The sequence below is a fragment of the Callorhinchus milii genome, unplaced genomic scaffold, assembly GCF_018977255.1.
Source record: "Callorhinchus milii isolate IMCB2004 unplaced genomic scaffold, IMCB_Cmil_1.0 Scaffold1, whole genome shotgun sequence".
NCBI lineage: Eukaryota > Metazoa > Chordata > Chondrichthyes > Chimaeriformes > Callorhinchidae > Callorhinchus > Callorhinchus milii.
The window spans coordinates 134268938-134341026 of record NW_024704742.1 but is presented as its reverse complement, the minus strand read 5'-3'; the positions used below and the strand labels follow the sequence as shown (position 1 = coordinate 134341026).

General features: G+C 45.5%; 1 protein-coding gene across 3 annotated transcripts; it reads left to right on the top strand.

Annotated features, from left to right (window-relative positions):
• The first annotated feature begins 38234 nt into the window (after positions 1-38234).
• LOC103184867 (mucosa-associated lymphoid tissue lymphoma translocation protein 1) lies at positions 38235-68114 on the top strand. Of its 3 annotated transcripts, none has more exons than XM_007903085.2 (18): positions 38235-38505; positions 39031-39242; positions 43741-43907; positions 44241-44365; positions 48194-48341; positions 52502-52677; positions 54827-54923; positions 56027-56068; positions 57888-57914; positions 58206-58253; positions 58724-58930; positions 62584-62761; positions 63111-63185; positions 63487-63614; positions 64132-64281; positions 64765-64922; positions 65677-65802; positions 67313-68114. In XM_007903085.2, the coding sequence occupies exons 2-18, from the start codon at positions 39100-39102 to the stop codon at positions 67799-67801; spliced, it is 2484 nt and encodes an 827-aa protein (XP_007901276.1). In that variant the 5' UTR covers positions 38235-38505; positions 39031-39099; the 3' UTR covers positions 67802-68114. The 3 variants fall into 3 exon arrangements, with proteins under 3 accessions (XP_007901276.1, XP_007901275.1, XP_007901277.1); XM_007903084.2 differs by having other exon boundaries at positions 58709-58930; XM_007903086.2 differs by lacking the exon at positions 56027-56068 and having other exon boundaries at positions 58709-58930.
• The last annotated feature ends 3975 nt before the right edge of the window (positions 68115-72089 follow it).

Below are 72089 nucleotides of genomic sequence, written 5' to 3'. Positions count from 1 at the left end.
TGTCCTTATCTCTTTCGTATTCCCATGAATCATTCTCCGGATTCAGTTGAGCAGGAAATTTGGGGATTTTGTTGCTGGGTGGCTTCAGTGACTGACAAACCATTTTCTTACATTCAATATCCTTACTTATTGCCTTCAAGTCCGGTGGAAAACAATACAAGCCAGCTGGAGCACTGGACTTGTTGAGATTCCCTTTTGGGAACCCCTTATCAATTTCCATCTGGATCTCTGGTTCTATAGTATCAGAGTTAGTGACTGAGTGTACAACTGAGTGGGCGACTGTGTCAGATTCTGGCCTCTTGAGAGCGTTGGGCAGGTCATGATTTTTACCTTCGTTGGTTTCTGCGTTTTCTCCGGTGACGGACACAGGTTTGGTTCCCCTGCAGCTCTTCCCTGGTTCTGTTTTTAGCTGTAATCGCCCAGCCTCTTGATCTGCATTCAATGCAGAATCGCCTCGGTTTTGCAGTATTTGGGAACTATTGTCCACACCTGAGGCAGCTGACCTCAACTTTAAGCTCTTGAGCCGTTCACTTACTGGTGGAGGGCCCAGTCTTAGACCAGCAGAGACATTCGTAGACTCCTCTGTCCCACCTTCACTTTGATCTGATGCGTGGCCATCTTCTGTGGAAAGGGAGACACTGGGCAGACATTCCGAGACCCTGGTGAGTTGTCCGACTTCTCCCTGAAACAAGGCAGACTGGTCTACACGTGGTGAAGACTCTTCCGAGCGTTGACTATTCACGGCTGCAGTAAGCTCACTAGCCCCAAGGATCTCTGTAGAGGAGACCGAGCCAACAATACTCCCCTGTCCATCTTGCACTGAGACTTTAGATACTTTTGGAGCACCTGGGAGCTCATTGCCATCCTTATCTCTTTCATGCTCCTGTGAGTCGTTCTTCATATTCAGCCGAGCAGGAAGCTTGGGGGTCTTGTTACTGGGCAGCTTCTGTGTCTGGCATACCATTTTCTTACATTCAGCTTCCTTGTTTTGCCTTGAAGTCCTCGCCTTGAAGCCCAGTGGAAAGCAGCGCAAAGCATCTGGAGCCCCAGACTTGTTAAGAACCCCTGTTGGGAACTCCTTGCCAAGTTCCATCTGCATCTCTGGTTCTATGGTATTGGCGTTTGTGACCATGTGCACAACCTGGTGGGCGACTGTGTCAGATTCTGGACTCTTAAGAGCGTTGAACAGGTCATGATTTTTGTCTTCATTGATTTTGTTGTTTTCTCTGGTGACGGATGCAGGTACATTTCCCCTGCAGGTCTTCTTTGGTTCTGTTTTTGGCCGTAATCGGCCAGCTACATAGCCTGCATTCATAGCAGAAGGTTCAACTGAGACTGTCTTGCAACCACCACGGCATCCTAATGTTTGGGAACTGTTGCCTACCCCCAAGGCAGCTAACCTCGACTTTAAGTTCTTGAGCCGTTCACTTCCTGGTGGAGTGCCTGGTCTTAGACTAGTGGAGACATTAACAGACTCCTCTGTCTCACCGAGGCTTTGATCCAATGTGTGGTTGTCTCCTGCGGAAATTACGCAACTGGGCGGACTTCCCAAGTCCTTGGTGAGTTGACTGGCTTCTCCCTGAAGCAAGGCAGACTTATCTACACGTGGTGAAGACTCTTCCGGGCATTTAGAATTCATAGTTGCAGTTAGCTCAGTAGCCCCCAGGATCTCTGTGATACATGGTACAAAGGCAACACTCCCCTTGGCTAAAGGCTTTGAAGGCATAGAGGAGACTGAGCCAACAACCCTCCTCTGCCTATCTTTCAATGAGAATTTAGATACTTTCTGAGCACATGGGAGCTCAACATGGTCCTTATCTCTTTCACACCCCGTAAGTCGTAAGGCATTCTCTGCATTCAGTTGAGCATAAAATTTTGGGGTCTTGTTGTCAGACTGCTTCAGTGTCTGGCAAACCGTTTTCTTGTGTTCAGTATCTGTGGTCGTCGTCTTGAAGGCCTGTGTAAAATAGGGCATTGAAGCCGGAGGACTGGACTTGTTGATATCCCTTTCTGGGATCTGCTTACCAAGTTCTATCTGTATCTCTGGTTCTATGGTATTGGTGTTTGTGACTGAGTGTACAACCGGGTGGGCGACTGGGTCAGATTCTAGGCTCTTGAGAGCATTGGGCAGGTCATAATTTTCATTGGTTTGGGTTTTTTCTCCGGTAACGGACACAGTTTTGTTTCCCCTGCAGCTCTTCCCTGGTTCTGTTTTTGGCCATAATCGCCCAGCCACTTGACCTGCATTCAATACAGAATGTTCTCCTGCCACCATCTTGCAAACGCCTCGGTGTCCCAACCTTTGGGAACTATTGTCCACCCCCAAGGCAGCTGACCTCACCATTAAGCTATGGAGCCGTTCGCTTATTGGTGGAACGTCCAATCTTAGACCAACGGAGACATTAGCAGACTCTTCTGTCTCACCTTGGCTTTGAACTGATGTGTGATCATCCTCTGCAGAAAGGGTGACACTGATTCCCGAGTCCTTGGTGAGTTGATCGGCTTCCCCCTGAAATAAGTCAGACTGGTATACAAGTGGTGACGACGCTTCCGCGTTCTTACAATTCACAGCTGTGGTAAGCTCAGTAGCCCTAAGGATCTCTGTGATACATGGTACAAAGGCAATGCTCCCCTTGGCAAAAGGCTTTGATAGCATAGAGGAGACTGAGCCATCAACCCCACTCTGCCCTTCTTGCACTGAGACTTTAGATACTTTCTGATTAGCCAGTAACTCAATGCTGTCCTTATTTCTTTGTGTGTCGTTCTCCACATTCAGCTGAGCAGAAAATTTGGGGGTCTTGTTGTTGGGTGGCTTTGGTGTCTTGCAAACCGTTTCCTTACGTTCAGCATCCGTGTTCGTCACCTTGCTGTCTGATGGAAGATAGTCCAAGATATCTGGTGCACTTGACTTGTTGAGATTCACTACTGGGAACCCTTTGCCAAGTTTCATATGGATCTCTGGTTCTATGGTATCAGTATTTGTCACTGAGTGTACAATCTGGTGGGTGAATGTATCAGATTTTGGGCTCTTTAGATCTGTGGACAGGTCATGATTTTTGCCTTTATTAGTTTCTGTGCTTTCTCTGGTGGTGGACGCAGGTTTGTTTCCCCTGCAGCTCTTCCCTGGTTTTGTTTTTGGCTGTAACTTCCCAGCTACTTGACCTGCATTCAACGCAGAATGTTCTCCTGCTACCGTCTTGCAATTGCTTCGGGTTTGCAGTGTTTGGGAACTGTTGTTCACACCTGAGACAGCTGACCTCACCATTAAGCTCTTGAGCCGTTCACTTACTGGTGGAGCACCCAGTCTTACATTAGCAGACTCCTCTGTCCCACCTTGGCTTTGATCTGATGTGTCTTCATCCTCTGCGGAAAGGGCGACAATGGTTCCCGAACCCTTAGTGAGTTGGCCGGCTTCTCCTTGAAATAAGGCAGATGCATGATCTACACATGGTGAAGATTTTTCCGAGCACTTAGAATTCATGGTTGCAGTAAGCTCAGTAGCCCCAAGGATCTCTGTGACACATGGTGCAAAGGCAATATGCCCCTTGGCTAAAGGCTTTGATGGTATAGAGGAGACCGTGCCAACAGCCTTTCTCTGCCCATCTTGCACTGAGATTTTCGACACTTTCTGAGCACACAGGAGCTCAGTGTAGTCCTTATTTCTTTGTGAGACATTCGCCACGTTCAGCTGAGCAGGAAATATGGAGGTCTTGTTGCTGGATGGATTCATTGTCTGGCAAACCATTTGCTTACGTTCAGCATCCGTGTTTTGCCTTGAAGTCCTGGCCTTGAATTCTGGTGGAAAACAGCTCAAGGCAGCTGGAGCACTGGACTTATTGAGATCCCCTCTTGGGAACCCTTTGCCAAGTTCCACCTGCATCTCTGGTTCTATGGTATCAGCCTTTGTGACTGAGTTTACAATCGGGTGGGGGATTGTGTCAGGTTCTGGGCTCCTGAGAATATTGGGCAGGTCATGATTTTTGCCTTCAGTGGTTTCTGTGTTTTCTCCAGTGACGGATATAGATTTGTTTCCACTGCAGCTCTTCCCTGGTTCTGTTTTTGCCCGTAATCGCCCAGCCACTTGACCCGCATTCAATGCAGAATGTTCTCCTGACCCTGTCCAAATGCCTCGGTATCCCAATGTTTGGGAACTGTTGTTCACATCCAAAGCAGCTGACCTCACAATTAAACTCTTGAGCCGTTCGCTTACTGGAGGAGCGCCCAGTCTTAGACTAGCGGAGACATTCGCAGACTCCTCTGTCCCACCTTGGCTTTGAACTGATGTGTTAGCACTCTCTGCAGATAGGGTAACAGTGGTTCCCAAGTCCTTCTTGAGTTGACTGGCTTCACCCCGAAACAAAGCAGACTGGTCTACACATGTTGAAGACTTTTCCGAGAACCTAGAATTCATGGTTGCAGTAAGCTCAGTAGCCCCAAGGTTCTCTGAGATACATGGTACAAATGCAAGGCTCTCCTTGGCTAAAGGCTTTGATGGCGTAGAGGAGACCGAGCCAACAATGCTCCTCTGTCTATCTTTCACTAAGACTTTAGATACTTTCTGAGCATGTGGGAGCTCGATGCCATCCTTATCTCTTTGACAGTCGTTGTCCTTATTCCTCCGGCCAGAAAGTTTGAGCTTGTTGGGCGGCTTTTGTGTATCGCAGATCGCTTCCTTACGTTCAGCGTTTGCCTTTGTCATCTTGCTGTCTGATGGAAAACAATGAAAGACAACTGGTGTACTTGACTTGTTCAGATCCCCTCCTGGGAACCCTTTGCCAAGTTCCATCTGGATCTCTGGTTCTATGGTATCAGAGTTTGTGACTGAGTGTACAATCAGATGGGCGACCGTTTCAGATTCTGGGCTCTTGAGAGCTGTGGGTAGGTCATGATTTTTGCCTTTATTGGTTTCTGTGTTTTCTCCAGTGATGGACGCAGGTTTGTTTCCACTGCAGCTTTTCCCTGGCTCTGTTTTTGGCTGTAACTGCCCAGCCACTTGGCCTGCATCCAACGCAGAATGTTCAACTGATCCTGACTTGCAATCACCTTGGCTTCCCAACGTTTGGAAACTGATGTTCACACTTGAGGCAGCTGATCTCACCATTAAGCTCTTGAGCTGTTCATTTAGTTGTGGAGCGCCCAGTCTTAGACCAGCGGAAACATTAGCAGACTCCTCTGTCCCACCTTGGCTTTGATTTGATGCGTCACCATCCTCTGCGGAAAGGGCAACACTGGTTTCAGAGCCCTTAGTGAGTTGGCCGGCTTCTCCTTGAAACAAGGCAGAAGCATGGTCTACACATGGTGACGACCCTTCCGAGCTCATAGAATTCATGGTTGCTGTAAGCTCAGTAGCCCCAAGGATTTTGTGATATATGGCACAAAGGCAACATTCCCCTTGGCTAAAGGCTTTGATGGTATAGAGGAGACAGTGCCAATAGCCTTTCTCTGCCCATCTTGCACTGAGATTTTCGATGCTTGCTGAGCGCACAGGAGTTCAGTGTGGTCCTTATTTCTTTGTGCGACATTTGTCACATCCAGCTGAGCCAGCAATATGGAGGTCTTGTTGCTGGGTGGCTCCAGTGTCTGGCAAACCGTTTCCTTACGTTCAGCATCCGCGTTTTGCCTTGAAGTCCTGGCATTGACGTCCGATGGAAAGCAGCTCAAGGCAGCTGGAGCACTGCATTTGTTAAGATCCCCTCTTGGGAACCCTTTGCCATGTTCCATCTGCATCTCTGGTTCAGCCTTTGTGACTGAGTTTACAACCGGGTGGGGGATTGTGTCAGGTTCTGGGCTCCTGAGAACGTTGGGCAGCTCATGACTTTTGCCATCATTGGTGTCTGTGTTTTCTCCAGTGATGGATACAGGTTTGTTTCCGCTGCAGCTCTTTCCTGGTTCTGTTTTTGTCCGTAACTGGCCAGCCACTTGACCTGCATTCAACGAAGAATGTTCTTCTGACCCTGTCCAATTGCCTCGGTGTCCCAATTTTTGGGAAATGTTGTTCACATCCAAAGCAACTGACCTCACAATTAAACTCTTGAGCCTTACTGGTGGAGTGCCCAGTTTTAGACTAGCGGAGACATTCCCAGACTCCTCTTTCCCACTTTGGCTCTGATCTGATGTGTGCTTATCTTCTGCCGATGGGGTGACACTGATTCCAGAATCCTTGGTGAATTGACCAGCTTCCCCCTGAAGCAATACAAACTGGTCTGTACGTGGTGAAGACTCTTCCGAACATTTACAATTCACAGCCGCGATAAGCTCAGTAGCCCCAAGGATCTCTGTGACGGGTATCACCGAGTGGACCTGATCTTGAAGCATGGGCTGAATTATATCCATCTTATCCCTGTTTGATACCTTGACGAACAAAGGTTCCAGAGACTCTGGATCGGTCGGCAGGATATCATGCTCAAACTGCACTCTCTCGTGATCTTCCACTAAAACAACCTTGGTAGCCTTCTCCACTGCACACTCATGTATCATTTGAGGATGAACAGATGTCTCTATTATGGCGAAGCATGCGGTAGAAGATTCTTGCTTATTTGCCACAATAAACTCCATGATGCTCATTGCATTGTCACTTGTATTGCTAACCAAGGCTGGTTGAAGTTGTGCTGTTGCTAATAGAGACCCATCACTTTTGTTCATTTTTGTTAAGGATGGCATGGGCGATCCTGAGGTGTCCACTTTAATGTCAGGTTCTCCCAGGTTTTGCAGTGTTTGGAAATTGTCTTCCAAATCCAGCACAGGTTCAGAATTCAGAACTTGGCCTGATATTGTCTGAATGTTGGGCTTAGCATTTATAAATGGTGGACATGTAACAGGAGACATGGACAACACAGTAGGATAAGTAGATTGCTCACCCAGTTGTTCGTTGATAGCACATGTGTGATGGTCACCGTTTATAACATCCTGCACTGTACAACGCCCCTGACATTCAGTGGTGGATGTGTCCTCTTGATTGACCCTTTCAGTCTCATTTTCTCCGGAGTTACAATTTGTCATTTTGGAGAGAGACACCTTCTCTCTTGCCATCACCTCACAATCTACAATCAGTATTGAGTCCACCGGCTGTGCATCAGCTACTGCTGCTTCTATCACAGGAGTGAACGTTCTGTTTCCCATCACACCCAAAGCCAGATCCAATTCATCCCTTTCACCACTGACAGAAAGCAGCACCGGTTCAGCCAACTTGTGCTCAGCTACTGACTGTTGTTTATCCAAATGCAAAACTGGAGGAACCAAAGTTGTTGGGAAACTTAATGCTTTGCTACTGTTTGGAAAAGTCACGTTAGCTGTGCCAGTCTGTGACCCCATGGATTGCACTGAAGCCTGAGTGTCCTTGTGTTCTTCACAAACATTCTCTTGTAGACCCTCCAAAGGCTGAACAGTTTGGTCATGCTCTTCTGCAGTGGTGTTGAGAAGAATATTTTCAGTGATGTTTTGTAATCCATAAGCAGATTTTTCCAGTTCACTGGTTATTACTTTGTGCACAGCACTGATCTGAGGCACTGGCATTGGAGTAAAGCCTTCTACAAGACCAACACTGGAGTGAGAAAGTGGCACAATGGGTACAATTTTGCGTCCACATGCAACTATTGGGCTGGACTCAACTTGAGAACTTTTCGTAACCGGCAAATTGGCTTTGTTATTTTTGAGCCCAGCTGCATTATCATTATAAACATCCAAAGAGGATTTCAGTTCTTCATCCAAACATTGACTATCGGTCAAACCGATGGTGGAACAAGTGTCTGCGACATTTGAAATGTGTACGGACATGGCCACAGATGTCTGACTATCTCGGAGTATATCCACTCTTCCATATTGGTCTTCTGCCTTTGATACGTTGGACTCAGACCCTTTGTGATGAACGGATGATGGATCCGTGTTTTGAAGGTGCAATTCTACCCATGGTCTAAAGGGTTCCATGTCTATATCACGAATGGAAAGATTATCGCAAGGAATCTCCATTTCTAGGTCACAATCTGCTGTTATTAGAGGCATAAGAAGGTCAGCCATATGTCCGCTTTCCATCCCGCAATCAGCTTCACTTCCTTGAGGTTGTGCAGACATACATGTGAGGTCATCACCTTCACGAATTGAACTTGCAATGTTTTGACCAAATTCACCTTTTTCCCCAACACATCCTCCATCCTTAACAGGAGACTTGGATATCTCTGTGGGGTAAGCAGATTGTTCACCCACTTTTTCATTGATGGCACACACTTGATGGTCACCACTTATGACATCCTGCACTGTGTAAGGCCCCTGATATTCACTGATTGACGTGTCTTTTTGATTGATGCTTTCAGTCTCATTTTCTCCAGCATTCCGATCTATCATTTCCTCTCTTGCCATCACTTTATCATCAGTAATCGTAATCAGTAATGAGTCCACTGACTGTGCAGAAGCTACTGTTGATTCAGTTACAGGACTGAACGTTCTGTTTTCCATCACATCCAAAGCCAGATCCAATTCATCCCTTTCACCACTGACAGATAACAGTACTGGTTCAGCCAACCTGTGCTCAACCACTGACTGTTCTTTATCCAGATGCCAAACTGGAGTTAATGCAGATGCTCGAAAACTCAACGTTTCGCTACGGTTTGGAGAACTCACATTAGCGGTGCCAGCATCTGCCCCCATACACTGCACTGAAGCCTGAGTGTCCTTGTGTTCTTCACAAACTTTCTCTTCTAGACCCTCCAAAGATTGCACTGTGCGATCATGCAAGGTGTTAAGAAAATTTGTTGGTTGTGTCACAGGACTGAATGATCTGCATTCCGTCACACCTAAAGCCGGATCCAATTCATCCCTTTCACCACTCAGAGACAACAGCAATAGTTCATCCGGCTTGTGCTCAACACCTTTGTCTTTGAAGTCACTGCTTTCTGAAGTCATGCTCTTTGTGAACAAGACATTTGTTTGCATTTCACACTTTGTCTCGAGCCTTGTGCTGTCAGATTGACAACTGCAATCCTCCTGCTGTGACAAGGATATAATATCGGGGTCTGGTGTCTGCTTGTCATCACACGTCCTGCAGTTACTGTGATCATCTACTTTGCTCATTGAGCTGATAGTATTTTCAGGAAAACATCTTTCCCCAGCTTCTAAAAGCAAAGGTTGTATTTCGGCCTGTCAAAAAGAAACATGAGTATTAAACATCTTTCCATTTGATATAATCCTTCCATTTGATATATCGCCTTATTACGTCTTCAAGGCGTCTCAAAGATCTTCCCAGAATATAATAATAATGATAACCCTTGCATTTAATATGACGCCTCATCACATCCTTGAGACATTTCAAAGCGCTTCACAGAATATGTAAAGTGAATTGACTGTATGTTTTGTGGGCTTCCAATTGTGCACAGCAGTGTCTCACAAATTGTGGATTGAGTGACCAATTTATTCTTTTTTTTAAAGGGATTACTATCCCTGCAAAGCGATCTGCCATTGACTAACAACAACAACAAATTACACTTGTATAGCGTCCTTCACGTCGGAAAGATGTCGCAGCGCGCTGGACAATCAGGGCTTTTGGCCGAAGGCACGGTCGAAGATGAAGGCCTTCAGACGGGACTTGAAGGAGGCAAGAGAGGCGTTGAAACAGAGGGATTGCGGGATAGAGTTCCAGAGTGTGGGGGCAGAGATACTAAATGTTTGACCGCCAATGGTGGGACAGTAAATGTGGGGGACATGAAGCAGGCCGGTGTCGGCCGAGCAGAGGGAGCGGACAGGCTGATATGGGGTTATGAGGTCGGAGAGGTAGGGTGGAGCAAGACTGTGGAGGGCCTTGAAGGTAAGAATGGGGGTTTTGTAACAACCTGGTTCCGACTTGCTGCTAGGTAAACAGAAGGGTGTGGAACTAAGGAATTTGCCTGAAGTTTTACCCTGCCCGGGAACAATATAAACATTGCATTTAGATCTTCTGTCCCCATTCTCTGGAATTCCCGATGCCTTGCCCCTAGAGGATTCAGCTATATTAAGGTTTCTGAGCTAGCAACACTTCAAACAACCGCTTGGCAAGAACAGGGCTATCATTGGATTATGGAAACAGGAAGGCATCATTCTGCTTATCGAGCCTCTCTCTCCAGTGTATTAGGTAATGGCAGATCTCCTATTTCCCCTTTCTCTTCTCCATTTTGCTTAAAATCTTTCCCAAATACTTATCTTGTAAACATGTTCATCGCCTTCTGTGCCAGTGAATTCCACAAATCCACAACCCTCTGTGATTTTTTTTTCTGAATTCACTTCTTAACCAACATAGCTTCAATCTTAAGATATTTTTGTTTGTTGATTTAGTTTGATCATTTTCGTTTCGGGAGCACTCTTGGAGTTAGAGACCTTCAGGTTGAAATAATTAGGTGTGAACTGAGCTACAGAGAGTAGGTGCATCTAATTATGTAAACGGCTGTCTATAGAAAAGTCACTATGTTGGACAGTAATTACTTTTGAATCACTGTGAGAATTTCAGCTAACTTGGGTTTACTGCAAATCCCCTGCTCTCTCCCCACCACCACATAATTTTAACTCTCTTTCATCCTGCGGAGTCCTGTAGCTCAGTGGTTAGAGCGCTCGCCTTGCAAGCGAGATACCTGGGTTCAATTCCAGGCAGGGAGAAACCTTGGGCAAGTTTCCTTACTCCACACACCTAATAATAATCCCTCCAAAAAACAAAACAATAATAAATTGGTCATTTTCAATCCACGACTGTTTGTGGGACAATGCTGTGCACAATTGGCTGCCGCGTTTCGCCCACAGATATACGGTCAATTCACTTTACAGTCTATTCTGTGAAGCTCTTTGAGACGTCGAGAAGATGTGTAAAGCGCTATATCAAATGCAAGGATTATTATTATTTTAGTTATCGATATTTACAATAACAATGGGAAGAAATGATAATAATTCTTACATTCCATAATAGCATTTTGCACGTTAGGAGGATGTCCCAAGGGTCATCGGTTCCTTTGCCCCTAACTTCTGGAACTCCCTCCCTCTACCACTCCGCTTCACCACTTGCTTTCTGTCTTTAAGTCCTGGCCCAAATCATCTTAAGGGGGTACCTCTCCCTTGCTCGGTATCCAATCCCATTCCTGTAAAGCACTCCCAAGACGTTTACTGCATGAAGGGCACTATATAGAATCATAAAAATTCTACAGTCCAGAAGAAGGCAATTCGGCACATCTTGCCTGTAGCGGCTTCTTTGAAAGCATTATCCTACTAGTCCCACTCCCCCGCTCTTTCCCAATAGCCTTGCGAATTGTTTCTTTACATGTATATATACCCTAATCCCAATCCTGGCCCACTACACTCGGGTCCTGATCTCTGACTATTCAGAGTCCTGGGATGTCCTCCCGATTTTGTTGTTGTTGTGTTGTATATATCCAGTTCCCTTTTGAAAGTTATTGTTGAACCTGCTTCCACCGCCCTTTCAGGCTGGTCAAAATGCAAGTTGTTGTTGGGAAGTTTCAACCTGAATAGGCGCTGTAAAAACACAAGTTCATTCTGCCTTTCGTACGTCACTGAGCACTGCTATTGTACGCAGTGCCAAGAGACAAAACAGAAAAGCATTGGTTTACACTTGACATTAACAGATGCCAAAGATCTTGGAGAGCTGTGGAATCTGATCAGGTATCAGCTTTCTAGTCAGCTGTCCTGCGATCTTAGAATGTTCATGTCTGCTGGTGCTCGCTCCCTCGCCAGAGCATCTCCCCTAATCCCACTCTCTTACCCTTTCTCCATACCCTTCAATATTAGATTTCCTCAAGGATCCCTTTTAGTTAATTTCGTCATTCACCTGTTTGTGGGACATCTCTATCTATGTTCAGATTGTGTCGTTCGCCCACAAATACATAGTTACTACACTTTTACTTTCCACAAAGCAATGTGATACATTTTGAAGTGTTAAGACACTTATGTCAAATCCAAGAATTTAATATGACTGCATTATTACATCCTGCTATGGATTCAGCTTCAATGGCCATTTGTGGTATTTCTCTATACCCAATAATATTTTTTTTCTTTGAATCTTTCTCCCAGTGTCCTGGCCAACAATCTATCAAATAAAGAGGGCCATTCACTTTCAGGGCTGTTTGTGGGGCATTGCTGCATGCATATGGCTGCGAGGTTCACCTACAATATCCTCAGTCACTCCACTTCGGAGGAAAATTCTGTGAAGCACTTTGAGACATCTTGAGAGATTGACAAGGCGCTATATCAAATTGCAAGGATGATTACTATTACCAAGGTCCCCTTTAACTGTTTTTACAGACTCAGTTTCAATAGCTATTTGTGGTAGGCATTCTATATTCTAATGACCCGCCAGGCAAAAAAAAAATCGAACCTCCCTTTTCTAGTGATAATTCTCAGTTTATCTCCTCTTAAAGATACTGAATTACATTTCAATGGAAACGGTCTTTCTTGTTAGCACTATTCATCTCTTTGACTCCCTTTGGGTCCATGCTTGCAATGTTAATGGTAATAAATTATATTAATAATAATAATAATAATAATAATCCTTACATTTGGTGCAGCACCTTTCACGTCAGGAAAACATCCCAAAGTGCTTCTAAGTTGTAAGTTATTTTAAGAAACAAGTTCAACACCTTGTCAACAACTGGACGCACTAAACGTACATAAATAAAGTAAAATCTAGACATAAATAAAATATATTCCAGATGAAATTGCTCTTCAATAATGTAACCTCCGTCAACAACAAAAACAATACAACAGCTTGCATTTATATAGTGCCCTTCACGCGGGGTAGTGTCCCAGAGTGCTCAGACCCCCCCTCTAAATGTACAACTGCTTTGCCAGTAAATATTTCATTTGATCAATGTACTGAAAGCTCTAGGACAAAAATAACTTGTTGGCAAATCTTTAGACTATATCCTTAGTTAGTACTGGGAAGACTGAAAACACAAGGGCAGTAAACACATACATTTGAAAAAGAAGGGATCAGACTCTCTGGTTTCCAATTTTAGGTCAGAGCCTTTCCATTACTATAAGCCCCTGTAGCGCACTGCTGGTGGCACCACAGCCAGACTGGCTCATCAGCAGGACTCGGAGGGCAGACCAGTCACTGGGGGCAGGGAATCCTCCCACTCAGCTCCTGTTAATCCTGCAAGCTAAAGCCCTAACGGGTAGGGTGGTCCTAGCTCGACAAGCAACGGGAAAGCTTGCCAGACAATGTTATCAATGGCACGGGCGTGCGGTTTTAGCTGGTTAGACTCCAGTAGTTACCCCAATGCGCACTGTGGGGTCCCCATGCTTTGGCTCTTGCCAACCTGTGCCTAATACTTTCCAGAATTAGGTAAGCAGGATATGTCCCTCCAGGGAGAGAGAGCGCATTCCATTCCAACAATCTATCTCTGGGATTTCCAAATGTAGGTGGGATGCATGGAATTCTCAGTTTGATTTGGATACTCTTGATGGGTTTCTGCATGTGTCAGACACCCAGCTGGCCCCCAAAAAACACAGTGAAACATGGTGCTGACTATGAGACCAGCCAATGTAAATCACTGGGAGATCTTGAGCAGTGGTGGAACAGTACTTTTTTTTGTCTATGCTACGGTAATCAAAAGCTCATAGTATTTTATAGTATTTCTCCTTCTCTGTGAAAAAGTTATCCATTAACTCCCACTCTCCTGCTCCTTTCCCTTACTATGTTTTCTTTTTTTAAGTGTTTGCACGGTTCCCTTTTCAAAAGCCGTTGTGGGTTCTGCTTTCAGCAGCGTTTTCCATGTCCTAGTAACCTCTCCGGCTTCGCTTGTCATCTCTCCGTTAGGTCAGCTGAGCCTGGTATTCGCTGTATTGGAAAGTAAGGCGTAACTGAGATCACTTTGGGCACCTTGTGTACTACTGGGACATAAGGCAATCCAACTCCTAAAATGCTCTAGTATTTCCAAATGAAATGTTGCAATACATTGACCATGTTTAACAAGCTTTATATATACACACATATATAATAATAATAATTTCATTTGATACTGCGCCTTATCACATTGTTGAGATGTCTCATAGCACTTCACAGAATATACTGTAAAGTGGATTGACTGTTTTTGTTGGTGAAATGCAGCAGCCAATCGCGCACAGCAGTGTCCCACAAACATTTGATATAGCGCCTTATGTTCTTGAGACGTCTCAAAGCACGTCACAGAATATATTACGAAATGAATTGTATTTTGTGGGCGAAATGCCATGGCCAATTGCGCACGGTTTGAGTGACCAAATTATTATTATTATTTGAAGGGATTATTACCCCCGGAAAAGTGATCCGACAATCGGGTTCCTATTAAGTGTAAATAGAGACATGTGGAGTGAGGAAACTTGCCTAAGGTTTCACACTGCCTGGGAATCGAACCCAGGTGCTCTCGCTTGCGAGGCAAGAGCTATAACTAATACACTACAGGACTCCACTCTACAATACATAAACAGAAACTACCACTGACGAGAAATTCCCCAGGGTCTGGATTTACTCTATCAATGTAGTATTTCAGAGCATGCAGAATGTGCCATATTGTTGTAATCAGTCTTAATTTTAAAGCTATTGTTTCCAAAAGAACTTGGAGGAAAACATTCTGAAAATTAAAGCCGCATTTCAGGATTTGAAAACTTTCGGGCGCTCTGAAATCCTAAGAAAACAGAGTAAATCTAGACCTGGGTGGGACCCAACAACAACTTGCCTTCATGCCTTGGCACCTCCCCACTCCACCACCGCTGCTTCTGCTCGACTGGCTCTGGCCTCCTGCTTGCCCCTCGTCCCCTCTGTTCCACCATCATGCCTTCAGCCACTGCACCCCGAAACTTTAGAACTCTCTCACGCAATCCCTCCGTCTTACACCCTGTTTTCGCATTTACAGATCACGCCTGAAGACCTTCTTCATCAACTGTGCTTACGGCCACTTCTCCCTGGTTCGGCTTCAGGCTCCACAATTGTTAAGTGCTCCGAGACTTTACCCTACATGAAGGGTGCTATATAATTGTAAGTTTTTGTTGTGTATATTGCCCTTCATGTAAATCCATATTTCAACTACAACTTGCATTTATGTAAGTTTATGTCTAGTCCTTTACAGCAGGAATGAACAATGAAAATTTACACATTATAATAATAATACTTGCATTTGTTACAGCAGCTTTTCACGTTGTTGAGATGTCCTAAAGCACTTCACAGAATATATTGTAAAGTGGATTCACTGTATATTTATGGGCGAAACACGGCAGCCAATTGCACACAGCAGTGCCCCACAAACAGTCGTGGATTGCATTGTGGTTATGTCTTGTATTAAAAGTGGTGCTTGAATCAAATACGCCTTTAGTTAGTGTACGCTACATTATTTGATGTGTTAACTCTATTAATAGGGTACTTTTTTTTCAAATCTTTCATTTCAGCAGCAGTAGCCGTCAGTCAATGCACACTTGCGCTTCAGATTGCAAAGGCACTGGGTTCAACAGCTGGTAGTGGAGAAACACAAACTCATTCTTTCCTAATGTGCAGCTTGAAATTCCACCTTCTCTCTATTTTGTCTTAACATTTAAGATTGCGCAGAATTGTGGAGCCCAGTCCTAATCTTGTCTTCCTCCGCTCGTCTAACGCAGGCTTGTTGCGCTCTCCACCATCCTCTCTGCTCCAAGTTTGGTTCTATGCCCCTAACTGCTGGAGCCTTGGATTCCTGTAGTGTATTGGTTAGAGCGCCTGCTATTGCAAGCGAGAGGACCTGGGTTTGACCTGGGCAGGGCGAAACTTTAGGAAAGTTTCCTTATTCCACATGCCTCTGTTTACCTAGCAGTAAGTAAGAACCCAGTTGTTAGTCAATTGACGGACTACTTTTCCAGGGGTAATAATTCCTTTAAAAATTGTTATAAAAAATAATAATTTGGTCACTCAATCCACGACTGTCCGTGTGACACAGCTGTGCGCAATTGGCTGCCGTGTTTCACCCACATAATATACATTGTACTTTGCAGTATATTCTGTGAAGCGCTATCACCTTAGATAGCAGATAAGGTGCTATCTCAAATGCAAGGATTATTATATTATATATTATGTGAAATTTAAGATTGCGGAGAATTGTGGAATCTATTCCTAATCTTACTCGTCCCTCCTCCGCTCTCCAATCCCTCTCCGATCCACATTTGGTGGCCGAGCCTTTGGATTCTACATCCCTAATCTCCGGATCTCCCTGCTTCTATCCCTCTCTTTTTGTCTTTAACTCCCCCCTTAAAACCTACCTTTTTCACCATGTCTTCTTTTCCCCTTCTCCCCCTACCTTGTTCAACCCCAACTATGTTAAGTGTTCCAAAACATGAAGCGCGCCATATAAATACAAGTTGGTGTTGTCATTTGGAAGCCGATTTCTTTAGCAACTCCCCACCTGCTCTTTAACTCTAGGATTCAATAAACTGGCTGCTGGTGGTCTCTTTCCACTTGTTGGTCATAAATATAAGACAGTAAGTTTATAGGAGGAACTTCTGGTGAGAATATAGAACTCGCTCCCGAGAGCTGTGGTTGAAGCAAAAAAGCACCAATGTATTTAAGGACTAACTCAATCCATACTTGAAGGAGAAGAGAATAGCAGGCTGCAGGAGAGGGCGTGAGAATAATGGGACATTACAGTGTGCAATTGACTGCCCGCAAAATACACACAGTCACTTTTACAGTCCTGTGAAGCCCTTTGAGACGTCTTGACGACAGGCTAAGGGGCTTTATCGAATGCCAGGATTATCGCTTCCTTCAGAGGATGTACTGTAGTGGATTGTGGATTGACTGTATTTTGTGGACGAAACATGGCAGTCAATTACGCACAGCAGTGTCTCATAAACGGTCATAGATTGAGTGATCAAACTTTTTTTTGGAAGGATCATTACCCCGGAAAGCGCTTCGCCAATCGACTAACAACAACAACTTGCATTTATATGTGCCCCTCCTTCACACAGGGCAGCGTCCCAGAGCGCTTGTCTGTCAACAGGGTTCCTACTCACTGCTAGGTAAACCGAAGTGTGTGGAGTAAGGAAACTTGCTTAAGGTTTCACCCTGCCCGGGAATTGAACCCAGGTCCTCTCGCTTGCGAGGCGAGTGCTAATCACTATGCTACTCACCATAACAGATAGGTTATGACAAAGAGGTTGTGGGCTTACCATATCGATCCCACAGTGCTTTTCCTCTCCAAAACTTGCTTCCGGTTCCCCGCTTTCTTCCTAGTCAATTCCACTTGGAGTGAGGCATGGGGAGCTCCCTGGCTCCTCTCCACTGTGGAGAGGATCTGGGCTGTGGTGTCTGCTGGCTTCTCCTCGGTGTCTCCCACCATCAGCCTGACTGTAGACCTTTCCCAAATGCCCCTGGGTTTGCTCCCTGGTGGAAGGACCAACCCTCTCAGAGCAGCGATAGTTGTCTCTTCTGACTGGTTCTGCTGAACTTCAGCGGAGTTTGAGTCATCCAGGATTGGGACACACGCCTCTTTGAGTGTCAACTCCTCCCTTGAGACCTCACCCCCTCTGCTTTCTTCCAACTGGCCCACTCCAGTGGCACCCACCCCCAGATCCACTCTGGCATCCACCCGCCCTAAGTGAGGACCTTCTGGAGGAAGAATGGGTGATGTTCTACCAAGTTTACCCAACCAGGTGCCTTGTGCTTGGCGTTGGGTGCATTGGTGCAGGGCGAGGATCCCTGAATGGGGGTCAACAAGTGCAGAATGGGGTTCAACAAGCCCAGAAGGGGTGTGCTCACCACTGGGAGGGGGAGGTGTCCTCACCTGTGGGATGGTAGATCTCGCTTGGATGAGGAGAGGAGAGGCCAGGGTCACTTCTGCTGGTTGTGTCCATATCACCAGCTTGTTGTCCAGGGAACTTGTCCATTTCACAACATGACTGAGAGGATCCTGGCAGCTCAAAGCCTTGGTCCAGACAGCTTGCTCGGTCTCACTCATCACATCAGAGCACATCAGCTCATCCAGAAAGTCCTCCTCCTCCCACAGAGGGAAAGCCCCAACCCCTACCCATCTCCCCGGGCGCCGGGAGGGGTCGGGATATGGGCTGTGAGGTTGCATAGCAATTTCAGTAATGGGTTGGTTTTTCACACGTTGCAATTGTGACTCTGATTCAACCAGTGCTCCAAGGCGCTTCCCAGGAGACCCAGCCAGGCTCCAGCTCCGATCTGCAGCAGCCAACTCAGGGTTAAGGCTGGGATCTAGTCCCAGAGACCCTCTTGCTTCAGGAAGCGTTGGGTTCACAGGCTCCAATCTAACTCCCAGCTGGTCTGCCTCCTTATCTCTATTTGGGAAGCGACTGACAGCTGGAGAATGTGCTTTGCTATCACTCACTTCTTGTGGAGAACTGCAAGCACTGTGCAGAACTTCTCCTACTTTCTGCCCACCCGACCCAGACACACACCCACACCCAGACCCCGAGCCAATGGAGTTTGGGCTTGTGTCTTTGGCTTGATGTCTCAACTTTAGTCTGTCCATCATTCTCTGTCTGATCTGAGCTTCAGTGACAGAGCCCACCCTCAGATGTGCAGAGCAGATGGCGATCCCCTTTTTGCTTCTAGCTGAGGCTTGGTAAATGGTGGCATCGTCCTCACTGCATCTAAGAGAGAGAGAGAGAGAGAGAGATGGAGGGAGGAAGGAAGGGAGAGGAGGAGAGGTAATGGGGAACACATCAACAACTTGCACTGATCTAGCACCCTCCATGCAGGGTAGAGTCTCAGAGCGCTTCAAAAGACAACAGAGCACTCGTCTCACAAGCGAGAGGACACTTGTTCGATTCCCAGCCCAGGCAAAATCTTTGGCAAGTTTCCTTGCTCCGGATGCCTTCTGCTTGCCTAGCAGTACATAGGAACCCAATTGTTAGTCGATTGGCGGAGCTCTTTCCAGGGGCTAATAATGCTTCCCCGCCAAAATAATAATTTTGTGACTCTTTGTAGGACACTGCTGTGCGTAAATGGCTGCTGGTTTTGCCGACAAAATATACAGGCAATTCGCTTTGCAGTATAACTTGTGAAGAGCTTTGAGACGTCTCGAAGATGTGCCAAGGCACTGTATCACATGCAACGATGATTCTTATTATTAAAAAGCAACTGACCATTTCAATCACTGGTTTATCACCCCAAGTGAGAGCTGAGATTCTTCCTATTCAGCTCCAGCCCTCATCTTAGATGGCTTTAACAACAACAACAGAAATAAAATTACATTTGTAAAGCGCCTTTCAAGTCGGGAGGATGTCCCAAGGCGCTGGACAGACAGAGTTATGGACCCGAGCTGGGGGTTGGGGTGGGGAAGGATGGAGGGCAGGGGAGGAAGCAGGAGATAGAAGGCATGGTCAAAGAGGAGGGTCTTGAGATGGGTCTTGAAAGGTAGCAAGGGAGGAGGCAAAGCGGAGGGACTGTGTGATGGAGTTCCAGAGGGTGGGGCAGAGTGGTAGAAGGCCTGCCTGCCAATAGTGGAGTGAGCGAGGTGGGGGACGTGAAGCAGGCCGGAGCCCACTGAGTGGAGAAAGTGAACAGGATGGTAGGAGGTCGCAGAGGGAGCAAGGGTGGAGGGCTTTGAAGGTGAGGACCAGGACCTTGAACTGTATCTTCTGTGTGATGGGAAGCCACTGGAATTGTGCAAGGATGGCGGTGATAGGGTTGCGGAGCCTGGTGCAGGAGAGGACATGGGCTGCAGAGTTCTGGATGATCTGTAGCCTGTGGAGGGCAGAGTTGGGGAGGCCGACAAGCAATGAGTTTGCATAGTCGAGCCTCGATGTAATAAAGGCATGTATGAGAGTTTCGGCGGCCTCTGGTGTGAGACAGTGGTGGAGCCGGGCGACGTTGCGGAGGTGGGGGAAGGCAGAGCGGGTCATGGCACAGATGTGGGGTAGAAAGGATAGTTGAGGGTCAAACAAGACCCCAAGGTTCTGGACTGACTTAATGAGGTGGAGTGTGCAACCATGGATGGTGATACTGTCAGCGCCTGAGGTGAGTAGGCGCTGAAGGGAGCCAATCAGGAGAGCCTCGGTCTTGTTGACGTTCAACTAAAGAAAGTTAGCTCTCATCCAGGACTTGATGTCTGACAGACATTTTGTCAGGGCAGCAGTGGTCCTGGAGTTGAGGGTTGAGGCAGAGAGGTACAGTTGACTGTCATCCGCATACATGTGAAGTTGACCGCATGTCTGCGGATGATGTCACTAAGAGGGAGCAAATAGATATTGAAGAGGAGGGGACCAAGGATAAAGCCCTGAGGAACGCCGCACGGGACTGTCCGGGGCCAAGAGGAGAGGTCGTTTGTGGAGATGAAGTCAGGGGGTGTGAGAGGTACGATCTGAACCAGTCAAGGATAGAGCCGTGGAGGTTGTGGTGAGAGGAGAGGCAGTGGATGAGGATAGAGTGGTCGACGCTGTCGAAAGCAGCAGAGAGGTCAAGGAGGATGAGCTCTGTGAACCCATTACCCTCATCCTCGCCCTGCTCCACTGGCGTGGAAGGATTCGGTGTGAGGAGGAGGATCTTGAATTTGATCCACTGGGGAATGGAGAGCGAGCCTAGTGCAGGAGAAGACACGGGCAGCAGAGTTCTGGATGGTCTGCAGCTTGTGTAGGGAGGAGTCAGGAGTCTGACAAGCAGACCTGTAGATGATGACGATGTGAGTGGGAGTCTCAACAAAAACAAATTACTTTTGTATAGCGCCTTTCACATCGGGAAGACGTCCCAAGGCGCTGGACAGTCAAGGATTTGCACCCATGCTGGGAATTGGGATCAGGAGGGCTGGAGGGCAGGGAGGGTGTGGGTAGGAATGTGAACGAAGGCGCAGTCGAAGAAGAGGATCTTGAGATGGGTCTTCAAGGAGACAAGGAAAAGGGTGAGGTGAAGGGAAATCAGAGCTAGAGAGAGTCGGATATAGGTTTGAAGGATATCTGGGGATAACTGGAGCAAGAGAGTGGGATTAGATGAGGGAGCTTGTGTGGACAAAACTAACAGTGCAGATTTGATGGACTGAATGTTTTTTTTTTCTGTGCTTAGCATTCTGATTCTGTAAAGTTCACTTGGAGCTAGATGACCATAAGAGGAATGATTAGAGGTAGCTGGGACACTGGTGAGGAATGAGTCAGAGCTGAATTGCCACTGAGTGCTGATCACAAATTCCCAGTGAGTCATAAGTAGTGAGGGTCGAGACAGCAATCTGAGATTCAGGGATTACCTTAAGATCACAGCAGCCGAGAGTAGATAGGGATCAGAAAGATGCCTTAGATAACAATAATAATCCTTACTTTTCATGTAGTGCCTTTCATGTCTGGAGGACATCTCAAAGGGCTTCACAGTATTTTTTGTAAAGTCTAGCAACCGTATATTTTGTAGGCAATTGTAGCAATAACAACAAATTACATCTTTTTAGTGCCTTTCATGTCAGAAGGACGTCCCAAGGTGCTGGACAAATGTAGGTAGGGATCAGATAGAAAACAACAATAATCCTTGCATTTGATATAGTGCCTTTCATTTCATGCTTCACAGGATTTTACTGTAAAATGCAATAACTGTTTATTTTGTAGAGGAACAACAACAACATATTACAAATTGCAGCAGCCAATTTGCACACCCATAAAGTGAATGACCAATTTTATCTGAGGCGATTTTTGGCCAGGGCAAAGGGAGAAGCTCCTTTCACTTTTTCAAATCGTGCCACAGGATCTTTAACATCCACTTGAAGAAGCAGACGGGACCTCGGTTTAATGCCTCACCCGAACTATTAATCCACATACGTTTTCAAGAGGGAACTAGATCGATATATAAATAGGAGTTATTTTTCAAGGTATCCTGGAAAAGACAATTAAATGGGCCTGAAAGGATTGTTATTTCAAAGAGTCAACACAGACACGACGGGCCGAATGGCCTTCTTCTCTGCTGTAAATTTCTACGGTTCTCTGGCTTAACAAACTAAGTTCACAAGATTGGTTTGGTTGAAGATGGCCCATTTTAACTTATTCTTTCTGAATATGAATCTTCCCATCTTCCCATCACAGTTTCAACCTGTTTGGTAAATGAATCCACTGTCGTGGCCTCAAACCCTCTTCCTGGCAATCTGTGACAGTCATTAATTACCCTCTGATTAAAAAAAAACTTCCTGGTGTCTGCCCTGAAATTGCCCTTTGCAACTCTAAACCTATGTCCACAAAATATATAGTCACTGCACTTTACAGTATATTCTGTGAAGGGCTTTGGGATGTCTCGAAGAAGCAATGAGGCACAATATCAATCGCAAGCATTATTGTTATTTTTTATCATTATGTCTTGTTCCACTCACTTGGTACAGCTAAAGTGTTGTTCTGGGTTTACGTTTTCAATCCCATTTAAATTTTATACACCTCGTTAAGGTCCCCTCAGGGATGTGTTCTCTTTGAGAACTGAAGAGCCCATAGCTTGTCTAATCATCGCTCACAGCTCATTCCTCTAATGGGGATTATCCTCGTTGCTGTACTCTGCAAGGCCTCTGAGACAGAGGCCGGCGTCCGTAATGTGGCGGTGACCGGAACTTGACGCAAGTGTGGAATCTCGGGCCTCAGATCAGTGGCGGTAGCTCTTAGAAGTGGAAAACAACTTGTCACATTATTACTGTCCTCTCCTCCTTCAGAGCAGAGGTGGCTGCACTAAATATAGTCATTCAGAAGAGGATAACGTGTCTTTCGCCACCTTTCATTTTTAAGGTGACCTATGGAGAGCTTAAGGCGAACACATGTCAGAACAGCGGTGGATTACGAAAAGACTGAAGAGTCAGAAGATGGCAGGTGGGTTATTTTTAGCTGCATGCTTGAGTCATGACTATGGCTTGCACCACTCGTTCCAGTCGTTGTGCGCACAGAAGGCAGGGAGATAGATGTGGTCCTTAATGCATTTATAAGGAAGGTTGCTGCTGTCGTCTGAGGAATGTTCCGTTTGCAAAGCCGAGGGATGTGTGAAAAAATAGATCCAGTCTTACACTGTGTCAATATATCCCTGGGTGACCTCGAAACACCAGGCTCTGTACTAGTTAACTCAACTGATTGGTAAATGAACAGACTGTGAGACTGGCTATTTTATTATTAATAATAATAATAATCCTTGTGTTGAAGTTTCCTTACTTCACATACCTCTGTACACTTGGCAGTAAGTAGGAACCTGGTTTTAATCGATTCTTGGATCGCTTTCCGGGAGTAATAATCCCTTCAAATAAATAAATTGAATTAAAAAAAACACGACTGTTTGTGGGACGCTGCTGTGCACAGTTGGCTACCGAGTTTTTCCCACAAAATAGACAATTAATTCTCTCTAAAGTATATTCTGTGAAGCACTTTGAGACATTTTGAAGACATCATAAGGGGCTATCTCAAACGCAAGGATTATTATTATTATATAGCATCTTATCACATTGTAAAGTGGAACCAGGTCACATATTAAATGCAAGGATTATTTTTATTTTGCTATTTAAAAAAAATCAGCAATTGCAAGGAGGTATCCATTTGGCCAATAGGTGGTGCCCTTACCCTGAGTCAAAAGTTTGTGGATCACAGTTCATAGTAACTGAGGGGACTTATACAGGTGAGAAAGTTCCAACTAGTGTTGGCTCCAGACATTGCAGAGCAAATCTCAATCAATTAATAATAATAATCCTTGCAATTGACCGGTACATTTTACGTCAAGTCCTCCTCTCGCCCCCTCTCGCCAGCTCGGCTTCCCAGTCACTCGTGTGAAAAGAATTTAAGACATCCTCACGCCTTGAAAGGCGCTATGTACGCAATAACAATATTTGACGTGGAACTTTCCTGAGTCTGGAGGGCATCTAAAAGGGCTTCACAGGATACCACTGGAAAGTGTAGTGACTGTGGGTTTTGTAGGCAAACTTGTATTTAAAGGCAATTAAATACAATCCAACACAGTTTACATTTACACAGCGCCATTCACATCAGGAAACCGTCTCAAAGCACTTCATAGTGCTGGATGAGCACTCAAATTGGGGTGTAGGAACCAAGGTGGGAAGGAGAGGTGAAAAATGACCAAAAGCACAGTCAGAAAGCCTCTGTTTTGAGACACTTGGAACAAATACTTGATAAAGAAAAATTCTGTATTAAAGGGTGCATGGAAGGGCGGAGGAGTGATAGGTCTTTCATAGAGTAAAGCACGATAGGCTGAATGAACTCCTGTGTGTTCTCTAAATTCCCAAAAGGATAAGTGGGTGGAGCGTAATGCACACAGTCACTTTACCTGTACAGTTTCAGTGTGTGAATCGTGCCATTCTTTAGTATTTCGTATTTAGGGAGTCCGAGAGATTTAGGAAGCTCTTTGTCTCCTCTGTACCAGGTTATTTCTGGTTCTGGGTTACCTGTAGATCAGGGTAAAAAAGTATGAGTGAAAATCATAATAATAATAATAATAATGATACATCTTGCATTTGCTATAGCACTTTATCAAGTTGTTGTAAAGTGGAGTGACTGTGTATTTTGTGGACGAAAAACGGCAGCCAGTTGCGCACAGCAATGTCCCGCAAACAGCCATGGAGTCACCAATCTTATTTGGGGGATTGTTGGCCAGTTCACTGGCAGGGAGAAACTCCCTTTTCTTTTCGAATAGTGCCATGGGATCTTTAACATCCACCTGAACAGGCAGATGGGACCTCGGTTAAATTCTCATCCAAAGGACGGCCCCTCCAACATTGTAACACCCCCCCACCCCCAGCATTGTATTGGAGCTTCAGCTTAGACTATGTGAGGGTTTTGAACCCACAACCTTTTGACTCAGGCGCGAGAGCTACCACTGAGCCAGGCTGACACACAATATTACAGCCCGAAAATAGATTTGGCCATGAGCCTCCACCTCTTCTAGTCCCCGCTCCTATACCTTCTATTCTCTTGTAAACAACACATTTTCTCTTGAATCCGTTGGTGCTATTTGTCTCAATCCACTGCTTCTGGCAGCAAGCTCCACATTTTCACCACCCTCTGCATGAAGAGAGTATGAGTGGAGGCACACTGACAAAAAGCGAAAGGAACTATCGAGTGACACACAGACAGAGAGACAGAGAGAGGGAGAGCAAAACACTGACAGCTGACTGATAGAGAAATGGATTGCCACTGGGCGATACCGAGGTAGAGAGAAAAATAGACTTCAGTGAGAGAAAGCGAGAGAGACAAAGGAAGAGAAACAGACTGTCTTTGAGAGACAGAGAAAGATACAGATGCGCACAGATATAGACGTAGAAGAGCACGGATGCAGATACAGTGTTGTGCGTAGATACAGACACAGACGTGCACAGACACAGATACAGTTCAAGTTCCTGGTCCTCACCTTCAAAGTCCTTCATGACCTTGCTCCCCCTGCATCTGCAACCTCCTAAACACCTGCAATCCTGCCCACTCCCTCCGCTCAGTGAGCTGCGGCCTGCTTCATGTCCCCCGTCTCGCCCTCCCCACCATTGGGGGCGCGGGTCTTCTGTCACTCTGCCCCCACCCTCTGGAACTCCATCTTGCAGACCCACAACCTCGCACCCTCCCTTGCCTCCTTCAAGATTCATGTCAAGACCCTCCTCTTCAACCATACTTTCGATCACCCTGCTTTCCCCCCCTGCTCTTTACCCTCCCCAATCTTGACCACCTCAGCTCGAGTCCAAAACCGTCCAGCGCCTTAGGATGTCCTCCCGACGCGAAAGGCTCTGTACAACCGTAATTTTATTGTTGTTGTTGGTGCACAGGTACAAGTAGCAATCTGCATTATTTACCAGATATTGTACAGGAGAATTGGACGTCAACATTCTCTGAGACTCGCTGAGACTTGAGTGAAGCCACAAAGCGAGGGGGTGATTCTGTGGGAAACTCCGCCGACATTCTGGTAAGTGTCTAAAACAAACAGGAGGAGAATAAAAACAATATGTTACTATCAAGAGAGTATAGGGAGTGGGAAGAGGGGAGGAAGTAAGGGCTGTGATAATAATAATAATCCAATAATACTTTACTATAACAACCTGATTCTCATGATCAGATCACTAGCTTGACCCAGAGATATGATATTAATCCTTGCATTTGATACAGCGCCTTATCACGTCGTTGAGACATCTCAAATCGCTTCACAGAATATATTGTAAAGTGGATTCACTGTGATAATTATCATGTAAACAAACAGTCACTGCACTTTCCTTTGAAGTGCTTTGGGCCATCCTTTGTGGAGTCCTGTAGCTCAGTGGTTGAGCACTCGCTTTGCAAGCTAGAGACCTGAGTTCAATTCCAGGCAGGGCGAAACCTTGGGCAAGTTTCCTTACTCCACACGCCTAATAATAATCCCTCCAAAAAACCAAAAACAATAATTAAATTGGTCATTTTCAATTACGACTGTTTGTGGGACATTGCTGTGCACAATTGGCTGCCGCGTTCGCCCACAAATATACAGTCAATTCACTTTACAGTGTGTTCTGTGAAGCGCTTTGGGACGTCCTCCCGACGTGAAAAGCGCTATATCAAATGCAAGGATTATTATTATTATTATTATTATCCTCCTGATGTGAAAGATGCTATAACAAATGTAAGGATTATTGCTATTATGATGTATTTACTTCCCAGGAAATAATACAAGCAGTTTCCACCAATACAGTTGTAAAATTCTTTTTTTGTGAATGAATCTGTATTTCACTTGCATTTCCAGGCAACTCACCTGTCTGGTCATCATTTGATATATTTCAATATGAATATTCACAATATAAATTAATTTACCATCATGCCACTGCTCTCAGGAAAGTCCTCTTAAATTCCCTTCTCCTCCCCGCTCCTGTTTTCAAATCCCTTCGAAAGACCCAACGAGGTATCAGGCTGGCTCAGTTGTTCGTTCAAGCCTCATGTCATTGGGACTTTGAGCTCACAAGACTAGGCTTACGCAGAACTGAGGCTCAGAGCATTGCATTGTCAGAGGTGCCGCCTTTGGATAATAATAATACTTGCATTTGGTATAGCTCCTTATTACGTCAAAAAGACACCTCAAAGCGCTTCGCAGGATTTGCTGTGAAATGGATTGACTGTATTTTATATGCGAAACAGGGCAGCCAGTTTGCACACGTGACCAAGTTTATTTGGGGGATTATTGGCCAGGACGCTGGGAGAAACTCCTGTCTCTTTTAGAATTGTGCAGTGGGATCTTTAACCTCCACCTGATCAGGCAAACAAGACCTCGGTTTAATGTCTCGTCCAAAGGATGGCATCTCTGACAATGCAGCTCTCTCAGCACTGCATTAAATTGACACGTTAGACACTGCGATTCAGAATTGAAATAGTCAGGGAAGAGATGCGAGTAAAAATTGAAAAAAAAAGAGAGGTTTGGGTGAATGTAGCAAACCTTGGAAAGAGGAAAGCACCTTGCCACGTCTTCAAGATGTCACAAAGAGCTTCACAGAATACACTAAAGTGAATTGACTGTATATTTTGTGGGCGAAACGCGCACAGCAGTGTCCCACAAAAGGTCGTGGATTGAGTGACCAATTTTTTTAAAAAGGGATTATTACCCCTGGAAAAGCAACGAGCCAATCAACTAACAATGAGGTTCCTACTTACTGCCAGGTAAACAGAGGAGTGCAGAGTAAGGAAACTTCCCCAACATTTTGCCCTACCGGGAATCGAACCCAGGTCTCCTGCTTGCGAGGCGAACGTTCTAACCACTGAGCTACAGGAGTCCACAGGACACCACTGAGCATCAGATGACAACAAACTGGGGGTATGGTTTACAGTGAAGAAGAATGCAGGAAGACATAAATAGGTTAGCCGAATTGGGCAGGTAGTGGCAAATGAAGTTTAATGTAGGAAAATGCAAAGAAATTCACTTTAGCAGGAAAATATAAATCAACTGTTTAGATGATAGGAACCTAAGAGGAGTAGAACAGCAAAGAGATCTGGAGATTCAGATCCACAAATCTCTAAAAGTAGCTCCACAGGTAGATACGGCTATAACAAGGACCAATAGGGTTTTGGATTTATAACGAATGGGATAGAAGAGAAAAGTGAGAAAGTGACGTTGAATTCATACAAAACTTGGTAAGACCACATTTAGAGGATTATGATCATTTCTTGTCTCCACATTATTAGAAGGACATAGCAGTGATGGAAAGAGTACAGCGTAGGTTTACAAGGGCTGGCAGGTTACTGCTATCAGGATAGACTAGCCTTTTTTTTTTACCAGAGAAGAGACGTTTAAGGGGAGATCCAATGGAGGTATTTAGGATTATAAAACGGTTCACATAAATAGGCTGTTTCCTCTGGCTGAGGAGTCCATAACCAGGGGACACAAGTATAAGATAGTGACTAGAAGATCTAAAAGAGAATTACAGAGGAACCCCTTCATGAGGAGGTAGTGAACTTGTGGAACTCGCTGCGTGAAGCTGTGGTTGAATCAGATAATTAGATGGTATTCGAGAGGAAGCTAGACCTTTATGATAATAATCCCCGCATTTAATAATAATATTATTAATAATCATAATAATCCTTGCATTTTATATAGGGCCTTATCACTTAGTTGAGATGTCTTAAAGTACGGCAGCCAATTGCGCTCAGTAGTATCCCACAAACAATCGTGGATCGAGTTTTTTTAGGAATTATTACCCCCAAGTGATCCACCAATCAACTAACAACCAACTTCCTACTTACTGCTAGGTAAACAGAGGCATGAGGAGTAAGGAAACTTGCCTAAGGTGTCAGCCTGCCCGGGAATTGCCTTATATAGCACCTGTATGTTGTTGAGATGTCCCAAAGTGCTTTACAGGATATACTGTAAAGTAGATTGACTGTGTATTTTGTGGGTGAAACATTATATGAGGGAGGGAGGGAATAGAAGGGTATGGGATGGAATAAGGAGTGAGTGAAGACTTGTATAGAATATAAACACACCGACATGAACTGGTTGGGCTGAGCGGCCTGTTTCTGAGCTATTTATTCTTTGTAAATCTTTGTAAAGTGGTTGTCAAGTGCAATTTGCGATGTTTAAACTGAAAGCCTGAACGACCACTAGGTGACAGTGTCCCCCAAGTAGAGGTGTGTCTCTTAACCTTGGAACCACTGCATTGGCTTGTAAAGCTTTTGGTTTTAGGATTATTTTGTGCCATAAATTGTCAATTTGGCTTAGGTGGTAACATTCGGGATCAGAGATCTGTGGGTACAAGCCCCACATTAATACTTTGAGCTCACATCGTCTAGGCTAACAGTTCAACGCAGTGCTGGGTGTATGGGGGTGGGGGAGCGCTGCATTGTTTGAGGGGCCGTCCGCAGATAAGATATTAAAACGGTCTGCCTGTTCGGGTGGACTTTAAAGATCTAATGGCACTAATTGAAAAGAGAAAAGAGTTTCTTCCAGTGTCGTGACCAACAATCCCCTAGAAAAATAGGCAATTCATGAACAACAACAAAATTATATTTGGAAAGCACCTTTCATGTCAGGAGGACGTCTCAAGGCTCTGGACAGACAGCGTTATGGACTAGAGATGAGGGTTGGGTAGAGAAGGATGGAGGGCAGTGGGGGAAGCAGGGAGATCGAAACCACAATCGAAGAGGAGAGTCTTGAGATGGGTCTTGAAGGTGGAATGGGAGGGTGTGAGATAGAGGGACTGCTCACCAATAGTGGGGCGAGCGAGGCGGGGGATGTGAAGCAGGCCGGAGCCCACTGAGCGGATGGAGCGAGCAGCATGGTAGGGGGTTAGGTGGTTGCAGAGATAGGGGGGAGCGAGGACATGGAGGGCTTTGAAGGTGAGGACCAGGATCTTGAACTGTAACCTCTGTGTGATGGGAAGCCGATGGAGTTGGGCAAGGATAGGATGATAGCGTCATGGAGCCTGGTGCGGGAGAGGACCCATGCTGCAGAGTTCTGGATGATCTGCAGCCTGTGGAGGGAGGAGTTGGGGAGGCCGACAAGCAATGAGTTTGCATAGTCGAGCCTTGATGTATTGAAAGTGTGTATGAGGGTTTCAGCGGCCTGCGGTCTGAGACAGTGGAGCCGGGCAATGTTGCAGAGGTGGGGGAAGGCAGAACGGGTCATGGCACAGATGTGTGGTAGAAAGGATAGTTGTAATTACTGTTTGTGGGATATTGTTGTGAGTAAATTGGCTGCCAAATCTGCCTACACTTATTAACAATCAGCTTGTCTAGAACAGCCACTAACCTCATGTCTAACAAAGCAAAACAAGACAGCAGAATAACAGAGGCTCGGGGTTGTAAAGGGCAATTTCAGGACAGACACCAGGAAGTATTCCTTTACACAGAGAGAAAAGGTGGTTCAGACCAGGGCTGGCACTCACTTAAAAAACAGTTTAATGCTGTGGAGGACTGAAGGGTGTTCAGGAAGGTGAGATCAAATGGACCAAAGGGTCTTCTTCATCTGTACCTTCCTTGAAAACCTGTATAACTATAAATACTGTGGTCAATAAACTCTCAATAAACAGTGTGACCACAGATAATTAATCTTCTGTTCTGACTCTGACATTTACACTGCTTAAATTTAGCAGTTATGACCAGAGGCCTGAAATTTCCCATTGCCTCAGCCTTGAGACTATCAAGTTAAAATTTAAGATTATGCAAGATATTGGAAAATTATTCAATTACTCAGTCGCTTGTTTTGGACTGTTTGTGGGACATTGCTGTGCACAAATTGGCTGCTGGCACTCCCTCTCCTCGTGGACTGCCAAGGCCCTAATCCATGCATCCATCATGTCCAGGCTAGACTACGCCAACTCTGCTCACTGGACTTCCCAATTCTTCCCTCCACAAGCTGCAGACCATTCAGAACTCTATAACTTGAGTCCGCTCCAGCACTAGGCTTCACAATCCTATCACCCCCAACCTCACCCAACTCCAAATGGCACCCCATCCCCCAGTCTTGCCTCCCCCTGCTTCTGTGAATTTCTTAAACCCTACCAACCTGACCGCTTCCTCTGCTTCACATCTCCCGCCCTGCCCACCCCAAAATAACCTGTCAAGCTTTCAGACTTTCTGCCCCCACGCTGCGGAACTCCATCCCAGAGTCCCTTCACCTTGCCACTTCCCTTGCCTCCTTCAAGGTGTGTCTCAAAACCTTCCTCTTTGACACCACTTTTGGTCATTTTCCCCCCTTCACACACCTTGGCTCCACCTCTCCCCAAACCAACCCCCAGCTCGGGTGCAAACCTACGAATGTCCACCACTTTGGGACATCTTCCTGATGTGAGAGGCTCTATAAATGCAAATTATTGTAGTTGTTGCCATATTGGACTATTCCATTGCCCTCCTCTCTGGTCTCCCCAGCTCCACCGTACACAACCCATTCAGAACTCCGCCGCCCAGATTCTGACCCCACAAAACTCCGTACCCCCATCACACCAGTCCTTGCCAGGCTCCACTGGCTCCCAATCACTGAACAGATCAATTTCAAGAGCCTCTCACTTGTTCTCAAATCCCTTCATGCCCTCGCACCTCCCTACCTCTCCGATCTGCTTAGACCCAATCCACTACCCGCTGGCTGTCCTCGGGCTGGTTATGGCCTCCTATTCATCCCTCGTGTCCTCCGCTCCACTGTCGATGGCCGTGTGTTCAGCCACTACGTCCCGAAACTCTGGAATTCTCTCCCTCAATCCCTCCGCCTTGCCCCCTCCCTCCCTACTTCCAAATCCCACATAAAGACTTTCCTTTTGATCGTTCTTACAGTCACCTCCGCCCTTCCACTCCCCCTGGTTCGGGGTCAGACTCTGCCACTGTCAAGCGTTCCAAGAAGCGTGAACGGAGTAATAGAAATGCAAATTCTTGTTGTGCTGTTGTATGGCCTATACATATAGTTGTTACACTTTACAACAACTTTATGAAATATTTTGAGATATTTTATTAAACACAAGGATTATTTATTTATTTGTTCTTTTACTTATAAGGGAGTTTCTCCTGGCCAATATTCCCCCAGATAATGCAAGTCATTCACCTCATGGCTGTTTCCGCGAGCTACCAGTGTTATCTTACAAAACACTTGACATTAAATCCTGTGAAGTGGTTTGAGGCGTTTTGATGACATGATTGGCTGCTGTATCAGATGCAATGATCATTACTTATTTATTATTGTTATCATTTACGTACGTGCTTCTTTGTTTGTCTATTGACTTACAAGGATAGGTACAAGCCAAAATGAACGTTATCATTTACATGCTGTCGAGGCAGGAGAGGAGCGAGGAATGCTTTGGCGGAAAAGCCAAGCTTGATTATTGGAGGCATTGTAGGTATACAGTAAGTCTAAGGTAAGTAATTACTGGTTTACTGATCAGGATCTGTAACCACAGCTGATTTATCTAGGTTTGCTTAATAGCCTAACAGCAACCCACCGATGAACTAACTCAGTACTAACAGGGGAGAGCGACAGACACATTCGGTGCTCTGGATGAGCTGCCAATTATAAAGTCTGACCTTGAAACTGTACACAAAATAATCATCCTTGTATTTGCTACAGCTTTCAAAGGATTTACTGTGAAGCCACTGTGTATTTTCCAGGCGAATGCAGAAATATTTAAATAGTTGACCACTCTACCCTCCTCCACCGTCTCTCCTCTCACCTCAACCTTTGTGGTTCTGTCCTTGATTGGTTCAGATCCTACCTCTCACACTGTCTCCACTTCATCTCCACAAACGGCTCCTCCTCCTCTATCCCCCGCACCGTCTTGTGCGGCGTTCCTCACGGCTCTGTCCTTGGTCCCCTCCTTTTCAATGTCTATATGCTCCCTCTTGGTGACATCATCCGCAGAAATGGGGTCAATTTCCACATGTACGCGGGTGACACCCAACTGTACCTCTCTGCCTCCACCCTGGACTCCAGGACCACTGCTGTGCTGACAGAATGTCTGTCAGATATCTATCCTGGATGAGAGCTAACTTTCTACAGTTGAATGTCAATAAGACCGAGGCTCTCCTGATTGGCTCCCGTCAGCGCCTCCTCACCTCAGGCGCTGACAGGATCACCATCCGTGGTTGCACACTCCACCTTACTAAGCCGTTCCGGAACTTTGGCAACTTGTTTGAAAAAGCTATCCTTTTTACCCCACATCTGTACCATGATCCACTCTGCCTTCCCCCACCTCCGCAACATGGTTCAGCTCCGATACCAGCTCCGATCCCCCATCCTCGCCCGACTCCTCTGGCTTCCCATCACACAGAGGATACAGTTCAAAATCCTGGTCCTCAGCTTCAGAGCCCTCCATGGTCTTGCTTCCCCCTACCTCTGCGACCTCCTAAGCCCCTACCAACCTGCCAGTTCCCTCCGCTCAGCGGTCTCCGGCCTGATTCATGTACTCCACCTCGCCGGCCCCCACCTTTGGCGGGTGGGCCTTCTGGCACTCTGCCCCTGATTATACCTGGGAATTTTTTAGCCAGGACACAGAGCAGAAGCTCCTTTCGAATAGCGCCATGGTTCAATATCTCATTCAAAGAACAGCACCTCTGACAATGCAGCGCCCCCCAAAGCTGGGTTGGAGTGTCACCCAAGACTGTGAGCTCAGACTGCTGACGTGGGGCTAGGTCCCACAATCTTCTGAGTCAGAGGTAACAGTGGTAATGACCGAGCCAGGCTGAAGGGGAATTGTCAACAGCACGCATCTCCTTCAACCCCACTATAATTATATTTGAAAGCACGGTAAGTACTTTTGGCATAGAGCTAGATCCTTTATTACATCGTGACATGAAGTCTGGCTCCTGATTGCTCCCTGAAGTGTAGTAAATGAATTAGCAATCTGTCTGCTATTAGAGAATTTACAACTTTCTGATCATAAAATCATAAAGTGCGTCAGCCTGGCTCAGGGGCAGAAGGCTGTGCCCCACACCAGCACTACAAATTCATACACGTTCCACACTCAGACACACAGACATACATACACTTTCTCTACACACACCCTGTCTCTACAAACATATTCCCTCCACCCTCACACTTACACACTTTCTCCTCACTCGCACCCTCTCTACGCTTATATTATTATAATAATCCTTGCATTTGATATAGCGCCTTATCTTGTCATTGAGACGGCTCAAAGCGCATCACAGAGTATATTGTAAAGTGAATTGACTGTATATTTTGTGGACGAAACGCAGCAGCCAATTGCGCACAGCAGCGTCCCACCAACAGCCATGGATTGAGTGACCAATTACAAACCTATAATTGTAAATTCCTTTTTTTTCCAATACTCGTTTCTGAATAACATTCAACATGGTCACTCAATCCACGACTGTTTGTGGGACATTGCTGTGCGCAAAGCAACTGGCTGCTGCATTTCGCCCACAAACTTCACATTCTATTCTCTGAAACACTCCTTCAAGGCCGGTCTCAAGACCCTTCTCTTCGATCGTGTCTTCGGTCTCCCTCCCACCTCTCTGCCTTCTCCCCCATGCTCGGACCCCGACACCTGACGGTTCAGGGCTTTGGGACATCCTCCCGACATGAAAGGCACTCTATAAATGTAATGTTGCTGTTGTTGTTGTTGAGATGTCTCAACTAAGCGATATGGTGCTATATCAAATGCGAGGATTCTTATTATTAATAATATCATCCAAGCGGTTAAACTTGAAGTCTATATATTGTTTTGAAAAATCGCGCTTTCAATTTCTACAAATGAAGGAAAAAAAAATAAAGAATGTGAATGTATTATACAACAGAATCATCTAACTGTACTGTTAAATCAGCATGCCTGCTAATCCCCAGCTTGGTACGTACCTTGTAGTTACTGTCTGAGCGTTGAAAAGAAATATCACTGATCACAGACACCTCAATCAGTCCCCATGTCCTTCAGTGCAATGATCTATTTGCGTGGCTCAATTCCCCTCCACAGTAACGTGTAATTCACACCTCTTGCACAAGCGCTATCTATTCTGGGAATGTTCTTAAGGATCTCTTCTGACACTTATGCCAGTCAGGCAAAACAGTGAGGTGAATCTTGACCCAGAGCTGTCCGACGTAATGATAGGTTTCAGTAATGCTCTGTATCGGATCAGGTGCTTGTAATTGATATCGTCTTTCCCCCTCCCTCCTCCCCCCCACAGTGTAATAATAATAATAATAAGCCTTGAATTTGATCTAGCGCCTTATCATGTCATCAAGATGTCTTAAAGCGCTTCACAGGATACACTGGGTAAGTAACTATTTTGTGAAGGAAACGTAAAATGTAGTGTGAAATGCAACCACGCACTGACAAAAGACATTATTTTTCTATAGTGTTACTTCACAAAGAAAGAGCACAAGGATCCTAAATTTCACCAATTCTTAGGCTGTAAGCACACCATTAGATTCCCCATTCCCTCCCCCCAGCCAGCAATGTCAAATGCTTTGAGATTTCCTTCCGACATGATAAGCACTAAAAAAACAGAAATTATAAATTGTATTGCACCACCGCAAGCCTATGCGACTTTGAAATTTAAGGTAATAATTCCTGTATTTGATATAGTGCCTTATCATGTAATTGAGATGCCTCAAAGCGCTTCATAAGATTTTACTGTGAGGTGTAGTGACTGTGTATTTTGTAGGCAAACTCCAATTTCCACACAGTCATGACCCACAAACAGCCATGGAGTGAATGAGCAGTTTTATCTGGGGGATTGTTGGCCAAGACACTTGGAGAAACTCCCTTTTCTTTGTTGAATAGCGCCATGGGATCTTTAATGTCCATCTAAACCGGCAGACAAGAACTTCTTTTAACGCCTCATCCAAAGGATGGCACGTCTAACGATGCAGCCCTCCCCCAATATTGCAATGTCAGCCTAGACTCTGAACTAAAAATCCCAATGTTGTGCTCGAACCCACAACCTTCTGACTTGGAGATAAAAGTTTTACTATTGAGCCAAACTGACACTTAGCAATAATAATAAATAATAATCCTTGCATTTGATTTAGCACTTCATCACCTCGTTGTGACGTCCCAAAGTGCTTGACAGAATATATGAATTGACTGTGTATTTTGTGGGTGAAACGCGGCAGCCAATTACATACAGCAGTGTCCCACAAACAGTCATAGATTGAGTGACCAAATTTTTTTTTACACTCCCCGAGAGTATAAATTTTACAGAATTCATTGGAAAATCCTTAAATTTAATCTATTGAACCTGTTTTACTTTAGTTCTTAAAAGAGCTGAATTCCATATTGTATAGAATTAATAAATAACCCTTGCATTGGTAAAGCTCCTTTCACTTTGGGAAAATGGCTCGAAACACTTCACAGGATTTATTGTGTAATTTTCAGGCAAACACAACAGATGACTTGATCTAAGAGTGTCCCACAAACAGCCAAAATGTGAATGGCCGATTTTATCTGCGGAGATTTTGTCCAGGACAACAGAAGAATCTTGCTCGTGGGATCTTTAAGGTGCACTGAACACGTAGATGGGATCACAATTTAATGTCTCACCCAAAGAACGGCACCTCCAACACCACAGAGCTGGAGTGTCAATCCCGATGTTGGGCTCAAACCCACAGCCCTCTGACTCGGAGGTGAGCCAAGCTGCAACCTAATACTGTCACTTGACGCCAGTATTGCCATGTAAGTAGGGTTTAGCACTAGTTAGCGCTTGGTTCAGAGTTTGCAATTACACAGTTGTGTAGTGAAAGCAGTCTCTAAAAAATTAAACTGAATCTTTCCCCCTCTCCCCACCCCCCACCCCACCAATGAGTGGTAGAGGGCAGCCCCAACATGCAGAGCCAGAGCAATGGACTATCTGAACTGAGAGCTCAGTGCTAATCTAGCAATCTCCAATGCACACCTGATTTTTAAAAAAATATATAGGTGGTGGGTGGCTAGGGCTAGAGGGGGCTCAAACCCCAGAAAAGCGATCCGCTAATCGATTAACAATCGGGTTCCAACTTACTGACAGGTAATCAGAGACGTGTGGAGTAAGGAAACTTGCCCAACATCTCGCCCTGCCCGGGAATCGAACCCAGTTCCTCTCGCTTGTGAGACGAGCGCTCTAACCACTGAGCTACAGGACTCCATTATATCTGACATAATGGTTATGTGCCAGCGATCCACCACCATCCCCTTGCCCTCACCCCAAGCCCGGGTGCTACAAGTGTTTGTTGTAGTGCCAGGGTTCGGATGGAGTCCTGTGGCTCAGTGGTTAGAGCACTCGCTTTGTAAGTGAGAGACCTGAGTTCAATTCCAGGCAGGGCGAAACCTTGGGCAAGTTTCCTTACTCCACACGCCTAATAATCCCTCCAAAAAAAAAAAACAATAATAAATTGGTCATTTTCAATCCATATGACTGTTTGTGGGACATTGCTGTGCGTAATTGGCTGCCGCGTTCGCCCACAAATATACAGTCAATTCACTTTACAGTGTGTTCTGTGAAGCGCTTTGGGACGTCCTCCCGACGTGAAAAGCGCTATATCAAATGCAAGGATTATTATTATTATTATTATTATTATATACCAATTATAGGAGGGCGCTACCGTGCCTTTGTGCATTGGTGTATTCTTTTTGGCGCTGGTGACCCCACAAATCGGCAACCCCCACCCCTTTTTCCCATGAAAATCCTAAGATCTTTCGGGGAAACCAGTCCACCATTGAATGCAGCTCTGCCCCACCCCCCCAGCACTGCACTGGAGAATCAGCCTCGAGTGTGAGCTCAAATCCCAATCTGGGGCTTGAACCCAAAACCCTCTGACTCGAGGTAAGATTCCTACCAACTGAGTCTATCTAAATAACTTGTTATCTAACTCACTCTGAGAAAGTCCCAGTGTCCTTGCCAGATAGTATTGTCCATTCACTTCGCGGCTGTTTGCGTCACCTCGTTCCTCTCTCCAGCTCGGGGTCAGACTCCGCCACTGTTAAGCGCTCCGAGATGCAGCCCCGCGTGAAGGGTGCTATATAAATGCAAGTTGTTGTTCCGTGGTAGTTTGGGGGGAGGGGGGGGGGGGGTCTGTTTGTGTTTGTTTGCGTGTGGAGGGGGGAATATTGCTATATGTAGCTGCCACGTTCACTTACAAATAAACAGTCACTACACTCACGTGTATCTATGGAGAAAGGAAAGTGAGTCAATATTTCGGGTCCACAACCCTTCGTCAGAACTCAAAGGTAAGTCGCGTGGATAATAATCCTCGCATTTGATATAGCATCTTATCACATCTTCGAGACCCCTCAAAGTGCTTCACAGAATATACTGTAAAGTGAAGTGACTGCATATTTTGTGGGCGAAACGGTACCCAAACTTCACCAAAGTCACTCGTCGTAGAGACTACAACTCCCAGAGCTACCTGGCCTGGGCCGTGATTGGCTCGGGGCTTCCTGTTTCAATCCAGAGCAGAAACACCAGGAAGAAGAGATCTACGTTGAATTGGTGGGTGGCGGTGCTACACACTCATATAGACGATTCTGGGCGTCCTCCTTTGTTCCCGAGTTAGGTTAACCCAAAGAACGCAGAGCGAAGATGTCCCAAAACCCAGTGAGATAATGCCGTCACCTCCTATATCTTGTTGCCGGCCACTTGGACCGAGACAGATCGAATGAGATGTGACTTCCTCAAATCTTGTAAAAAGTTATGGTTGCGAAATTGGCATTTCTTGGAATCCGCGAGGTGAGTGTGTGTGGGTGTGGGTTTAAGTGGGTGGCTGTAGGGTTCCTGTAAGTGACGCTATTCATAGTTTTCTGCTTAAATTAGACAAAAGAAAAACAGGTATTCAAATTATTTCACTTTACGGTTCTTTGTTGTTTCAGAGCGAGAGAGAGAAAGACATTGTGAGCTAAGGGTAGCACATTTTTTTTACGGTTTAAAGTCTGCTTAATATTAAACACGGAAACTAATTCACACACACTCTCTCTGTTTCCCTCTCTCAAAAAAAATTATAACTTGGTCACTCGATCCACAGCTATTTGTGGGACATTGCTGCGTGCAATTGGCTGCTGCGTTTCACCCCAAAACGCACAGTCACTACATTTTACGGTATATTCTACGAAGCGCTTTGAAACATCTCAACGACTTGATGAGGCGCTAAATCAAATGGAAGGATTATTATTATCTCAAATGCAAGGATTATTATTAATATTTTTATTCCTCTGTGTAGGTGGTTCTGACCTGAGTTGAGACTTCTTGTCATTTCAGTTGAGAGTGAAGACCAGAAGCTTGTTCCCCTCCCGCCTGCCCCAGTGACTGTTCGATCCAGGGCTGAGGATGGCAGAGATCCCACACGTACCATCGCTGAACATCAGCCACCTGAACGAGCCCCTGCTGAACAAGCTAAGCCACTTGCTGGACCAAAGCGGGTGGAGGAAGCTGGCGGAGATGGCGAGCGCTGACAAGCGTTTCAAAATCAGGTAACTTTCCTCACGCTTCTTTGCATTTTGCCTGTCAGTCTCGGCTCGAGAGGTAGCACTATCACTTCCGAGTCAGCAGAGTCAGCGGAGTTTCATAGTCTTAAGATAACGAGCTCCAGGGCAGCGATGGGTGGGTTGGGGGGTGGGGGTGGGGTGGTTTGCATTAGTGGAGGTGCCATCCTACGGATAAGATACTAAACCGAGGTCATCTTGTTCAAGTTGACTTTAAAGATCCAATGGTACTATTCGAAAAGAGAATGGATTTTCTCTCTCCCGGTGTCCTGGCCAACAATCCCCCAGATAAATTCGGTCGCTCACTCCATGACTGTTTGCGGGACACTGCTGTGCAGAAAAATCGTCTGCCGCGCTTCGCCAACAAAATTCACAGTCAATCCTCTTCTGTGAAGCGCTTTGAGACGTCTTGACGGCGTGATAAGGCGCTGTATCAAATGCAAGGATTATCATTATTACATACAGCGCCTTTCAAGCTGCTGCAAAGCGTTGACTGTAAAGTGCGGAGATTGTGTGTTTTGTTGGGGAATGCGCAGCCGATTTACTCATGGCAATGTCCCGCGACCAGCCTTGAAGTGAACAGATCCAGGGTGGGATTCAGGGATCTGTGGGCCCAAAACCAGATCACTTTCTTGTTTTCAGATTAATGCCTTGGGATCTTTAATGGCATCTGAGCAGATAGATTTGACGTCTCATTGGAATGACGGCACCTCCTACCATACAGATAGTTGTTTGTGGAACCTTAGCTTTGTGCAAATTGGCTGCTATGTATTCCTATCAATCAGTTTGACAGTTACTGACTGTAGTTATTCATACAGCAGTTTGAGCAGTTTGCCTTTGTTTTTTTCTGTCACGGAATCGTTCTACAGAACTCGATTAAATCAGTTAAATCACACCAGAATGGAAAGCTTGAGAGAGCAGGGAGTGAAATGGTGGGTGAGGGGGTGGGGGGGAGTGTAAACCCTGGCAAGAGGAGAGCAAGACTCCACAGGAAGATTGGGGAACGAGACAACAACAACAACAAATTACATTTGTTTTGAATCTTTCACATCGGGAGGACATCCCAAGGTGCTGAACAGTCACCCAAGTTGGGGCTTGGGATTAGGAGAGGTAGGAGTAAAATGGTGATCAAAGGCACAGTCGAAGAGGACAGTCTTGACTCCATAATAATAATGCATTTGATACAGCGCCTAATCACATCTTTGAGACGTCTCAAAGTGCTTCACAGAATATACTGTAAAGTGAATTGACTGTATACTTTGTGGGCGAAACGTGGCAGCCAATTGCGCACAGTGGTGTCCCACAAACAGTCACGGATTGAGTGACCAATTTATTATTTTTTAGAGAGTTTACCTGGGTTTGATTCTCTGGCGGAGTGAAGCTTTGCAAAGCAAGAAAATTTGCTTACGGTTTCGCTCTGCCTGAGAATCGAACCCAGGTCCTCTCTAAAAAAAAATGATAAATTGGTCACTCAATTCATGACTGTTTGTGGGAGATAATGTATGCAAATAACTGCCACGTTTGTCTGACAAAATACGCAGTCAATCCACTTTACAGTATTTTCTGTGAGGCGCTTTAAGACGTCATAATAAGGCGCTGTATCAAATGCAAGGATTATTATTATTATATTATTTATAAAACTGGAATGAAATAGAAGAAAGTAACTCCTGTGAAGTGGAGAGCAGAACAGCAAGTGAAAATTTTTCAATACGCGAAAGACTGTTCACGAGAGTCATTTAAATACCACAGAGAAAGCATGGATTAAAAAAAAGAAATCTGAGATCGAAGTTTAGTCTGAAATACAAAGCGCAGAGGTGTGGGAAACGGGGATTATTCAATAAAACATACGATTTGGCTGCAGGGCCCCTCACACAGATATCAGGTGAATGACTCACTTATCTGGAGGATTGCTGGACAGAACACAAGGAGAAACTCCTTTACCTCGCTCCACCTTAGCTCTGTGATCTTGTAAAACCCCAACAACTCGCCCGCGCTCTCTGATCGGCGTGCCCCGATCTGCTTCACGTCCCTCGCCCTGCCCTCTGGCTGGGTCATACACTGCTTGATTGTTTGTGGGACGTTGCTGTGCACAAATTAGCAGCTGCGTTCGGCTGCAATATACAGTCAGTACCCTTCACAGTAAATCCTGTGAAGCATTTTGAGACGACCTTCTGACATGAAAGGCGCCGCGTCAAATATAAAGGTTATTAATAATGGAAGTTGGTGCATTTAATTAATATATTGATCTGCTAGCATTGGGACCCAGGTCCACCAAACCATACACCTGAGTGACAGAAGCCTCCCCTCATCGCTGCTGCTAAGGGTCTATGTGACGTGTTTGAAATTTGGCCTTGGATTAAAAATTTGACCCTTGTGACTAGTTCCTCTTGTTCGCCCATGTCTGTGTCCTCCAGGCGTGAGCGAATTGTGTGTATCAGTATTTCAGTCTCATTCTCTCTAATCTGACAAATAATAAATTGGTACCTGGGGCTGATGAATGAAAGGTGGTGAATGGGTTTTTAATCCACTGAGCTCCCAATTACATGCAGCTCTTTGATGTTACTCCTGTTTGTGCACATGACGTGATGATGGAAAGCCCTGAAAGTGGGCGTGAAGCCCTTTATCTCATTGATTGTGCAGGTGAGTAAGTTTGGGGAAAATTCCACCCAGAAAGTCCCTACCTTAACCTGTGCAATCTAGTGGGGTCACCTTTCAGGCAGATGACAACAACAACTTGGATTGATAACATGAAAAAAACACTATAAATATAAATGTAAATTGTATTATATTCATAATAATCCTTAAGGCTTGATATAGTGCCTTTCAGGTCAAGAAGACATCCCAAAGCGCTTTATACATTTACTGTAAAGTGTAGTGACTGTATCTGTAGGTGAACTCTGCAGCCAATTTTGCACCAAGCAATGTCCCACAAACAGCCATGAAACTCGTGAACAATTTTATTTGGGGGTGTTGTCCAGGACACCGGAGAAACTCCCTTCTCTTTTCGAATAGTGCCGTGGGTTCTATCACGTCGACCTGAACAGGCAGACAGGACCTCGATTTAATGTCTAGAAATTTGAACCTTCCAGCACTGTATCGAGTGTGAGGAATATAATTGTAAATATCTGGTGTAAATTTGGTTTCTCTACATCTCTGGTTGACTCCACTCTTTGCGCTAGAAACTGAAACTTTTAATTGCAGCTGAGGAAAATAAACCAGTCAGTGCGAAGGTAAGCAGATGATGGCACGATATCAGATGAAGTCTAGACTCAGGAAAACCACTTTGTCTGTCTGTCTTCCACAAGTAGAGTAAGAGTGCTGGCATGTGCCAAACATGTTACTTTCGAATGTCTATTATTGTCCCTCCAGCCTTTTTGGAGTGTTGATTTGTGGTTTGCAATACAATACAGTGGTAGAGCTCTTGCTTCTAACATACAAGAGTTAGAAGCTCCATGTCGAGACTTGGAATCACTTAATCTAAGATAATCTCCATTGTGTGCTGCACTGTTGAAGGTGCCATCCTTCAGATGAGATGTTAAACCAAGACCCAGTCTGCCTGTTCAGTTGGATATTAAAGGTGCCATGGCACTCGCTTTGCAAGTGAGAGACCTGAGTTCAATTTCAGGCAGGGCGAAACCTTACGCAAGTTTCCACACGCCTAATAATAATCCCTCCAAAAAACCAAAAACAAAAATAAAATTGGTCATTTTCAATCTATTACTGTTTGTGGGACATTGCTGTGCGCAATTGGCTGCCGCGTTCGCCCAAAAATATACAGTCAATTCACTTTACAGTGTGTTCTGTGAAGCGCTTTGGGACGTCCTCCCGACGTCCTCCCGAAGTGCAAGGATTATTATTATTATTATTACTCAAAGAGTTTCTCCTGATGTCCTGGCCAACAATTCCCTTCAATAAAATTGGTCACTCACTTCATTGTTTGTGGGACATCTCTGTGTGCAGATTGGCTACAAAATAGACAATCACTACACTTTAGAGTAATAAATCTTGTGAAGGGCTTTGAGATGTCCTTCTGACGTGGATTAAATGTAAGAACTCCATCGCCTTGAGATCTTACAAAACTCCAAATAGTTATTTTCATTATATTGCATATAAGACGCAGAATACCTTAAAGCAAACCTGGCAGCCAAATTACTCACTCAGCAAGATGTTTCAAATAGCCATGACCAGTTTATCTGGAGATTTGTTGGTTAGGACAGTTGTTCTTTTCAAAACTAGGATCCCTGCTTTATTATTATTAATATCAATAATATAATTAATAATAATAATAGGAAAGGTAGAGGCTCATGGGGAATATAAATCTGCACACCTCCACCGATTAGTTTGGCCAAATGGCCTCTGCATCACATCACTATGTAAATCTGTACAATTCTGTGAAACTTTGTATAACTGTCCATCTGTGTAACCTGTGGGACTCTATGTAACTCCATGTGACTCTGTAATCCTGTGGGGTTTGTTCCCTGACCAGCTCTGAGGAGCTGAATAACTGCTCTCTCAAGGTCCTGACTCCCGAAGGCAGCCCCACCCGGAATTTCCTGCGATTAATGGCTGACCGGGGAATGACTCTTAGAGATTTGTCGGGTTATCTTCAAGCATTGGACCACGCAGAAGCCATTCAGCTCTTCAGGTCTGCAGGTTAGTCTCAGCAGGCAGTCAAGCAGTATGGGTCAGCTTTAGCCAAGAGGGTGTTTGTGTGTGGTGTTCATGACCAGAGGTAGGGGGTGGGTGTGGAAGCACAGGTGGGTGGGCTCAAAAGCCACTCTCGCATTGGGTGGCTTATCATCGGGTTCCTACTTACTGCTGGGTAAACAGAGGCATGTGGAGTAAACTTGCCTAAGGTTTCGCTCCACCCGGGAATCGAATTCGAGTCCCATCGCTTGCGAGGCGAGCGCGCTAGCCCCTACCCTACGGGATTAAAGCTCTCTGTTTTGGCCTCGACACCCTCCTTCCTCTTCCTGTTTCTTTCAGTGTCTCTGATGATTATCATTCAGCCGGTGCCACAGGCGGTGTTGGCCGGCCAGGTGGTCAGGTTACGATGCCAAGCGGCAGCACATCACGTCGTGGAGTATCGATGGTTCAAGATGCAAGTCGAGGTGAATAAACAAACACAAACACACGAACAATCCTTACATTTGGTACAAAGTGCTGTGTAGATTACTGTAATGTGTATCGACTGTGACTGTGTGTTTTGTGGGCGAACACGGCAGCCAATTTGTGCACAGTGATATACCACGAATATATGTGAAATGAATGGCGGAATCTATTTTGGGGGATTGTCGGCCAGGACACCGGGAGAACCCCCCTTCTCTTTTTTGAATGGCAGCTTTAAACAAGTAGACGGAACCTCGGTTTAACATCTCATAATGCTGAGCTTCCCCCAGCACAGTATTGGAGTGTCAGCCTAGACTATATGAGCTCAAAGCCCTGATGTGGGGCTTGAACCCCTGAAACTTCTGATTCAGGTGAGAGTGCTAACGACAGAGCCAGGCTGACACAGATTTGTTTGCACGATTCAGCAGGTCAGGTTCGAGGAGACTATCATTTAATATCATTCTCTCAATCAGCCACGGCCCGCTGTTGGCTTTGAGGAGCCCTATGCAACTAAGTAACCCAAGGGTATCAAAGGCTGGTACATTCTTACCTCAGGTTGTTGGTTAAAGCTCCAGAACATTGGAATTTAAGCCCATAGACCAGGCTGACGCTACTTAAGACAGCACTGCATTGTCGGAGATGACGTCCTACAGGGTGAGATTTTACAAATGAGTTCCTGCCTGCCTGTTCAGGGGGAACGTTAAGAATCCCACCATACTTATCAGAAAAGTGAAACAGAACCCTGGCCAACACCCCTCAAGGCATATTGCTCTGTCATCTAAAAGGTGACGACTGCAGATGCTGGAAATCTGAAATAAAAACAGAAGTCGCTGGGAACACTCAGCAGGTCAGGCAGCATCTAATGGAGAGAGGAAAGTGGCTTAACGTTTCAGGTCGCAACTCTTCTGATGAAAGATCATCGACCTGAAATGTTAACTTGACTTTCTGCTCTCCATAGACCTACTGAGTTTTCCCAGGGACTTCTGTTTTTATTACTCTCTCACCTCATGTCTGTTTATGACACCCATTGATCGGCTACAAATACAGTCACTAGGACAGGATGGTAGTTGCTGTCAAGGAATTTGAGGTGTTAGAGGAGGTATAGTTATTTTGTTCATGACTTGGTCATCTCTGATCTGGTGACCCCCCCCCATCAACCTGTCCGCCCCCTCCACTCAGCAGGTTCCAGCCTGCTCCAAGTCTCCCGCCCGACCCACTTTCAGCTTCTGTGCTCCTACTCTTTGGAACTCCATCCCACAATCCCTTCGCCTTGCTCCCTCTCTTGCCTCCTTCAAGGCATGACTCAAGACCCTCCTTTTTGACCATGCCTTCAGCTGCCCTCCTACCCCCATCTGCCCTCCCTCATCCCAACCATGCCGCCCCCTACCCCCACCCCAGGCTCGGGTCCTGATCCCTGACTGTTCAGCTCCTTCGGACGTCCTCCCGACCGGAAAGGCGCTTTACAAATATAATTTTGTAGTTGTTCTCTATGCTACTCTTTCTGTTCTTGGTGATGTCCTGTGCTGCTCTGCACTTGACTCTTCTCAATATTGAGATTCTCAGCTGAAAGACGACCATTTTCAGAACCAAGACCCTCGAGGACGTCCTTTTGATTACCTGTTTCTAATGTCAGTCATTTTCAAGGGGACCTTGTCGAAAGAATTTGTTCGACTTTCAGAACAGACTTTGTAATTCCTTTAACTTTTTACTTTTCTCCTTTTTACCTGTCGCTGACTTCCCGGTGAAGAGACGTTCATGTCATTTGTTGATTCAGGAATGTAGTCAATCTCTTTCCTCATCATTGGCGACTGTTCTGCCGGAAATTCAATAGATTGCCTCTCTGTGATCCAGTGCTAGCCATTACATCATCCCCCATCACACCAGTTCTAGCCAGGCTCCACTGGCTCCCTATCGCTGAAAAGATATTTTTCACGTCCCTTCATGCCCTAGCACCTCCCTACCTATCCGACCTGCTTACCCCACAACCCGCTGCCTCTGCTCGACTGGCTCCAGCTGTCTGCATGCCCCTCATGCCCTCTGTTCCACCATTGGTGGCCGCGCTTTCAGCCACTATGCCTCGAAACTCTGGAACACTCTTCCTCTATCCCTCCGCCTTGCCCCTTCCTTCCCCATCTGCAGATCGCGCCTGAAGACCTTCTTATTCAACCATGTCTACAGTCACCTTTCGCTCCCCCGGCTACTGTAAATCATCTTGGACGGTACCCTGCGTGAGGGACGCTATATGAATGCAAGTTGTTGTTTTTGTAGCCTAGTATTGGCTCACCAATAGACGTGGGAGTGAATGTGCGTCTCATGCAACCCAAATCAGGTACGAGCCACAAATATCATGACTCAACAATCAAAAATTGCATTTGTAAAGCGCCTTTTATATTGAGAGGACATCCCAAAGCATTTGACAGTCAAGAGTTTCCACTCAAGCTGTGGGCTGGAGTCATGAAGGATGGAGGTCTAGTTGGGTGGTGGTAAGAAGACCACCAAAGAGGTTGAAGAGGATCTTGAGATGGGCCTTGAAGGAGGCAAAGACGGAGGACCTACGAGATGAAGTTCTAGAGGCTGGGTGCAGAAAAGCTAAAGGCCCGACCTCCAATGGTGGAGCGGACAGGTTGGTGGGGTAATGACCCAATGAACAAGTCAACATTGGTCTGAAATTTCCATCTCAGCCTGAGAAAGAAAATGCACTAAAACAACCCAAAAACGTTCTGTAAAACTGTCTTCAGCTGTTTTCAGGCCTGTGTATTATAACCTCCTTATTTTTGTCTAGTATTTCTTATAGTCCTATGATCACAAGATTTACTGTAAAGTGCAGTGCCTGTATATCTTGTAGGAGAATGCGGCAGCCTGTTTGCGCACAGGAGTCCCACAAGCAGTCATGAAGTGAATGACCGATTTTATTTGGGGGATTGTTGGCCAGTACACCGAGAGAAACTCCCCTCTCTTTTTGAATAGAGCTGTGGGATCTTTTAATGTCCACCTCAACAGGAAACTAACATTTCAGTCAACACAACAACTTGCACTAAGATAGCGCCCTCCACACAGGGTAGGTTCTCAGAGCATTTATTCACTCAGGAGAGTGTGTGATGGTGACACTAAACTGGAGGGTCTGGGTGGACTATGTGAGCTCATAGTGCTGACATGAGGTGTGAACCCACATCCTGCTAACATCAGATGCAAGAGTGCTACCAGCTGTACCGGGCTGACACCTGACGTATTGTATGGGGAAGACATGACCACATTCGTAGCCACAGAGCACATTTTAGACAGAATCTCATTCAGAGGAGGGTGTTGTGTTTGAGTTGCAAGTGAGTGAGTTTGCCTTTCTTTGAAGCGTTAACTGAGAGATGGCGCCACTCTTCCTATACTCGTATCAGCCACTGAACCCCAAGCCTCAATCTCTCCGCCTTGTGACCTCTTTGCTTCCTCTTGGGATCGCAGGACAAGCTTTCTCTTGTTCCTTTAAAACCTACCTTCTGGACTTCTGTTCCTTCCATCCAACTCCCTCTATTTCCTCCCACTCCCCCAACCTCCTACCGTGGAAATTTGTTTGACATTTCACAAACAAAATACACACATTTACTACACTTTACATTATATCCTGGGAAGTGCTTTGAGACGTCTCGACAAAATGATAAGGTGCCTTGGGACGTCTTCCTGAAGTGAAAGGCGCTATACAAATGTAATTTTTATTGTTGTTGATTATTGTATTGTTATTATCTTGCTCAGCTCGCCATCCCTGTAAAATGCTTTGCAGTCTTATCTTGGGTTTAAAAAGACCCAGTATAAATGGAAACTGCTTTTTGTTTGACACGCAGGTTCCAAATGGCAACAGCTCAGATCTTGTGTTGAATCCCGTCACTGTCAATGACACCGGACGTTATATCTGCAGAGTGAACATTGGGATGGATTTCAACTTCAGTCAGTGGGTTCGCTTGGAAGTTTACAATTTCAGTGCTACCTATGGTAAGCCCCGAGTTACATTCAGTGCAATACAGTTTATATCTGTACAGCTCCTTTCATTTTGAGTGGATGTCTCAAGGCACTTAACACTGCTGGCTGGGGACCTGAGTTGGGGAGACAGAAAGCAGTGGAGTCCTGTAATGTTTTGGAGGAATAAAATTCAATGGGCCAAACAGTCGTCTTCATCCAGACAAACCTTGTGACTACAGGAAGTTGAAGCAGAAATCTTGACTAATATATTGGTGCAAATTAGAAATGAGAGCATGCTGTGTGCATATATTTCTGGTCTCTCTTGCTTGTAGAGACAGGAACTGGAGATAAGAATCAGGAATGGTAGGCATGTGGGCGGTGATAGGTGTGTGGGTGTGAACGCAGAACTTCAGTGATCAGCTTGTATCAGGTGTGCAGAAGCTGCAGAGGACTTGTTTTGCAGTGAGACAGAGAGTAAAGAATACTGATCATGCATTCTTATTTTTGGTCTCTCGAGTGTCTTGAGGCATGCATTCTTAAGTAGGTGTCCCATAGCATGGTGGTTAGTGCATTCACCTCCCTAGCGAGAGGATCCGGGTTTGATTCCCGGACGGTGTGAAACCTTCGGCAAGTTTCCTTTCTCCACACGCCTCTGTTTACCTAGCAGTAGGTAGGAACCCGCTTGTTAATTGAATGGCGGGTCGCTTTCCGGGGGTAAATCCCTTCCCCAAAAAGCAATTATATGACTCAATCCACGAATGTTTGTGGGACACTGCTGTGCGCAATTGGTTGCCGCAATTCGCCCACAAAATACACAATCAGTCAGCTTTAAAATATATTCTGTGAAGCACTTTGAGACGTCTTAACGACATGATAAGGCATCACGTAGCTCAGTGGTTAGAGCATGGGTTCCATTCCCAGCAGGGCGTGATGTAAGTTTCCTTACTCAACATTGATTGGAAGATTGCAAACGTATCACCACTATTTAAGAAGGGTGGGAGAGAAGAGATGGGGAACTACAGACCAGTTAGTCTGACATCAGTGGTAGGGAAAATTCTTGAGTCCTTAATTAAGGATGTCGTTATGGGATTCCTGGAAGATCATAACAAGATTAGGCAGAGTCAACATGGCTTTACAAAAGGGAAGTCAGTTAACTAATCTTTTAGAATTTTTTGAAGATGTATCCAGCAGGTTAGATAGGGGGGAACCAGTAGATGTACTATATTTAGATTTTAAAAAGGCATTTGACAAAGTGCCACACAAAAGGTATTGCACAAGGTTAAGGCCCATGGGATTAATGGGAACATATTAGCATGGATTGAAGAGTGGCTAACGGGTAGAAAACAGAGAGGAGGGATAAACGGGTCATTCTCGAATTGGCAGGATGTGACTAGTGGAGGTGCCACAAGGATCAGTGCTTGGGCCTCAGTTATTTACAATTTACATCAATGATTTGGGTGTCCTTGTACACCAGTCTCAAAAAGTTAGTTTGCAGGTGCAGCAGCAACTAAGAAGGTGAACGGCAGTTAGCGTTCATTGAAAAAGGTTTAGAGTACAAGAGTAGGGAAGTCTTGCTGCGACTGTATAGGGCCTTGGTGAGACCGCACCTAGAGTATTGTATGCAGTTTTGGTCTCCTTATTTAAAAAAAGACATACTTGCCTTAGAGGGGGTGCAGCGTAGATTCACTCGGTTAGTTCCTGGGATGAGGGGACTGACCTATGAGGATAGGCTGAATAAACTATGGCTGTATTCTCTAGAGTACAGAAGAATTAGGGGAGATCTTATTGAAACATATAAGATTCTTAAAGGTCTGGATAAAGTAGACACTGATGGACTGTTTCCCCTGGTAGGAGAATCTATAACCAGGGGTCACAGTCTTAAAATTAAGGGTCAGCCTTTTAGAACAGAGTTGAGGAAACATTTCTTCACTCAGAGGGAGTGAATTTATGGAATTCACTCCCCCAGAAGGCTGTAGATGCTCAGTCCTTGAACATCTTCAAGGCTGAGGCTGATAGATTTTTAAAAAATAGAGGAATTAGGGGATATGGGGATAGGGCAGGTAATTAGAGTTAGGTGAGAAGATCAGCCATGACCTTATCGAATGGCGGCGCAGGCTCGAGGGCCGAATGGCCTACTCCTGCTCCTAATTCTTATGTTCTTATCTTCTTATGCCTCTGTTTACCTAGCAGTAAGTAGGAACCCAGTTGTTAGTTGATTGGCGGATCGCTTTTCCGAGATAATAATTCCTTAAAAAAAATTATTTGGTCACTCAATCCATGACTGTTTGTGGGACATTGCTGTGCGCAATTGGCTGTCGCGTTTCTCCCACAAAATATATTGTCAATTCACTTTACAGTATCAGTATATTCTGTGAAGCGCTTTGAGATGTCTTGAAGATGTGACAAGGTGCTATATCAAATGCTAGGATCATTATTATTATTATGTTTTCTTTTGGCTGCTTAGTTCCCCCACTAATATACAGTCACTACACATCACAATAAAATCCTGTGAAGCGCTTTGAGATGTTGTGATGATGTGGCAAGGTGTTGTATCAAATGCAAGGATTATTATTTTAAGTTATATATTGGCATCTCCTGCTGATGTGGGGCTCAGTTTGACCTAAAATTGGCCTCTTTAGAGCAATGATAACCAACCTATTTTGTTCAGCGAACAACAAAAAAATTTATGCCGTAAATCGAGACATACTCAATCAAGAAATAAGTAGAAACACACTATTGATTGAACAACGACTCACTGAGACAAGCGAGAATAATCGGCGAGCCATTTCTTGGTGGCCTTCGGCCCACAAGCCATAGGTTGGTCACCACTGTTTTAGAACAATGTTTGTTTCTTCAGAGTCAGTGTGGTTCAGCTGTGAGAACTGTAAATAAACATGTGTAGTTAAACAGGAAACTGTTGGTGTATTGCTGCGGTGTTCAACTGAATGCATTCTAACCCTAACCTGCCCCAAACTTATTTTATTTAGAACATTAAAGATCATACGGCACTATTTGAAATGAGGAGTTTCTCCCGGTCTCATGACCAACAATTCCCCCACAGAAAATTGGTCATTCACTTCATGGCTGTTCGTAGGACGTTGCTGTTTGCAAATTTGGCTGCCCTGTTATAATTCTTAGACTTGACACAGCGCCTTTCACATCAGAACAATGTATGAAAGTGCTTCTTAAGATTTACTGTGAAGCTTTGTGACTGTGTATTTTGTGAGTGACCGTGGCAGCCAATTTGCACACTGCAGTGTCCCACAAACAGCCATGAAGTGATTATCAAATTTTATTTGGGCCATTGTTGACAAGAACACATGGAGAATCTCCTGTCTCTTTTCGAATAGGGCCATGGGAATTTTAACATCCACCTGAACAAAATTCTCATGGCCTTAGCCTGCAAGACCATTTTGTGTTAAAATTTAGGTTTAGTGCGGAATTGTGGAAAAACCTTCAATCCAGCCTTTTTTAAAAAGTTCTGCAGAAAAACTTTTTCCAAATCAAAACTGAATATAAGAGTTCACAGTTTTAGCCTTAAGACAAATAACGAGCTTAAAATTGAAACTGGTTCCAAATTTATGGAAAAATCTTCATTTGGAAACTGGTTTGTTTTTAAGAACGATCAAAGACTTGACTCCCAAATTAAGATTTAAGATTAAGAATTTTTCACAATTCTATGCAGATCGCTGAATACAATGGTTTGATATCCTGGGCCACAGTTTTGGAGCAATGATGCCAAGAGCAATGATTAGACAAGCTAATGCAGCTTAGATGGTGTTTATAGAACTCTGAAGAAACATTTTTTTAAAAATTGGATTTAGAAAGTAAACTCATAACAATACTCCTGACTGCACTGAGACAGCAGTCAAGAGGACACAGGGTTGGGAGTAGCAAAGGGCAATTTCAGGACAGCCACCAGGAAGTGTGTCTTCATCCTGAAGGTAATTACTGAATGGAACAGGTTGCCAGGAAGGGTGGTTGGGGGCCAGCACACAAATTCATTCAGAAAACAGCTTGACATTGCGTAGGGAGGTTGGGTGAAATCAGTTGAGCTGAGGAGCTTTCTTCATCCAAACCAGCCTTGTGATTGTATAATTTTGTGGTTCTTCACACCCATTTCTGAAGTCCTGGTGAGGTTCCCTTGACTGTCAGCTCCTACTCGGTGATTATCGATGTGTGTTCTCTTCCAGGGAGACCATTCCTGCTCTTGGACAACAGGCTCCAGATTATAAACCAGCCTCAATCCCAGCATCGAATGGTGGGTGACATGTTGGTATTGGAGTGCACGGCCATCGGTGTACCTGTGCCACATTATCAATGGCTGAGAAATGGGGAACGAGTCGATTGCACTGAAAGGCATTACAAGGTAATTTCTAGTACACTTAGCAACAATTGAGCAGGCCCGTAGGATAGTGGCTAGCGCACTCGCCTTGCAACCGAGCTTGATTCCTGGGTTGGGTGAAATCTTAGGCAAGTTTCCTTACTCCACATGCTGTTTACATAACAGTAAATAAGAACCCAGTTGTTAGTCGTTTGGTGGATCGCTTTCTGGGGTAAAAAAATTGGTCACTCAATTCATGACTTTTGTGGACTGCCCCTTTTTTTTTGCCCACAAAAAACATACAGTCATCCACTTTACAATATATGTTCTGTAAAGTGCATGAGACGTCTCAAGGACATGATAAGGTGCCATATCAAGCACAAGGATTATTATAATAATTCTTAACAATAATAACAGCCAATTTACGCACTGCCTCCTTAAGTGAGTATCTGATTCTGTTTGAGGGATTATTGGCCAGGACACTGGGAGAGAGAAACTCCCTTCCCTCTTCAAATTCTGCCAAGGAATCTTTAACAATGCAGCATATACCCCAGTACTACATAAGAGTGTCAGCCTGGACTGTATGTTCCCTACAAATAATAATAATCTTTGTATTTGATATATCGCCTTATCAAGTCTTCGAGACGTCTCAAAGTGCTTCACTTTAAAGTACTGTAAAGTGAATTGAATGTATATTTTGTGGGCGAAACGCGGCAGTCAATTGTGCACAGCAGCGTCCCACAAACAGTCGTGGATTGAAGTGACCAATTTTTTAAAAGAAATTATTGCCCCTGGAAAAGCGATCTGCCAATCGACTATAACAACCGGGTTTCTACTTACTGCTGGGCAAACAGAGGCGTGTGAAGTAAGGAAACTTGCCCAACATTTCGCCCTGCTGGAAGGAGGGTTCAGGGTTTTTGCGGCCTGTGGTGTGAAACAGTGGCGGAGCCGGGTGATGTTTCGGAGGTGGGGAAAGGCAGCGGGACATGGCATGGATGTGGGGTAGAAAGGATAGTTGAGGGTCAAACAAGACACCAAGGTTCTGGACTGGCTTAGTAAGGTGGAGTGTGCATCCTTGGATGGTGGTGCTGTCAGTGCCTGAGGTGTGGAGGCGCTGATGGGAGCCAATCAGGAGGGCCTCAGTCTTGTTGACATTCAACTGAAGAAAGCTAGCTCTCACCCAGGACTTGATGTACGACAGACATTCTGTCAGGTCAGCAGTGGTCCTGGAGTCAAAGATGGAGGCAGAGAGGTACAGTTGGGTGTCATCCGCATACATGTGGAAGTTAACCCTATGTCTGCGGATGATGTTACAAAGAGGTAACGTATAGATATTGAAGAGGAGGGGACCAAGGAACGCCGCACGAGACGATACGAGGGCTAGAGGAGAAACTGTTTGTAGAGATGAAGTAGAGGCGGTGTGAGAGGTACGATTTGAACCATTCAAGGATAGAACCATGAAGATTGAGGTGAGAGGAGAGGTGGTGGATGAGGATAGAGTGGGCAATGGTGTCGAAGGCAGCAGAGAGGTCAAGTAGGACAAGGAGGCAGAGGAAGCCCTGGTCGCAGATGGACAGAATATCATTTGTCACTTTGACCAGGGCTGTTTCTGTGCCGTGGGCAGCACAGAAACTTGATTGCAGGGGTTTGTGAAGGGAGTGACAGCAGACAACAACAACAAAATTGCATTTATAGAGTGCCTTTCACGTCGGGAGGATGTCCCGAGGCGCTGGACAGTTAGGTCGGGACCCAAGCAAGGGGAAAATGGTCAGGGGAGGGAAGGGTAGAGTTCAGAGTGGGGGGTGAAGGCACAGTTGTAGAGAAAGGTCTTGAGACCGGCCTTGAAGGAGGAAAGGAGGGAGGAAGCAAGGCGAAGGCACTGGGGGATAGAGTGGAGCTGGGAAGCAACAACTCGTTCCAGGACCTTGGAGAGGAAAGGGTGGTTAGAGATAAATAGATAGAAGGGTAGATAAAAAGGAGTAATTTCATAAGATTGGTTTGGATGAAGAAGGCCCTTCAGCCTATCTGATCTCATCCTTCCAGAACACTCACTCTTTGCAGGGGTAAGGTACGTGGGGGTGGAGGAGGGTTGGGAAGAAAGGTAGCTAAATGGAACTGAATGAATTTTTCTTTGTGCCAGCACATCTTTATGGTTCTAAATCTCTCACAAGTCTTTTTCTAAACTTAAAATAAGGTTGCGAGAGTCAGCCCGCAGCATCAGGGAGTATACCGGTGTCGAGTTTTTAATGGCAAAGAGGATTATTGGAGCACAGAGGCTGAAGTCGTCATTGGTAAGCATATGAACATAAGAATTTCTAGACAAAAGAAGACAAGGTCAATACAGTTTGCCATCCTGGCAGTCACATGCACATGTCACGACCCAAACTGCTTACTGTAACCCAAGATATTATTTCCTAAAAGAAATCTAATCTGATATAATTTGCTTTTCAAAGAATCAACACTATCTGCACAAGCATATAGTGCGTGAATGACTCATTGAATACAAAAACCTATTTGTCGTTGTCTTACCAGCACATGAAAAACAGTTTAAGCTATTGCCATCTATTTTGCTTCCTCTCTGGCCCACGTCCTTCCCCATCAGAAAAGCAAGGTAGATATATTATATATATATTATATTCTGTTGCCTGGCAGCCTGACCTGGTGGATGAAGGCTGTGTAGATCTGAGAGGGTGGCCTGTTCCTGGTCTCCAGATTCTCTCAGTGAATTTCTGCTGCAACAATAGATGGGGGAATGTAATTGATCTGGGTTGAGTAGGCGAAATATCAACCAGGGTTCCTCCATCTGGAATCATATAGGTTAGCCCACTTGCCTCGCAAGCGAGAAGACCTGGGTACGATTCCCAAGTGGGGCAAAACCTGAGGCATGTTTCCACACGCCTCTGTTCACTTGACAGTAAGTAAGAATCCAGTTGTTAGTCGATTGGCGGATCGCTTTCCAGGTGTAATACACTTCCAAAAAGAAACAAATGTGGTCACTCAATCCACGACTGTTTGTGGGACACTGCTGTGCACAATTGGTTGCCATGCTTCACCCACAAAATACACAGTAACTCCACTTTACAATATATTCGGTGAAGCGCTTTGAGACATCTCACTGATGTGATAAGGCGCTATATAAAGGATTATATTATTTTATTATAAAATTGGTGTTTGCCAGTAAGCGATTGGATGGCTCTGGTGATCACAGATACACTTGAACTGAATAATCAGTCAAGCGACCCATGTGGCATTTACCTGAGATAACTATCACAGTTATTTGCCAAAAAGCAACCCGCAATTTCTCTGTTGGAATGAATAACTACTTATGAATGTTTTCGCCTTCATGCTGTGCGATTTGCCTGTATTGAAACATACTCTTCCCTCTGATCGCAAGGACCCAGGTGCAATGTATCAGTTGCCGTGGAAAGCGATGAAGGTAATGTGTGGTCAATGACGGGGTTAATTCCGATACATACTGAGCACTTTCCTTTCGTTTCCCTCTCGAGTGAGCTGTCCGGTGGGAATCAAAAATGTCACTCTTTGTTCTTCTCAAAAAAGATTTAAATAAATTCTTAGAATGACAATCGCTGATGCATGTTACGAAATAAAACGATAATGATCCCCACATTGGTTGTAGCGCCTTTCACATCGGGAGGATATCAATGGCAAGCGATGTGGTTTTAGCTGGTTAGCAATACCCCCCCACACACGCTCTGGGGACCCCAAGCCTTGGCTCTTGCCGACTTACGCCTAATACTTTCTGGAATTAGGTAAGCAGGATGCATCCCTCCAGGGACACAGTGCGCGTTCCATTCCAACAATCTTATCTCTGAAATTCCCATGTGTTGGTGGGATGCATGGAATTTTCAGTTTGGTTTGGCCACTCTTATGCACGGTGATGGGCTTCTGCGGCTGACCAAAAAAAGACAGGTCAAAGCGTTTCAGAGTTTACCGTAAACTCACAGTGCCCTGGCCAACAATCCCCCCAGATAAATTTAGTCAGTCATTCACCTTGTGACTGTTTGTCAGCACTCCAAGACACTGCCCTGTGTGAAGGGCGCTAAATAGATGCGAGTTGCTGTTGTTTGCTGTACGCAAATTGGTGGCTGCATTCGGCTACAAAAATCCATTTTACAGTATATCCTGTGAAGCGCTTTGAGACGTCCTCCTGACATGAAAGGTGCTCAATCAAATGCGCTGATTATTATTGTTATTGTAAGCAATATTATTGCAGAAATGATTTATTCATCTTCCTCTGGGAAAGTGAACTAACCACAGAAGGGTTCACTTTGCTCTTAACTGCTGGTGGCTTCCTTTCTCTTACAACTATAATAATAATAATCCTTGCATTTGATATAGCGCTTTTTACGTCTTCTAGACGTCCCAAAGCGCTTCACAGAATATACTGTAAAGTGAATTGACTGTATATTTGTGGGCGAACGTGGCAGCCAATTGTGCACAGCAGTGTCCCTACAAACAGTCATGGATTGAAAATGACCAATTTATTGTTGTTTTGTTTTTTGGAGGGATTATTATTAGGCTCTGTGTGGAGTAAGGAAACGTGCCCAAGGTTTCGCCCTCTGCCTGGAATTGAACTCAGGTCTCTCGCTTGCAAAGCGAGTGCTCCAACTACTTAATTGGCTTGAGCCACTTAACGCCTACTGTGCAAATCAGTATGTCAAAAGGGAGAGAATGCGCATTCCATCCCAGATGCAGAGAAATCCCCATATGGGATGGCATACATATGTGGAACTCTCAGTCTTGAATACCCTTAAGCATGGTGATGGGTTTTCGCATATGTCAAAATCCCGAGAAAACAAAAAGGACATTGCTTCTGTTACGTTGCTTCAGATCTGAGATTTCTCCTGCAAAATATACAGTCAATTCACTTTACAGTATATTCTGTGAAGCATTTTGAAAGGTCTCGAAGACGTGATAAGGCGTTATATCAAATGCAAGGATTATTATTCTTATTATTAAATTTCTAATGTCCTCAGCCTGAAGATCATTTTATCTTAACCTTTGTAGATTGTGAAGAATTGTTTTGAAAAGCAGTTATTTTAAAGAAAAAGAAACTGGCTTCCAAATTACGACTGAAATTGAAGAAACTTTCAAAAATTCCGCTTAATCGTAACTGTTAAGACAATGTGGAATTTCATCCCTTTGGTTGGGAAGAATTAAAAATTGTTCCATTTTAATTTTAAAAAATTAAAGGCTTTTTTTTAAACGAATCTTTGTATCTGAATCTCTTTCAGATGGGTTGATGCTTCCTGAAGAAACAAGTAAGTGTGTTTCTCCATCAGAGAAACTCCTCAGAGAAACTTGTGAGATTGTATTAATGACAGATGTTAATAGGGTACCTGTCAGCCCGGCTGTAGTAGTACTCTCGTCTGACATTCTCTTTTTGAGATATCCTAAATAATGTGCCGAATGAATGCAAAATTGAGTTGTTGTTGAGTTAATGTCAGCGCAGACAGCTTTACAACAGCAAAGGCTAGAACTTGAGCAAGATCACATTGCAATTCAACCATTATATGAACCATTTCCATGAAAGAATATAATTTGTTTATCAGGCAATCCAGCTGACATTGGACAGCTAGACTTCAACCGAAGACATTTTGGTGAGTAACAAATGCAAATGTATATTTCCACAGCTCCATTCATTTCAGGAGGGTTTCCCAAGGGGCTTAACAGTACTGCCTTGGCATTGGAGCTGAGGGGGTTGCGGGGGGGTGGTCGGGGGGGGTGGTGGAGGGAGAGAGATGACCGTGTATCTGTCGCCATATGTGTACTTACCATCAAGGCATTGGAATTGCAATGAATCGCGAGTAATTAAGTTCTGTGCGTGGGTGGATGGATCAAGAATACGATTCCTGCAAGGGTAGGGAGTGGCTTTTGAGTTAGGAGGTGATTAATACGAACAGTGCAAATAAATCTAAGTAGTTTTGGTAAGAAACTGAATGGGACTCGGGTGAATGTACAACTTAGCTCTTTATACAATTTACAAAGACTTATGTGCGTTTTACCGTGCTCAAGAGTCTCCATCCATTCCTTTATTCCCTCTCAAACTCTTAAGGTGTTCCTATTTTAGCAGCGACTGACAAGGTGGCTCTTCTGATCGGCAACATGTCCTACCACAACCACCCCAAGCTGAAGGCCCCCATGGTGGACGTGTATGAGCTGACTAACCTGCTGAGACAGCTGGACTTCAAGGTGGTCTCCCTGCTGGACCTGACCGAGTTTGAGATGAGGAACGCTGTCTATGAATTCCTGCTCTTGCTGGACAAGGGAGTGTATGGTACGTTTCCTCTGGGCCCCTTCAGGCCTGGGCTAGAGTACATCACACTGTGACTTAGAGCACTCGCTTTGCAAGCGAGAGACCCGAGTTCAATTCCAGGCAGAGGGCGAAACCTTGGGCAAGTTTCCTTACTCCACAGACCTAATAATAATCCCTCCAAAAAACAAAACAATAATAAATTGGTCATTTTCAATCCACGACTGTTTGTGGGACATTGCTGTGCGCAATTGGCTGCCGCGTTCGCCCACAAATATACAATCAATTCACTTTACAGTATATTCTGTGAAGTGCTTTGGGACGTCTAGAAGACGTGAAAAACGCTATATCAAATGCAAGGATTATTATTATTATTATTAAGCGAGAGGACATGGGTTCGATTCCCGGCCGAGGCAAAACCTTAGGCAGTCCTTGGTCCACACACCGCTGTTTACCTAGCAGTGAGTAGCAACCCGGTTGTTAGTCAATTGTCGAGTGCTCTAACCACTAAGCTACAGGACTCCAAGTGATGGACTTTGCCTTTTAACTCAGGCTATTTATAGTCTTCAATCCTGAGTACGTCATCTTTAGTCTTTACCTTGAGATCCCTGGTGAAAGAGTCTGACCCCTTCCCATTGCCACATGTCGACCTGAACAAGTTCGAAGATCAGGGGCAGGGGCTAAAATACCAGTTTCTGACTGGCCTACCCAGGTCCCCAGAGGTTGTTACTTCCTGGCTCAGTTGGTAGCACTCTCGCCTCTGAGTCACACGGTTGAGGGTTCAAGCCCCACGTCAGGACTTGGAACTCATATAATCAAGGCCGATATTCCAATGCAGTGCTGGGGGTGCATTGTATTGTCAGATGTTCTATTCCTTCAGATGAGACATTAAACTGAGGTCCAGTCTGTCTGTTCAGGTGGACATTAAAGATTCCATGACACTACTCGAAAAGAGAAGTGAGTTTATACCTGTGTCGGGGCCAACAAGCCCCTAAATAAATTGGTCACTCACTGCACCGCTGCTTGTGGGAAGTGTTGGGGAACTTGTTGGCGGCAAATACACACAGTAACACCGCTTTACAGTATACCCTGTAAAGCACTTTGGGACGTGTCGATGACATGGTAAGGACCTGTATCAAATGCAAGGATTATTCATTATTTATTTGTTACTTGCTCCTGTGCATTGATGGCTGGACGAAGGAGATGAGGTTTGAACCAGCCAAAGGGCTCGTTGGTATCTATTTCCAGCTACTTTTTGCTGCCAGCCTCTTTTTCCATTTGATCAGAGAAGGTTGAGAGGGGAGCTGATAGATTTGTGCAAAATTACATAAGGGTTTTTGACAGGGTGACTGGGGAGAAGCTATTCCACTGGGAGGAGAGTCAGTGACAGGAGGACCTATAGAACGAAAGGAGATTTTTTTTCACACAGAGAGCTGTTGGGATGTGGAATGCCCGGCAAGTAAGGTATTCGAGGCAGAGTTCATTGTGGATTTCAAGAGAGAAGTAGACAGTTAATGGCTTGAAGAAAAGGCAAAATACTGCAAAAATCTGGAAATCTGAAATAGAAACAGAAGTCGCTGGGAACACGCAGCAGGTCAGGCTGCATCTCTGAAGAGCAGTGGGATTGGAGGGCTCCAAGTTGCTACCCCAACTTGAAGGATCTATAGAAATACAAGGTGTTGTTGAATCAACAGCTTAATCTGAGAGCCGGTGTAGACTTGATGGGCCGAATGGACTCCTTCTGCGCTGTGAATTTCTATAGTTCTAAATATCTTCAGCCACTATAGCCCCAGTCACCAGTGCTCCCTGCCTTAAAAATCCTTACGTTCAATACGTCTTTCACATTGGAAGGAAGTCTTCTTGGGATTTTCTTGTGAAGTGTAGTGTGTATTTTCGAAGCATTGATCCTGTCACCTTCTTTCCTTCAAGTGTCTCTGGCCATTTACCTTCACTCCACTCCTTTCTGTTCAGAGATCTCCATTGTCTTTGTAAGGCTCTGGGACACTACCTTACGTGAGGGTCACGACATGGTTGTTGTGACCCCATCACCCCCACCTCGCCCGGCTCCACTGCTCCCCATCCCCCAGAGGATCAAGGTCCTCCACGGCCTTGCCCCCTCCTACCTTTGTGACCTGCTAACCCCATATCAACCTGTCCGCTCCTTCCGCTCAGCAGGCACCGGCCTGCTCCACGTTCCCCCGCCCGGCCTGCCCCACCATCGACAGTCAGGCCTTCAGCCTCTGCATCCACCAGTTGGAACTCCAGCCCACATTCCCTTTGCCTCACTTCCTTTCTTGCCTCCTTCAAGGCACATCTCAGGACCCTGCTCTTCAATCACGCATTCGGCTACCCTCCTACCCCTACCCTCCCTGCCCTCCACCCTACCTGATCCCAATCAACAGCTCGGATCCAAATCCATGACCGTCAAGTGCCTTGGGATGTCCTCCCGACACGAAAGGCGCTGTAATTTGTTGTTGCCTTTGTGAGGCACTTTGCAAGCTTCGTAAACACAGGATACGCATGAAAAACACTGTTGTCCACAAGTGGCCTGAGTATCAGGTAACAGGCCCTGTGTGAAATCTTGCAGTCCTTCCAAGTCTGAATTGACACGAGGCAATTGGAGCCTCTGACATTTAGTCAGTGGGCTCTGTGCCCCATTGGCTAAAAGGTCCTCTTTTGCACTCTTATGTAATGCTGGATACAAATTGCACAGCCTTTACGTTTGGGATTTACACCTTCTGCACATGTATCTATTTCTATCTTTGAAAGAAATGTGTGTCAGCAGAAGCTATCTGCTTCTCTCCTCTCCCTACCTGTTGCTGGTTGGCCTGGGTCTGTCTGAAGCTGTGTCAGCTAAAGGCGAAAGGGAAGTGAGTCAGAGTGAGTGAGGAACAGAAAGTGAATGAGAGAGAGCAAAATGGAGGAAAGATAGAAAATCAACCCTTAAATGACTCCAGCACTTAACGTTTCATAAATCAGTATTACTGCTATTACCATTACTTTATTAATAATAATTAATGAATTATCCTTACATTCATTTATTATTATGTAAGTGGACTTCTCCCTGTGACTGGAATGGAATGCACTCTCTCTCCTCTCCGGAGGGATGCAGAGTGCTCACCTAATTCTGGAGAGTGAGTCACGGCTTGTGATGAGTGTGCGTTGGAATAACTGCTGGAGTCTAACCAGGCCAAAACCGCATAGCTTTCTATTGAAAGCACTGTCTGGCACGCTTTTTTTTTTGCTGCTTGCCAAACTGGGGCACCCCCACCCTACCCATTAGGGATTTGGCTTGCAGTGTTAACAGGAGCCAGGTGATGCACACTCTCTTTAAAGTGCTTCGAGAATATAATGATAATATATATTAACACGTCGATGGGACGTCTCAAAGCGCTTCACAGAGTACAAGTGAATTGACTAGATATTTTGTAGGTGAAACGCGGGGTCAATTGCGCACAGCAGTATCTGTCCCACAAACTGTCATGGATTGAGTGACTAAATGAATATTCTTTATCCTATGTTATCCTATGACAAGTTATCCTATGTAATAAGGTAGCGCCTTGGGAAGTTCTTCTGACCTGAAAGGCGCTATATTAAGGTAATTTAGTTTATATTGTACTGAACTAAGTGCAGATTGTTGTGGTGTCTGACTTGTTCTCCTTGACTGTTTGTTACAGGTTTGCTGTACTACGCTGGTCATGGTTACGAAAACTACGGAAACAGTTTTATGGTCCCAATTAATGCTCCGAATCCCTATAGGTCTGCACACTGCTTGTGTGTGCAGAGCATCCTCAAGCTAATGCAGGAGAAAGAGACTGGGCTGAATGTATTTCTTCTGGACATGTGTAGGAAAAGGTACTGAGCCAAGCCGAGGGACGGGCTCTGTCATTCACTAAGATTTCCTGACTGGCTGTTTTTTAGTTTTCGTTAAGTGTAATTGTTTTGGCCTGTTCTGGATACTCAGTGTAAGTGAGTGATTGATGGGTATGAGTAAGTGTGGGCATGATGGCACTTGAGCGAGTATGTGCACAGATGCACGAATAAATGAGTGAGACAGCGAGTTGCTCACTCACCATGAACATAAAATAAAGTTTAACCACATTTCCAAAGCAATATTCCGTGAAGCGCTTTGAGACGCTTTGCGATGCAAAGATTATTGTTGTTATTATACGGACGGCTGAACTGTGCGATTCTGTGTTTGCAGGAATGTGTATGATGACACCATCCCCAACGTGGAGGCGTTGAGAGTCACAGCCAACATTGTGTTTGGATACGCAACGTAAGGTTTATGTTCCTCTGTATTGCCTCCCCCCTTGCCATCCCCTCTCGCCCACTCCCCGACTGTATTTAACCCTCTCCCCAAAAAACTACCCCTTTGAACGTGCCATCGGTCACCTCCCCTCCCTCTCTCCACCACCCCCTCCCCCACCCTCTCGTGCTCTCACCTCACTTCATGCCTTAAACGAGGTGAGGAAGGGAGTGAGCAGGAGGCCATTTACCTGATCAGACACTTTAACTGGGGCTGAATCCCGATTGAACTCCCTGTGGACTTGGCTGAGGTGTGTTGTCTCTGTTGGCAGGTGCCAGGGGGCCGAGGCCTTTGAGATCCAGCACTACGGTTTAGCCAATGGGATCTTTATGAAATTCCTGAAGGAGCGGCTGCTGGAGGATGAGAAGATCACTGTGCTACTCGACCGGGTGGCTGAAGGTAAGGCCACAGGGGCCTCAAGGCAAGGGCTTCCCAGGGCTGGTGTAACCGAGCGTGGTGTAACCAGACACGATGTAATTGTGTGCGTAGTAACTGGGGCAGTGTCATTGGGTGCTCTATAACACAGCATGTTATAATCAAGAGTTGTAACTGGATTCACTCTTAGATGTTTTGATTAACATCAAAACAGCTGCTGGTTAGCGAAATACTAAACTCTGGTTCTGCTGCGCTCTAGAGGGAGGGAAGGGAGAGGGGGGTTCGGAGTGGCGATGGGGGAGCGATGCGCTGGGAGGGAGGGGGCATTGCGCTGGAGATGGCGGTCTACCACGCCTTGCTCAGACTGTGCTCCTTGTAGATTAATGTGCCGAGGGCTGGCTCCTCACTACAGCTCAATGCAGTGCTTGAAGACGTAAATCTGAGGTGAAAGTTCTGAGGTGAAATCAAGAGGAGGAGTGAAGAGGCTGGTAACCTCCGGAGCTTTAGCTAACAGCCCTGTCGGGTCTTTGCTGTGTTGCAGATATGGGGACTTGTGACCTGACGAAGGGGAAGCAGGCGCTGGAGATCCGCAGCAGTCTGAGTGAGAAGAGAGCCCTGACCGATCCCATCCGCTCCTCAGGCTGCTCTGTGGAATCCCTCGCACGTAACCTGCAGTGGGCAAAGGCTCATGGTGAGGAGAGGCACAGGCTGGGGGCAGAAGGGGGAGGATGGTGGGGAGGGCTTTGAAGTCAGTGGGGGAGGGAGGCTTGGGTATGAGTGGGGGGAGGGGGGCTTGGTTGTGAGTGGGACAAGGTAGTGGGGGCTCACTCCAAATTGACCTGTCCATTTCTCCGCTCAGTGGAATCCAGCCTGCTCCATATCCTCTGCCCGGCTAGCCTCAGCATTGGCGGTCAGGCCTTCAGCCTCTCTGTCCCACCCTTTGGAACTCCATCCCACAGGCCCTTTGCCTCGCTCCCTCTCTTGCCTCCTTCAAGGCAAGTTTCTACTACACCTTTGGTTGCCCTCCTACTGGTACCCTTCCCTGCTCTCCACCCCTCCTGATCCCATTCCCCAGCTCGGTTGCAAATCCTTTACTGTCCAGCGCCTTGGGATGTCCTACTGATGTGAAAGGCGCTGTACAGATGTAATTTGTTGTTGTTGTTGTTCTCTCCAGAGCTGCCCGAGAGCAAATGGCTTGACTTTGAGTGTGGCGTCAAAATCCAGCTGGGCTTCGCTGCAGAGTTCTCCAATGTCATGATCATTTACACTCGGATCGTAGGGAAGCCCAAGGAAATTGTAATGTGCGATGCTTATGTGACAGATTTTCCAACGGTGAGATTATCAGTTAATCATTTCGGTAGTTAGTCGATTGGCGGATCGCTTTCCGGGGTTAATAATCTGTCAAAAAATTTGGTCACTCAATCCATGACTGTCTGTGGGACACTGCTGTGCGCAATTGGGCAATCAGTCAATTGGCAGATCCCTTTCCGGGGGTAATAATCGCTTCAAAATAATTAAATCACTAAATAAATAATTTAGTCTCTCAATCCACAACTGTTTGTCCGACGCTGCTGTGCGCAACTGTCTGGCACGTTTTTGCCCACAAAATATACAGTCAATCCACTTTACAGTATATTCTGTGAAGCCCTTTGAGATATCTCTATGATGTGATAAGGCCCTATATTGAGTGTATGTCGATATAATCCCTCCAAAACAAAACAAGAATAAATTGGTCATTTTCAGTCCACGACTGTTTGTGGAACATTGCTGTGCGCAATTGGCTGCCGCGTTTCACCCACAAATATACAGTCAATTTGCTTTACAGCATATTCTATGAAGACATCTAGAAGACGTGAAAAGCGCTATATCAAATGCAAGGATTATTATTATTATGTCTTAAAATTCAAGACTTAATTTTGGAAAATTCATATTAACAATAATATAATAATAAATCCACTCTGTTCAGAACGAGGTTCAGAAACTACAGTCAACTTGATGGTAAGAGGGGCGCCAAGAACCTAAAGGAACACTTGATTGTGGAGGAAAGGGAGTCTTCATGATTGTTTTTTCTTTTTTGTGAGGACAGGACCTGGATGTAGATCCGAAGAAGACCAACCGAGGAACTCCAGAGGAAACAGGCAGCTATTTGCTCTCCAAAGATCTCCCGGAGCAGTGTCTGTACACAAGGCTGAGCGCCTTGCAGAAGTTAAAGGTAAAACATCTCAATGCTCCCAGTCTATACAGTAACACTCACGTAAGTCGTATCAGTTTCTCCCAGTGTCCTGGCAAACAATTCGCCCATATAACATGGGTCATTCACTTCATAGCTGTTTGCTTTGCGCAAATTGCCTGTCGGTTCGCCTACAAATACAGTCACCAAAGTTTACAGTAAATTCCTGTGAAGCTCTTGAGCTGCCCTCTTGATGCGAAAGGCAGGATAATCCTTGAATTTTGAAACAGTGCCTTCTCATGTCGCTGAGATGTCTCAAAGCGCTTCGCATATATACTATCTAGTGAATTCACTGTGTATTTTGTGGGTGAAACACGACAGCCAATTACGCACAGCAGGGACCCAGAAGCAGTGACGGATTGAGTGACCGAATACTTTTTTAATATCAAATGTAAGGATTATTATTATTAAAAAAAGACAGTAAGAGGAAAAACAAAACACACTCAGTATTTGGCAGCTTTCCTGCAAGGCACCTGTTTAGCTTCTTCATTCATGTCAACAGTGATAATTCCCAGGATGAAATATTACTGGCTTGATGCACTGTACCAATTCTGAACCCAGCAACTGATGGACACATGAACCTGAAATATTACAGGAACCCCGTATCAAGTATTCCCCCATAACAGTGTCAGTCATTTGGGAGCAATTTTAAGTGTCTTTTGCCAGCATTTGTTTGCCTAGGTGAAACCTGACCTTTCCCTTTATAAACTTGAACATGCTGTGTTATTGTACAGGAACGCAACTGTTTTGCCAAGGTCTTGGCTTGTTTCCTCCTGTGGCTGTAAATTAGGAACATAGCGAGCACATGACAGCTCGGCTCTGTCGGTTGCAATAATATTAATAATAATAATCCTTGCATTTGCTGGAACGCCTTATCGCGTCACCGAGCCCGCTCGAAGCACTTCACTGCGTATGCTGTAAAGTGGAGTGACTGTGTATTTTGTGGGCGAAACGCAGTAGCCAGTTGTGCACAGAAGTGTCCCAACTCACTTTGGGGCTTTCAGCTCACAGTCTCGGTAGACACTGCACTCCATAATCGAAGGTACCATCATCCACTTGACATGTTAAACCTAGGCGATGTCTGTCTGCTCAGGTAGATGTTAAAGATCCGGGGCAGAATGGAGTTTCTCTGTTATTCCAGATAAAGTGGATATGGTTGTAGTGGGACTTTGCCTTATGCGGTTGTGAACGGAACTTGACACTTCCTTTCTGCCTCACTTGGTTTCTTTCTCACTTTCTCCCTTTTGCTCTTTCCTTCCCTCTTTCTTTCTCGCTCGCTTTTTCTCTCTCGTGCTCTGTTTCTCTCTCGCTCTTTCTCTTTTTCTCTCTTGCGCTCTCTTTCTTTCTTGCTTTCTATCTTGCTTTCTTTCCTCTCTCTCTCTCTTTCTCTCTCTCTCTCTCACACACACACACACACACAAACACATCCTGTTACTTACATCACTTCATCACTTACTCTTTCTTCCCCTCTTTCCCTCTCTCTGGTCTCCAGGAGCGGCTAGTGTTCACCGTCTGCCTTCGCTATCAGTACCAGGGGCTCTCGGAGCTGGTGGAAGAGGCCAAGGAGGTGGATGTGGGGAAGCCTCTGATCGCAAAGTTGGACATCCACCGCGGGGTCAGGAGGAACAGCTGTCTGGTAACGTGCCCAATGCCTCACAGCCCGTCCCACAGCCCGGTCCACAGCCCCTCTCACAGCCCGGTGCGGAGCATGACTTGCAGCCCGGAGTTTGAGCATTACCATCAGCATTACCAGAGTCACTCCCACCTGGGGGTCTATAACAACCCCAGCGCTGGCCTGATGGGGGCTGTGAGCTGCGCTGTCCCCTCGGAAATGTACAGCCACACCTCGCTCGGACAAGTGGCCGATTGTAGGCACGACCGTGAGTACTGCAGCAACAACAGAGGGATTAACGTTCCCATCGAGCACGATATGAATGAGTCTCCGATGGGTTTCAGTGACCAGGACAGATTTTATGAATGAGCCTCTGACGGACACTGAACTTATTCTGAGTCACATCTTCACAAGAAGGTGGTGACCTCTGTGACTCCCCCATTGGGAAAGGTTAGGTTCTCTCATGTTTTACGGGCACACTTCCGTTTGGGTCTCTCCACCCAAACTTTAGCTGAAAATAAGGAGGTGTCCGTTAAGACTCCTTCACACCGAGGTCTGTGCACTCGGCCCTAGAACGTCATACAGGATGTTCTCAAGACATCATCACCATCTACAGAATCATGTGAGATCTTTACAAGGAAGATCCTTAAACTAAACCTTGGATTTGATACAACGCCTTTCATGTCACGTTGAGAGAACGTCTCAAAGCGCTTCACGGGATTTACTGTCAAGTGTAACCGCTGTGTGTTTGTAGGCAGCTAATTTGCACTCTGTAATATCCCATGAACAGCCATGAAGTGAATGACAAATGTTATTTGAGGGGATATCACCCAGCACATTGGGAGAAACTCTCTTCACTTTTTTAATAGTGCCAAGAGATCTTTAATGTCGTCCTGAACTGGCAGGCTTGGGAAGTAAGGGCGTTAAGGGTATTTCACACAGGATATGGAATCCCACCTAAAAATCTACCTCTTCAACCACATCTATGATCACCTCCCCCTTCCCACTTACTTGCTCTCCAACCCCGTCTCTGCGAACTCCTCCAAGACATTGTCCTATGTCAACGGAATTATATAAGTTGTTGTATGAGTTATTTCTGTCGATCCTTAATGAAAGCTTCCCTGGACTTAATTTAATGCTCTGAAAATCATTCGGCATCTTTAAAAGGAGGCTAGATAGGGTACTTTATCCCACATATAAAACTGATCGCTCACTTCATGGCTGTTTGTGGAACATTGCTGTGGGCAAATTGGCTGTCGCAGTAGCCTATAAAATACACAGTCAATACATTTCATGGTAAATTCCTGCTCTTTGGGACGTCCTCCTGATGTGTAAGGTGCAATACCAAATGTAAGGACTGTTACTATAATCGACGTCTTAACAACTATAAGGTACTGCTGTACGTAATTGGCTGCCACGTTTCACCCACAAAATGTACAGTCATATCACTTATATTCTGTGAAGTGCTTTGAAATGTCTTGAAGACGTGATAAGGCGCTATATAAAATGAAAGTATTATTATAAATGCAAGGACTATTATCGGTATATAAGCCTTTAAACTGCTGGTAAAAACGACTGCTGTTTTCTTATAAGTACCAAATGAACTGTGCTACATCATTGATGAAAACTTATGACAAGATTAGTTTGGATAAACTTTTCAGCTCATCTGGTCTCATCCTTCATCCTATCACAGGATCAAGCTACTTTTTTTAAAATGAGTTCCAGTGTCCTGGCCTCAACCATCCTTCCTGTTCCAGTCGTTAATTACCCACGTGGTAAAGAAAAACATTGTTTGTCCTTTGCTGTGGATTTCACGAAGCTCACAAACACTGTTCCTGACACATGCATTAAGTCATATTTTTTTAAAAAATCACTCAAATCATGACTGTTTGTGGGACTCTGCTGTGGGCAATTTTCTCTGCGTTTCGCCCAGAAATTATGCAGTCAATTTACTTTGTCTTTTCTCCCCCACATTCAAGCCATGACTCGCTCTGCCTTCCCTCACCTCCGTAAAATTGCCCGACTTAGCCATTACCTCACCCCTCAGGCCGCTGAAACTCTTGTTCATGCCTTCATCACCTCCAGGCTCGACTATGCAAGCGCCCTGCTTGTTGGCCTTCCCAACTCCTCCCTCCACAGGCTGCAGATAACCCAGAACTCTGCAGCCCGTGTCCTCTCCCGCACCAAACTCCGTGACCCCATCACCCCATTCTCGCCCAACTCCATTGGCTCCCTATCCTTCGGAGGATCCAGTCCAAGATCCTGGTCCTCACCTACAAAGCCCTCCATGGCCTCGCCCCACCCTACCTCTGTGACCTCCTAACCCCCTACCAACCCGCCTGTTCCCTCCGCTCAGCCGACTCTGGCGGCTCCACGTCCCCCGACCCACCCGCCCCACCATTGAGGGAGAGCCTTCAGCCACTCTGCCCCCAACCTCTGGAATTCCATCCCCCAGTCACTCTGCCTCGCCCCCTCCTTAGCCTCCTTCAAGTCCCGCCTCAAGACCCTCCTCTTCGACCATGCCATCAGCCACCCACCTTCCCTTCCCTTCCCCCCCCAAAGATTATTATGCAAAGATTATTATTATTGTGCACTGTATATTTACTTTGTTGTGTGTTTAATTGTAGCAAATTCTATTGAAATATGAATGTATCCATCACACTGAAAATAATGCTACTGAGGCCTTGTTAAAGCTGTTACACACACAGGGATGGAGATGACAACCAAGTTCTCAAAATCGACTTCTTACAGTCTGAAGCCTTTTCTACACAATTATAATTAAACTTAAACTTCCTTTAAACCGTGAGCTGTCTGCAGTGACCTGTTTTGACTGATCAAACGCCAACTTTTGCTTTTATGTGCTGTCCGTATTTCGCTGTAGCTGCCACCCAGGAAGAGAGGGCTCACTGGAATGGAACGCACGCTCTTTCACCGGAGGGACACCATCGTGCTTACCTAGTTCGGGTGCTTTAGAAAAGGTAATCTTGTTGTTGCCAATACAATACAACACTCAATAGCGTATTTCTCGTCAGGACAATGTCTGGAATTCTGGAGAGTATCAGGTGCGGGCTGGCGGGAGCTAAGTTTGCAGACCCCAGAATGTGCGTTGGGGGTAACTGCTGGAGTTTAACCCGGAACCGCATAGCTTGCCATTGATAGCAGTGACTGGCAAGCATGTTTCTCCAGCTAGGACCAGACTACCAGTGAGCGCTTTGACTTTTAGGGTTAATGGGAGTTGAGTGTGAAGAATCTCTGCCTCCAATAAATGGTCTGTAATTCCACGTCCTGCCAATGAGCCAGTGAGTGCTGTCATCCTGGCTCGGGAACCAGACCACTGAGACCTCCACGGAGGATTAACTTAACTCTGACCTTCCGTTGCCAAGCGTATATCCTCGGAGCCAGTTCAGCTGCCCTCTGTGAAGCCACCTCCGCCTCAAGGGTGTTCAGTCACAGGTCAGTGACTTTCTGTTAAACATCGGAAGCGGCTACAGGGAGCGAGCCCTAACCCTCGCTCCCTGTAGCCGCTTCCGATGTTTGACAGAAATCCACCTTACCCCTTGATCCTGGGCTTCGCAAATGGGTCGGAGAAAGTCTCCCAAGGCGCAATCGAGAAGGTAGGTTTTTATGAGCGATTTAATTATAGATAGAGATGAGGCGAGACTGAGCGTTAGAGAGATAGTCCATAGGCTTAGGGGCTGAAGGCTTAGCCACAGATGGTGGTGTAGACAGAGCAGGGATGAGGAGCAAGTCCCAGTCAACTCAGAGTGGGGGAAGATCACGGGGATAGGCAGGTGCCAGGGCATGACGGTGAGTGAGGAACTTGAAACTGTATTTGTGGGCTCGTGTGTAGTTTCAAAGAAGCAGAATCGCAGCAGGCGACACTAACAACTATAATAAAGAGCTGGATTCCTGATGAGTAACTTTGAAGCACAGTCCTCACTGATGTATTCAATGTCTCTTATTACAGCCTTTATTATTTTATTGTTCTGCTTTATTGTTTATTGCATTATTGGCTGAGTAGCGGAGGCATGAAATCTGACAGCTTGGCTGGGAGGAAGGGAGGGGTGTGTTTGCTGAAATGCGCCTCCTGGTGGAATGACATCAGAGCACATGTTAAGATGTCTTAAACATCCTTGCATGTCTAGAGTATTTGAAATGAGATACTTTAGGCTTTGTGCTTCGGATGAGACGTTAAACTGAAGTACCGTCTGCCTATTTCGGATGGACATTAAACATCCTCTATCTAAAGGATAGAGGGATTAAGGGATATGGGGCTAAGGCGGGAAGATGGAGTTAGGTTAGAAGATCAGCCATGATCTTATTGAATGGCGGGGCAGGCTCGAGGGGCTGAATGGCCTAATCCTCTTCCTAATTCCCATGTTCCTATGTCCCATGGCGCAATTTGAAAAGAGAAGAGAGTTTCTCCCAGTGACCTGGTCAACAATCCCCCCGATAAAACTGGTGGTTCATTTCATGGCTGTTTATGGTACATTGCTGTGCGTAAATTGGCTGCCGCGTTCATCCATGAAATACACAGTCACTGTACTTAACTGTATATCCTGTGAAGCGCTTTGAGGCGTCCTCCAGACATGACCAAGGCTCTCTATGAAGTGCAAAAATTTATTTTATCATTTCGGTCAAGTTTTTAATCCAAATA

What these genes read in the sequence shown, in the direction of transcription:
- LOC103184867 (XM_007903084.2), top strand. Translation starts at nt 39,100, where the DNA reads ATGGCAGAGATCCCACACGTACCATCGCTGAACATCAGCCACCTGAAC. An exon ending in CTGGACATGTGTAGGAAAAG is followed by an intron (nt 62,762 to 63,110) that starts GTACTGAGCCAA and finishes CTGTGTTTGCAG; the next exon opens with GAATGTGTATGATGACACCA. An exon ending in ATGTGACAGATTTTCCAACG is followed by an intron (nt 64,923 to 65,676) that starts GTGAGATTATCA and finishes TTGTGAGGACAG; the next exon opens with GACCTGGATGTAGATCCGAA.